We start from the raw sequence: 70614 nt of genomic DNA on the forward strand, positions 1-70614 counted from the left end.
GAACCAGGGTGCAGTACTGCAGGCCACTTCAGCTGACTGTTATCTGCAGTTCGGCTGTTCAAATCTCACCGGCTCAGGGTTGACTCAGCCTTCCATCCTTCCGAGGTGGGTAAAATGAGGACCTGGATTGTTGTTGGGGGCAATATGCTGACTCTCTGTAAACCGCTTAGAGAGGGCTGAAAGCCCTATGAAGCGGTATATAAGTCTAACTGCTATTGCTCAGTAGCTTCCCATGAATGCTGGAGAGTGAAACTAGCCTAGCCCACATTGCTGGCATCCGTGGGGTTTTTCCCTGCTGAATTGTTTGATCTCATGCTGAAATTTGATCTCCAAAACAGTTTCTGCTGGACGCCACTTCCCAGATGATCCTCCGCTCCGGCTGCGCCTCGGTGGAAGGGCTCCGCCAGCACTCCTGTTTTAAATCCTGACCTCGTCGGTTCCCCCTCTGATTTTGGGAAAACCTGGAGCGGGTTTGGGAAGCACCATGGTTTGGTGCCTGTGCTTAATGTCCGAGGACGAGAAAAATGCCATGGTGATCGATAAAGAAATCAGCCGGCTGCTCCAAGAACAGAAGAAACGAGATCGGCAGGAGTTAAAGTTACTACTGTTGGGTGAGTAGAATAGAACAGAATTCTTTATTGACCAAGTGTGATTGGACACGCAAAGAATTTGTCTTTGGTGAGACAAATTTATTTGGAGAATAAAATACATTCATCAAGAATCTTAAGACACAGCTAGTCTCAACCATTAACAATTAGCCTACTTAATACATTGTCTATCCTATAATGTGAATGTATGGTCACTTCGACTCCGCGGTACTGCATTGTTTTAAATGTAAAAATAATTAAAAAAAAATTGGAAAAAAAAAGAATCATCACAACACTTAGTGATAGTCACTAAGTTACTAATAAGCAATCAAATTATACTAGGAAACAAATAAAACAATATAAAATTGAAAGATACAAGCAGCCTGGTTATAGTCATAAGTGGGAAGAGATAGATGCTAGGAAGGAAGAGAAGAATAATAGTAATATAGTCTTAGTAGGTAATTTGACAGTGTTGTGGGAATTAGTAGTTTAGCAGAGTGATGGCATTCGGGAAATAACTGTCCTTGTGTCTAGTTGTTCTGGTATGCAGTGCCCTATAGCATCGTTTTGAGGATAGAAGTTTCATCTTCTACCCTTAGAATAGAATAGAATAGAATAGAATAGAATAGAATAGAATTCTTGTGATTGGACACAGAAGGAATTTGTCTTTGGTGCAGATGTTCTCAGTGTACATAAGGAGAATAAAATACATTCATCAAGAATCGTAAGATACAACACATAAAATACAACACTTAATTTTGTCACTAAATTACTAATAAGCAATCAAATTATACTAGGAAACAAATAAAACAATATAAATTTTAAAGATACAAGCAGCATGGTTAGAGTCATAAGTGGGAAGAGATAGATACTAGGAAGGAAGAGAAGAATAATAGCGACACAATCTTAAAGTAAATAGTTTGACAATGTTGTGGGAATTTAGTAGTTTGGCAGAGTGAGGGCATTCGGGAAATAACTGTCCTTGTGTCTAGTTGTTCTGGTATGCAGTGCCCTATAACATCGTTTTGAGGATCGAAGTTTCATCTTCTACCCTTAGAATAGAATAGAATAGAATAGAATTCTTGTGATTGGACACAGAAGGAATTTGTCTTTGGTGCAGATGCTCTCAGTGGACATAAGGAGAATAAAATACATTGATCAAGAATCATAAGATACAACACATAAGATACAACACTTAATTTAGTCACTAAATTACTAATAAGCAATCAAATCATACTAGGAAACAAATAAAATAATATAAATTTTAAAGATACAAGCAGCATGGTTAGAGTCATAAGTGGGAAGAGATAGATCCTAGGAAGGAAGAGAAGAATAATAGCGATACAATCTTAAAGTAAATAGTTTGACAATGTTGTGGGAATTTAGTAGTTTGGCGGAGTGATGGCATTCGGGAAATAACTGTCCTTGTGTCTAGTTGTTCTGGTATGCAATGCCCTATAGCATCTTTTTAAGGATCGAAGTTTCATCTTCTACCCTTGGAATAGAATAGAATAGAATAGAATTATTTTATTGGCCAAGTGTGATTGGACACACAAGGAATTTGTCTTTGGTGCAGATGTTCTCAGTGTACATAAGGAGAATAAAATACATTCATCAAGAATCATAAGATACAACACATAAGATACAACACTTAATTTAGTCACTAAATTACTAATAAGCAATCAAATCATACTAGGAAACAAAACAATATAAAATTGAAAGATACAAGCAACATGGTTATAGTCATAAGTGGGAAGAGATAAATGCTAGGAAGGAAGAGAAGAATAATGGTAATATAGTCTTAGTAGGTAATTTGACAGTGTTGTGGGAATTAGTAGTTTAGCAGAGTAATGGCATTTGGGAAAAAACTGTCCTTGTGTCTAGTTGTTCTGGTGTGCAGTGCCCTATAGTGTCGTTTTGAGAGTAGATAATTATACAGGCAGTCCTTGGCTTACGACAGTCCACTTAGCGACCCTTCGAAATTACAGCGGCCCTGAAAAAAATAAATGACCGGACTGTTTTTCACACTTAATGATTGTTTACAACATCCCCATGATCCAAATTCAGACACTTGGCAACTGACTCATGTTTATGACGGTCGTAGTGTCCCGGGGTCAGGGGAATCCCTTTTTGCAACCTTCTGACAAACAAAGTCAATAGGGAAGCCGGATTCCTTTAACGACCGTGTTACTAACTGAACAGCTGCAGTGATTCCCTTAACACATGTGGCAAGAAAAGTCCGAAAATGGGGCAATACTCACAAATTTCTCACTTAACATCGATTTTGGGCTCAGTTGTGGTTGTAAGTCAAGGACTACTGGTGTGTGGTATTATGGGTCAGATAGCCACAGGCATGAGTAGCTTAAGAGTCGTGGTGGCGCAGTGGTTAGAATGCAGTATTGCAGGCTATTTCTGCTAATTTGCGTCTGCCAGCAGTTTGGCAGTTTGATCCTGACCTTCTCAAGTTTGACTTGGCCTTCCATCCTCCCGAGGCTGTTTTTCCGATCTCTGTAATGCAGCAAAGTCTAGTTTTGAAAATTAAAAAAAAAAAAGGCTTATGTTTCTTGTTTGTTGTCTCCAAATCTTTGCTTTCCACCTTTCCACTCTTCCCGCCCTCTCTCCTCATCTCTCATGCTCTCTCTCTCCCGCCCTCCCTCTCTCTATTCTATTTCATTCTCTCTTGTTTGTTTTCCTCTCTCATTCTCTCTCTCTCTCTTTTTCATACTCTCTTGTTCTTTTTCTTCTCTCATTCTCTCTCTTGATTTTTCCTCTCTCATTCTCTCTCCCTCCCTCTCTCTTTCATTCTCTCTTGTTTGTTTTCCTCCCTCATTCTCTCTCTCTCTTTTTCATTCTCTTTCTTGTTCCTTTTCTTCTCTCATTCTCTCTCGCCCTCTCTTTCTTTCATCTCTCTTGTTCCTTTTCCTCTCTTATTCTCTCGTTTCTTTTCTTCTCTCATTCTCTCCCTCCCTCTTTCATTCTCTTGTTTGTTTTCCTCCCTCATTCTCTCTCTCTTTCTTTCATTCTCTCTCTTGTTCCTTTTCTTCTCTCATTCTCTCTCGCCCTCTCTTTCTTTCATCTCTCTTGTTCCTTTTCCTCTCTGATTCTCTCCCTCATTCTCTCATTTCTTTTCTTCTCTCATTCTCTCTCCCTCCCTCTCTCTTTCATTCTCTCTTGTTTGTTTTCCTTTCTCATTCTCTCGTTTCTTTTCTTCTCTCCTTCTCTCTCTCCTTCTCTCTTTTTCATTCTCTTTTTCATTCTCTCATTTGTTTTCCTCTCTCATTTCCTCTCTCTTTTTCATTCTCTCTCTTGTTTCTTTTCCTCTCTCATTCTCTCTCTCATCTTTCATTTCTTTTCTTCTCTCATTCTCTCTCTCCCTCTCTCTTTCATTCTCTCATTTGTTTCCCTCTCTCATTCTCTCCCTCCTTCTCTCTTTCATTCTCTCTCTTGTTTTTTCCCTCTCATTCTGCTTCCTCCCTGTCTTTTTCATTCTCTTGTTTTCTCTCTCTCATTCTCCCTCCCTCCCTCCCTCTCTCTTTCATTCTCTCTGTTGTTTTTCCCCCTCTCATTCTCCTTTCCTCCCTCCCTGTCTTTTTCATTCTCTCTCGTTTCTTTTCCTTTCTCATCCTCTCTCTCTTTCATTCCCTCTCATTTCTTTTCCTCCTCCATTCTCTCTCTCTTTCATTCTCACTCTTATTTATTTTCCTCTCTCATTCTCCCTCTCTCTCTCTCTCTCCCCCTCTCTCTCTCTCCCCGCCTCCCTTTTAATAGCAATAGCATTTAGACTTATAGACCGCTTCCCAGTGTTTTCCGCCCTCTCTAAGCAGTTTACAGAGTCAGCCTCTTGCTCCCAACAATCTGGGTCCTCAGTTTACTGACCTGGGAAGGATGGAAGGCTAAGTCAACCTTGAGCCTGGTGAGATTCGAACTGCCAAATTGCAGGCAGCCGGCAGTCAGCAGAAGTAGCCTTCCAAAGTGAGTAAAATGAGGACCCAGATTTTTGGAAGGGCCATGTGCTGACTCTGTAAACTGCTTAGAGAGGGAAGTAAAGCACTGTGAAGCAGTATATAAGTCTAAATTCTATCGCTATTAGAACACAGGTGGAATAATTTTATCTCCTTTAATCTCTCCTGCAGTGTTATCTATCAGAGTCTGTGGGTAATGGTTTCCTGTGTCATTCATGAAGTCTTTAGAGGTAGTCCTTGACTTACGACCATAATTGAGCCTGGCAATTATAGTCAGAAAACATAAGAGTTGTGAAGTGGGTGATCTTTACAATATTTTTTTGCAGGAATTGTTAAGCGAATCCATTGTTAACTGTGGAACCAGGTTGTAAGTAGCTTTTTTTGGAGGGGGGGGGGAGCCTGTCATAACTTGCTACAGTGATTATTTGTAAATCGAGGACTACCTGTATAATAGAAGGAAGAAAAGTGATTTGCAAGCCTTTTATAATACTTCCAGGGACGTAGTGGCTCAGTGGATAAGACGCTGAGCTTGTCAATCAGAAAGGTCGGCAGTTCGGCGGTTCGAATCCCTAGCGCGGCGTAACGGAGTGAGCTCCCATCACTTGTCCCAGCTTCTGCCAACCTAGCAGTTCGAAAGCACATTAAAAATGCAAGTAGAAAAATAGGGACCACCTTTGGTGGGAACAGCGTTCCGTGCTCCTTTGCCATTTAATCATGCCAGCCACATTACCACGGAGATGTCCTTGGACAACGCTGGCTCTTCGGCTTTGAAACGGAGATGAGCACTGCCCCCTAGAGTCGGGAATGACTAGCACATATGTGCGAGGGGAACCTTTACCTTTATAATTCTTCCAGATTCTCTTTTTGGGGGGCCATTTTCCTCCGACTATCCAAAATCTAAAAACCCGAAGCAAAATAATAAATTTGGGCAAGGAAGTGTTAGCATCAAGCAAATATGACTTCCTGTAACCCCATAAAAAAAGTCAAGATGGCGGCCACAACACTATGAGGAAAGTGCCACTTATTTTTAACGCCGGACATTAAAGCAGACAAGCTATTGTTTTTCCTCCCAACCTATAAAAAACACCACTTTTTTTTTAAAAAAAAGCCAAAACTACATCTGTTCGATTCTGGTGAGGCACCTATTTATTGCTTTAGGCTTAAAAGTAAAAACACGCCTGTAAAACTGAGTGTTTATGCAATTTATCGGAGGCTGTTTTCACGATCAACGCTTGTTATGAGAAATGTCCAGGGTGTGTGCCAAAATCCAACAAACTTTACTGCTGCAGCTCCAAATATTATTGTTAAACCCACGCCCGTTTTTATGGATTCATGAAGATTAAAAGCAGCTGAATAAAAAGTTTCAGGAGCCCTTAGCTTGCTATCACCTGCAACCGAGATGCTTTTGGGAAAGAGACAATGATGAAGCCAGTTTCCGATAGCTGAAGTGAGACTTTAGTTAGTTCGAGAACAGTAGAGATTTCCACTTTAGGTTTGGGAATGACCCCACTTAAAAGCGGGGTTCAATTGAATTTTCATGATGCTGGGACAGTAAAGCCATGGAAAATGGACTTCTCAGCTGGATATCTACTGACCAAAAGGGGGCCAATCTGCAATTTCCACTACTGGTTCAGGTGAACTAGTCCAAACCGGCTGAATGCCACCTCAATGTGTATGAGCTTTGCTCGCGCATGTATCTTCCGGCAGGGATGGGTTCCTGCCAGTTCTACCCTCTTCTATAGAAGAGGTTCCACAAATCTACCGTGCCGTTTAGAACCGGTTCCAGCTCCCTCCCCCCGCCCATCCACACATCATCAACATGAAGAGCAAGAGGAGGAATTCTGGGAGTTGAAGTCCACAAGTCTTAAAGCTGTCAAGTTTGAACACCCCTGGGTTTTTTTTTCTAAAGGGTTAGGGGTGCAAAGGTCTTGTAACTTGACAGCTTTAAGACTTGCACACTTCAATGCCACAGTTCCTGAGCCAATATGACTGGAGGAGGAATTCTGGGAGTTGAAGTATACAAGTCTTAAAGCTGTCAAGTTTGAGCACCCCTGGGTTTTTTTTTTCTAAAGGGTTAGGGGTGCGAGGGTCTTGTAACGTGACAGCTTTAAGACTTGCGTGCTTCAAATGCCAGAGTTTCTGAGCCAACATTTTGGTTGCTAAGCAAGAGCGTTGTTAAGTGAGTTTCACCACATTTTAGAAGTTGGCCACTCCCACCCGGTCACATGACTGCCAAGCAATTCCCATCCGGTCACATGGCTGGCAAGCCACTCCCACAAAGCAGGCCACACCTACAGAAGAGGTTCTAAAAAATTTTGAAACCCACCACTGCCTTCCGGGGTGGGTTGCTCCTGGCATTACTGCCGGTTCGGTGTGCGCAAAAATGCGTGCATGCGTATTTGCACAAAAACAGGTCTGCGTATGCACAAAACGTTAAAAAAAAGGAAACCAAATCAATTTGTGAAATTACAATTGATCTGCGCAAGCGCAGAACCGAAAATCAAGATGGCATCCCTGTAGGAGGACCGGTCTGGGGGCGTGGCAGGCCTGGATCGCTGCCAGTTCCAGCGACCCAGCCCGTCAAATCAATACCGGTTCGGCAAATCCGTTCGAACTGGTAGGAACCCACCTCTGGCATCTTCCACACATTCACACGGTCTTAAACACATGCCGAAATAGGATGGCATAGAGCCGGGGCGAGCCCGGCTACCAGTTTCTGCTACCGATTCGGGCGAACCAGCCCGAACCGGCTGAATACCACTTCTGAAGTCCACGCACTTCAACATGTGTGTGTTTCAATGTGTCGTTAAGGTTAGGAAATACTGATTTAGATGCTGGCTGGAGAATTCTGGGATTTCAACTGCACAAATCTGGCTGAGGGATTCTGGGAGTTGGAGTCCACACACTTTAATGGTGCTAAGGTTGAGAAACATGGTCTAGAGGCTAGCTGGGGAATTCTGGGAGTTCGACTCCACCAACTTGGCTGAGCAATTCTGGGAGTTGAAGTCCACGCATCTTAAAATGGATAAGGTTGTGAAACACTCTTTCTAGAGCAGTGTTTCTCAACCTTGGCAACTTGAAGATGTCCGGACTTCAACTCCCAGAATTCCCCAGCCAGCATTCGCTGGCTGGGGAATTCTGGGAGTTGAAGTCTGGACATCTTCAAGTTACCAAGGTTGAGAAACACTGTTCTAGAGAAACACTTCCCTGTTCTTTTATTCTCTCCTTTTCAACTGAAGCGACTGGGTTCCAAGCCAGCAAATTGTTCCCTGTAAACCAGGAACTTTGCCATTGAATCGCTAACTTCTTCCTTCCCCAAAGACTGAATTTGGTCTCTTGTGCTGATCTGTGCACTCCTAAGTTCTTTCTTATCACCTCCAGCCTAATGGTTATAAGAGGGGTTGGTTGTAAGACAGGCAGCTCCATAAATGTTTTAAATAAATTAAATCAATCAGTCATTGCTGGCACCGGTGATTTAGTGCCTTTGAGCACCTGGTACCATCGAAGGAAACCCTTGCAAAATTGTCAAACTGAATAGCAGAATTGGGAGGGACCTTGGAGGTCTTATAGTCCAGCCCCCTGCTCGAGCAAGAGTCTTTATAACACTCTGGACATATGGCTGTCCAATCTCTTCTTAAAAGCCTCCAGTGTTGGAGTACCCACAACTTCTGGAAGAAAGTCATTCTACTGATTAATTGTCAGGAAATTCCTCCTTCGTTCTAGGTTGCTTCTCTCCTTGATTAGTTTCCATCCTATGTTTCTTGTTCTGCCTTTGGTGCCTTGGGAGAGTAGCTTGACTCCCTCTTCTTTGTGGCAGCCCCTCAACTATTGGAATACTTCAATCATGTCACCCCTAGTCCTTCTCTTCATTAGACTAGATATACCCAGTTCCTGCAACTGCTGATCGTATGGGTTCAGTTCCCTAATCATCTTTGTTGTTCTGAATAACAGAATAGGAAGGGACCTTGGAGGTCTTCTAGTCCAGCCCCCTGCTCAGGCAGGAAACCCTACCCCATTTCAGACAAACGGCTCTCCAACATCTTCTTAAAAACCTCCAGTGTTGGAGCATCCGCAACCTCTAGAGCAGTGTTTCTCAACCTTGGTAACTTGAAGATGTCCGGACTTCAACTCCCAGAATTCCCCAGCCAGCATTCACCTGCTGGGGAATTCTGGGAGTTGAAGTCCAGACCTCTTCAAGTTGCCAAGGTTGAGAAACACTGCTCTAGAGTAAGCCGTTCCACTAGTTAACTGTTCTCACTGTTAGGAAATTTCTCCTCAGTTCTAAGTTGCTTCTCTCCTTGATTAGTTTCCACCCATTGCTTCTTGTTCTACCCTCAGGTGCCTTGGAGAATAGCTTGGCTCCCTCTTCTTTGTGGCAACCCCTGAGATGTTGGAAGACTTCTATCATGTCTCCCCCTGGTCCTTCTTTTCATTAAACCAGACATTAAACCAGACATACCCAATTCCAGCAACCATTCTTGATACGTTTCAGTCTCCAATCTTCTAATCATCTTCTTCTCTGCACTCTTTCTAGAGTCTCAACATCTTTTTTACATTGTGGTGACCAAAACCGGATGCAGGATTCCAAGTGTGGCCTTACTAAGGCATGATAAAGTGGTATTAACTCTTCACGTGATCTTGATTCTATCCCTCTGTTGAGGCAGCCTAGGATTGCGTTGGCATTCGTCCCGCTTCTAAGGTGCTTTTGATGGCGTTGCCTGCTGTCTGGTCCAATTCATTTGAGACTGTGGTTCATTTTAGTGGCAGGTGATAAGGAAGTTGGTCAGGATGATGCCGCAGCATCTAGGCCTCCGTACAAAGAGGGTTGGACTCGAAGACCTCCAAGGTCCCGTCCAACTCTGTTATTCCTGTTAAGTTGGACTAGACTTGGAGCGCAGATGTTCTACTGGAAAATCAATGTTTGTTTTTTTTGTGTGTGCATTATCCATCAGGCACCGGGGAAGGTGGAAAAAGTACCTTCATCAAACAGATGAGGATTATCCATGGAGTGGGATTCACGGAAGACGAACGGAAGGAATTTGCCAAAGTGGTCTATCAAAACATCTTCACCTCTGTCCAGGCCATCATCAAAGCTATGGAGAGCCTGCAGATTCCTTACGGCCAGGAGGAGAACGCAGTGAGTATCCATATTGGGCCTCCGGGATTGGGCTGCCTATAAATTTAATAAATAGAAATAAATAGAAATAGAAATATACAGGCAGTCCTTGTTCTGACCCAGGCTTCCCAAAAGCACAAAGCCGACTCCTCGTCCCGATAAAACCCCTTTTATTTAGGTTAAAGGGAATTCCTATCCTGCAAAGTCCCTGCCAACAGTCTTCCAAGAGATTTCACAACTACAGGCCTTGATCAGGCTTGGAGAGCTGCCAGGCCGATATCTTCCAAACGCCACTCGGTAGCAGACAATACTTGGCGAGAAGTCAGGAACAGATCTTCACCCTAATGAATTGAACTAATTGTCTCCTGCAAACTCCACTCCCCTTTCGCTCCCCTTTTATTCCCTCTGGGAGGGGCCATTCACCATCCACCTGTGGCTTTACTCCCGAATTGGCCCTTGTTCCTTAGCTGTTCCTTTCATCTGACAACTCTGTGCATGCGCACACTGGGAACAGGCTCCAGCTGTTCTTCTGCCCCACTGATGCCTGACTCCAAAGGCAGCTGATCACTGTCAGATGGCCCTGGCCCCCCCTCTGCCTCCGACGCAGAGCCCTCATCCGAGCCTTCCCCAGACTCCAGGACTGGCCCATCTTCCTCCCCAACCTCCTCACTGTCCGAATCTGATGCCAGATCCGCTGGCTGCTGGCGGGCCGCAACAGTCCTCGACTTACAATCATTGCAACCAGCGGCTGTTGGAAGTTACGACGACACTGAAAAAAGTGACTTATGAACTGTTTTCACACTTACGACCATGGTAGCATCCCCATGGTCACATGATCAAAATCCGGACTCTTGGCAACTGGCATGTATTTGTGACGGTCGCAGTGTCCCGAGGTCACGTGATCAGTTGCACACTTTTGATAAGCAAAGTCGATGGGGGAATCCAGATTTGCTTAAGGACCTCATGATTCACTTAACAACCATGGGGATTTGTTTTAGCAGCTGTGGCAAAAAGGTTGTAAAATGGGGCAAAACTTATGTAGCAACCGTCTTGCTTAGGAACAGAGATGTTGGGACTGAATTGTGTTTGTGTGCGTCATCATTAATTGGCTTTAGAGCAGGGGTTGGGGAACTGTGGCCCTTTTATGACTTGTGGACTTCAACTCCCAGAATTCCTGGCTGGGGGGTTGAAGTTCCATAAATCTGTATTGATTATGAATGACAAACAGACCAGGGTTGTCCTGAAATGACTTCACACCTCCATGATCATTGTCTTTCCATGGGCAGCATTCATGAAATGGATTTCCTCTGATTATTACCCTCATTTAACAACCTCATAATCCCTGGTGGGGTGGAGTCTGGGAACTGAATGGCGCTAGCAGAGTTTTTACTGGCCGGATGCCCATCCTGTCACCAGTGCGGAGTTTTGTTCAGCAGATATATTCTCATTGTGCCCAGAGAAATATCTGCCTCTACCTAGGATTGAACTCACAGCCTCCTGATTGTGAGGTGAAAGCTCCCCCTCTAGGCCACCGCACCACTCTCTGTCTCCTTTGACTATGCATCTAGAATTTTTCTACCCAACATTTTCCATTCTGCTCTGAACAGAATAACAGAGTTGGAAGAGACCTTGGAGGTCTTCTAGTCCAACCCCTTGCCTAGAGAGGAAACTGTTCTGACCCCCCCTCCATACGGTGAGTCACGATGACACAAGATTACTGCTAGACAATTTATTCACAGCAAATTAACACACTGACAAGACTTTGGCAGCAACCCAGACTTCCACAGATAAGAAATACACACAAGAGCTTCTCCAGCTTTAGTATAATAGTTGAGTCCTGCAAACAGCCTCCTCCCAAAGTCTCTTCTTATATACTCTCTTGGGAGGAGCCTAATCACAACCACCTGGCCCCAATTATCTTCTGTATCTCCGTAGTTGCTGTCGGCGCTTATCTGCCCGTCTTTGCCTTGCATCCAGGACCAACTCCCTTAGCTCCTCCCCACTGCTCCAGGGCCTGATGTCAGGGACCAACTCCCTTTGGCTTTCACCGCTGCTCCATGCCTCAGGCACCTCCTGGTGGCCAACCAGCCTCTCTGGTCCCTGCTCGGAGTCTGAACCCTGTCCAGGGTCCTCTACATCTTCCAGAGCCGACTCATAGGGCCCCTCGCTATCGAAGTCTGTTTGCAGCTCCAACGGCTCCTCCTGGGCCACAACAGGAAACCCTATACCATTTCAGACAAATTGCTGTCAAGTCTCTTTTTAAAAGCCACCAGTGATGAAGCATCCACAACATCTGGAGGGAAGCTGTTCCATTGATTAATTGTTTTAACTACCAAGAAGTTTCTCCTTAGTTCTAAGTTGCTTCTCTCCTTGATTATTTTCCACCCGTTGCTTCTTGTCCTTCCTTCAGGTGCTTTGGAGAGTAGCTTGACTCCCTCTTCTTTGTGGCAGTCCCTGAGATATTGGAAGGCTGATACCATCTCACCCTTAGTCCTTTCTTCTCCCTACACTAGGCATACCCAATTCCTGCAACCGTTTTTCCTCTCCGTCATAAAACCGTTCTTTTCTGCCTCTAGCAAAACGCCCGGCTGCTTCTGAGCGTTGATGCCTACAAAGTGGCCTCCCTGGAGCCCCACCACGCCAGGATCATCAGTGGCCTCTGGAAGGATGCTGGCATCAGGACCTGTTACAAGAGGAGAAGCGAATTCCACCTGCTCGATTCGACGTCCTAGTGAGTCTCTTTAATCCTTGTTCACTCCTTGTTTGGAGTGACCACCGCAGAGGTGGGTTCCTACCAGTTCGCACCAGTTCGGTAGAACCGGTTCGTCAAATCTACCGAACCGGTTAGAAGAGGTTCCACCAGAAAGCAGGCCACACCTACAAAAGAGGTTCCATAAATTTTTGAAAACCCCCCCCCACAGACTCACACAGAGAAAGAAAAAGAAAGGAAGGAAGAAAGAAAGAAAAAAAGAAAAAAAGAAAGAAAAAGTGAGAGAGAGATGAAAGAAAAAAAGGAAAAAGGGACAGAGAGACAAAAGGAAGGGGGGAGAGAGAGAGAGAGAGAGAGAGAGAGAGAGAGAGAGAGAGAGAGAGAGAAAGAAAACACATGGCCAGCAAGCCACTCCCACCAGGTCACATGGCTGGCAAGCCACTCCCACAAAGGAGGGCACACCCACAAAATAGGTTCGAATTTTTTTTGAAACCCACCACTGGACCACCGCATGTTCTTACCTTGGGTTGATGGTTGATGATAGAGAAAGTAAGATCCAACACCCTACCAGGTTTTTTTTTAACTTCTTGGCACTGTGGTGGTGCAAAGATTTGTGTGCTTCCTGAGTAGGCAGTGGACGCACACCAGAACAACAACAACACAAGGACAGTTATTTCCCTCATGCCGCCATCACTCTGCTGAACAACTTATTCCCACCACACTGTCAAACTCTTTAGTAAGACTGTTTTCATATTATTATTCTCATCTTTCCTATTACCTATCCCATGTTCTACTTACGACTATCACTTTGTTACTTGTATCTTTACAATTTATATTCTTTTATTTAGTTTGCTAGTACAATTTATGTTGATTCTATCACTCAGTGTTGTATCTTAAGATTTATGATGAATGCATTTTTAGGATAACTGTCATCATGCTTTTATCACTTACTAGCTGATAACTAGTAAGCCCGGGTATGCATTTATCCAAAGCCTGTATTAGAGGGAGCCCCCTTGTGGAGTGCTGCGAAGCCGTTAGCATGGCAACTCCATTGTGCTGTACAGTAGAAGTCATTTTAAGGCACCACAGGCTGTATCTTAACAGAACTTGAATCGAAAATGCACACTATCAGTGTCAAAAATACTGTGAGTTTACATTATAGATAGAATTCAGTTCTTTTCATTTCAGCAGTCCAGGCGTTCCGGAATTATGCTGGAACAACCAGACATGGACACACGGACACACACACACACACACACACACACACACACACACACAGATAGATGATGATAGATAGATAGATAGATAGATAGATAGATAGATAGATAGATAGAGTGAGTGGTGGGTTTCAAATTTTTTTAGAACCCCATCTGTGGGAGTGGCTTGCCAGTCATGTGCCCGGGTAGGAGTGGCTTACCAGCAGTGTGATTGGGTGGGCATGGCCAACCTGTAAAATGTGGTGAAACTCACTTAACAACGCTCTTGCTTAGCAACCAAAATGTTGGCTCAGAAACTCTGGCATTTGAAGTACGCAAGTCTTAAAGCTGTTAAGTTACAAGACCCTCGCACCCTTAACCCTTTAGAAAAAAAACCCCAGGGGTGTTCAGACTTGACAGCTGTAAGACCTGTGGACTTCAACTCCCAGAATTCCTCCTCTTGCTCTTCATGTTGATGATGTGTGGACGGGCGGGGGGAGGGAGCTGGAACCAGTTCTGAACGGCACTGTAGATTTGTGGAACCTCTTCTATAGAAGAGGCTAGAACTGGCAGGAACCCACCCCTGGATGGATGGATAGATAGATAGATAGATGGATGGATGGATGGATGGATGGATGGATGGAAAGAAGGAAGGAAGGAAGGAAGGAAGGATGGATATGGATATGGATATGGATATGGATATGGATATATAAGATACAGATAGATATAGATATAGATATAGATATAGATATAGATATAGATATAGATATAGATATAGATATAGATATAGATATAGAGATAGAGATAGAGATAGATAGATAGATAGATAGATAGATAGATAGATAGATAGATAGATAGATAGATAGATAGATAGATAGATAGATAGATATAGCTATAGCTATAGATATAGATGAATAAGATAAGATACATAACTTTTATGTATTTAATTCCTTGTGTGTCCAATCACACTTGGCCAATAAATAATTCTATTCTATTCTATTCTGTTTTGCTCTGCTCTGCTCTATTCTATTCTTATTCTACTCTATTCCATTCCATTCCATTCTATATTCCTTATTCTATTCTTCCTATTCCTATTCCTATTCCTATTCTACTCTATTCCATTCCATTCTATATTCCTTATTCTTATTCTTATTCTTATTCTTATTCTTATTCTTATTCTTATTCTTATTCTTATTCCTATTCCTATTCCTATTCCTATTCCTATTCTTATTCTTATTCTACTCTATTCCATTCCATTCCTTTCTACCACAACTTTTCCAGATTTCCGGTTGGCTGGGGAATTCTGGGAGTTGAAGTCCACCTATCTTAGAGTTGCCAAGTTTGAAAGGCACTGCACTAGAGAGGTGTGTCCACTCATTTTCATATTTCTCCGTGCATCGCCCAGAGTGACCGGTGTGTCTCTGTTTCAGTTTCCTTTCGAATCTGGATCGCATTGCTTCTGAGGGGTATATGCCAAACGCCCAGGATATTCTGAGAACTCGCGTGCCCACGACGGGCATTAACGAGTACTGCTTCTCGATGCAAAAGGTGACATTAAGGTAAACTGAAAAAAGATTCATCCCAAGTGTTTATGTTTCATAATGGATTCCTTAAAATAAAGGTACAATCGGGGTCGGTAGCTACACTGGCAGTCCTTGACTAATAACAATTCGCTTACTGACCGTTCAAAGTTATGACATCCCTGAAAAATGTGACTTATGACCGCTTTTCACACTTACGACCGTGGTAGCATCCCCGTGGTCACACGATTTACCTTCAGATGCTTGATAACTGACTCGTGTTTATGCCGGTTGCAATGTCCTGGAGTCTCCCGCTCCTCTTTTGCGACCTTCCGACAAGCAGCGGGGGAAGCAGATTCAACAGCCACGATACACATTTAACAACTGCAGTGATTCACTTAACGAAGGTGGCAATAGAAGTCGTAAAAGGGGGCGAAACTCACAATTTTCTTGCTGAACAACAGGAATTTTGGGGCTCAATTGTGGCCATAAATTGAGGATTACCTCTGATCCCTTCATGATTTGTGGACTTCAATTCCCAGAATTCCTGAGCCAGCCACGCTGGCTCAGGAATTCTGGGAGTTGAAATCCATAGGTTGTAAAGGGGGCCATAATTGCTCATCCCTGTCAGAATTGCGAGATTAAATATCCAGGAAGGGTCAGTCATATTTTGAGAGACTTTGTGTCGTTGTGTAAGAATGACACACATGAGCACAAATGACAGAAAAATGCCCTCCTCTTCTGAGATGGGAACGCATTGCAATCTCATCCCTGAGATCCTCGCACTTACGACCACAGCAGCACCCCCCGCAGTCACATGATCAAAATCTGGTTGCTTGGCAACCGGCATCTATTTACAATGGTTGCAGGGTCCCTGGGTCACGTGATCACCATTTGCGACCTTCCCACCTGGCTTTCGACAAGCAAAGTCAATGGGAGAAGCCGAATTTGGTTAATGACTATGTGATTCACTTAACAACTTCAGTGATTTGCTTAACAACCGTGGCAAAAAGAAAAAGGTCATAGAATTGGGTATGACTCACTTAACAATAAACTTGTTTAAGAGTGGAGATTCTGGTCCCAACTGTGATCATAAGGCAATCGATGAGAACGGAGCAGGAAGGGACCTTGGAGGTCTTCTAGTCCAACCCCTTGCTCAAGCAGGAGACTCTCTACCATTTCAGATAAATCACTGTCCAGTCTCTTCTTAAAAACCTCCAGTGATGGAGGCACTCACAACCTCTGAAGGTAAAACCCTTCCACTAGTTAATAAGAGCCGAGATGGCGCAGTGGTTAGGGTGCAGTACTGCAGGCCACTTCAGCTGACTGCTATCTGCAGTTCAGCGGTTCTAATCTCACCGGCTCAAGGTTGACTCAGCCTTCCATCCTTCCGAGGTGGGTGAAATGAGGACCCAGATTGTGGGGGCGATATGCTGACTCTGTAAACCGCTTAGAGAGGGCTGAAAGCCCTATGAAGCGGTATATAAGTCTAACTGCTAACTGCTAATTGTCCTCACTGTCAGGAACATTTTCCTTAAGTTCTAGGTTGCTTCTCTCCTTGATTAATTCCCATCCATTTCTTCTAGTCCTGCCTTCTGGTGCCTTGGAAAATAATTTGACCTCCTCCTCTTTGTGGCAGCTCCTCAAATATTGGAAGGCTGCTATCATGTTACCCCTGGTCCTTTCCCCTCCTCTAGTTTGGCCATGCCCAAATCCTGCAACCGTTCTTCATATGTTTTAATCTCCAGGCCTTTAATCATCTTAGTTTTGCCAAAGTCTAGGGGAGGCATGATAGCAGTCTTCCAATATCTCAGGGGCTGCCACAAAGAAGAGGGAATCAAACAATTCTCCAAAGCACCTGAAGGCAGGACAATCAGCAACAGATGGAAACTAATCAAGGAGAGAAGCAACTTAGAACTGAGGAGGAATTTCCTGACAGTGAGGACAATTAATCAGTGGAACAGAAGTTGCCTCCAGAAGTTGTGAATGCCCCAACACTGGAAGTCTTTAAGAAGATGTTGGATAGCCATTTGTCTGAAATGGTATAGGGTTTCCTGCTTAAGCAGCGGGCTGGACTAGAAGACCTCCAAGGTCCCTTCCAGCTCTGTTATTCTATGTTCTCAATGTCCTTTTTGTCATGTGGTGACCAAAACTGGATGCAGTATCCTAAGTGTGGACTTACTAAGGATTTATAAAGCGGTACTACATTAATACTTCATGTGATTTCGATTCTATGCCTCTGTTTATACCCTACAACCCAGGATTGTATTAGCTTTTTTGGCTGCTGCTGCACACGGCTGGCTCATATTTAAGGAATCATCCACTAGGACTCCAAGGTCCCTCTCACAGTTACTGTTTTTGGTCCAGGATTCGCCTAAGACAGTGGAGGACTATAGATTTTTTTTTTTCATTTCTATTTTTTTTTAGGATCGTTGATGTTGGTGGGCAGAAAACCGAACGCCGGAAATGGATCCACTGTTTCGAAAACGTGATTGCCTTAATCTACCTGGCCTCTCTGAGCGAATATGATCAGAAGCTGGAGGAGAATAATACTGAAGTAAGGAGCAGCGTCGAGACAGGAATATTTGGGGGAATGTGGGGCTAGGTTCATGGTGGCTAAGACGCTGAGCTTGTCGATGAGAAAGTCAGCAGTTCAGCTGTTCGAAGCCGTTCGAATCCCTAGCACTGCATAATGGAGTGAGCTCCCGTTACCTGTCCCAGTTTCTGCCAACCTAGCAGTTCGAAAGCACGTGAAAAATGCAAGTAGAAAAATAGGGACCACCTTTGGTGGGAAGGTAACAGCGTTCTGTTGTGCCTTCAGTGTTTAGTCATGCCCGCCACAGGAACACGGAGACGTCTTTGGACAGGGCTGGCTCTTCGGCTTTGAAACGGAGATGAGCACTGCCCCCTTGAGTCGGGAACAACTAGCATATATGTGCGAGGGGAACCTTTACCTTAAGGAGCAGCGTTGAGACAGGAATATTTGGGGGAATGGAGGGACAATTAAGGGATAGGATTGTGTATGCCTGCCTCTCTCTCTCTCTCTCTCTCTCTCTCTCTCTCTCTCTCTCTCTCTCTCTCTCCCTCCCTCCCTCCCTCCCTCCCTCCCTCCCTCCCTCTCCCTCTCCCCCCCACTCCCTTCTAGCACTGAGGCTGTTACCTAGTTGGGTAATGAAACTTCTACAAGGAAACAACCAAGCTCAGAGAACACCGAGGTCCCCACATCTTCCTCTTCCTCCTCCCCTTTTTCTTCCCCTTCTTCACCACCACTCCACAAACCTCACTCCCTTTTAGCCCTGATGATGTCACCTGGTTTGGTGATGAAATGTCTACAAGAAAACAAGCAAACAGCCAAGCTATACCAAGAATCTCATAGTCCTTTTCTTCTTCCTCCTCCTCCTCCTCCCCCCCCTCCGCTTCTTCTCCACTTTGTAAAACTTACTCCCTTTTAACACTGATGATATTACCTAGTTTGGTAATGAGATGTCTACGAGAAAACAATAGCAATAGCAATAGCAATAGCAGTTAGACTTATATACTGCTTTATAGGGCTTTCAGCCCTCTCTAAGTGGTCAGCATATCGCCCCCACAGTCTGGGTCCTCATTTTACCCACCTCGGAAGGATGGAAGGCTGAGTCAACCTTGAACCGGTGAGCCGAACTGCAGATAGCAATCAGCTGAAGTGGCTGCAGTACTTCACTCTAACCACTGTGCCACCTACAGCCAAGCTGTACCAAGAACCTCATAGTCCTTTTCCTCCTCCTCCTCCTCCTCCTCCTCCTCCTCCTCCTCCTCCTCCTCCTCCTCCTCCTCCTCCTCCCTCCTTTCCCACCACTTTTTCTCCTCCACTCTGCAAACCTCACTCCCTTCTAACCAGTGATGGGTTTCAAAAATTGTTCGAACCTACTCTGTGGGTGTGGCCTCCTTTGTGGGAGTGGCTTGCCACCCATGTGACTGGATGGGAGTGGCTTGCCGCCCATGTAACCGGATATGAAGATGCCGACGACACTTGTCAGAACCACCTTAAATTACCTCGCACACAGCACTGGCCTGCATAAGAATAGGATGTAAACTTGTTTTTTTAAAAGGCATCTTTGGTTTACGTTTACACAACTTCAACACACGCAATGTTCTGATTGGACCACAAACGCAGTAGTCATCCTTACCTTTCACAGAGGCACTGAGTTTTATAAATAGGAGCATGATAGTGTAGAATAATCGTATCCAAGGACCAGTGGTGGGTTTCAAAAAAATTTGGAAGCTCTTCTGTGGGTGTGGCCTGCTTTCCGGGTCCACTGGTGGAACCTCTTCTAACTGGTTCGGTAGATTTGACGAACCGGTTCTCCCGAATAGGTGCGAACTGGTTGGAACCCACCTCTGCTTCTAACACTGATGATGTTACCAAGTTGGGTTATGAAATGTCTGCAAGAAAGCCACTAACCTCAGGGAACAGCAAGGCCCCTACAGTTCAACCCTGAGCTGCAAATATTCTCTTCTGTCAGAATTTACACATATTTTTCTGGCCTTCTGATCCAGCTGAAATGTCCCTTGGTCGTCACTCTGGGTGAACCGATGTTTCCAAAAAGCCCTCAGCCACAAACTTCCAAACCTCACCATGCTGCTCGTTTATGATTTTTTCCTTCTTTTCCGCACCCCTCATTCCCCCCGTCCCGTTCTTTCCTATCAGAACCGAATGAGGGAGAGTTTAGATCTCTTCAGGACCATTCTGGAACTGCCCTGGTTCTGGAACACCTCGATTATCCTCTTCCTGAACAAAATGGACATCCTGGAGGAGAAAATCCTCACCTCCGATTTGGCTGCCTATTTCCCCACTTTCCCAGGTAACGTTTCCTACTTTGGGGCCGACGGGCAGCGCTGAGGAGCGGTTAGAGAGGCTGTCCACAAAGCGGCACGTTCTAGAAAAGGATTGCAGAATTGATGCAAATTGGAGGCCTGCTCCCCTAATCCGAACCCTCAGCTAAATTATGGGGAAGTTGCTCTTTCGTTACCTCAGTTACAGGTAGTCCTCAACTTACGACCATAAATGGGGCTGGAATGTCCCTCGCTAACTAACATGGCCATTAAGTACCCAATTTTACAACCTTTCATTTTTTTGCCACAGGTTGCTAAGCAAATCGCTGAAGTTGCTATGTGGATCGTGTCGTTAAGCAAATCACTGTTGTGGCCTGCCAGCGTCTAGCGGAGCTGGCGGCAGATTCGGACAGTGAGGAGGTTGGGGAGGAAGATGGGCCAGTCCTGGAGTCTGGGGAAGGCTCTGATGAGGGCTCTGCGTTGGAGGCAGAGAGGGGGAGGCAGGGCCGTCTGACATTTATCAGCTGCCTTCGGAGTCAGAGATCAGTGAGGCAGAAGAACAGCTGGAGCCTGTTCCCAGGGTGCGTATGCGCAGGGTTGCCAGATGAAGGGAACAGCTAAAGAACAGGGGTCGATTTGGGAGTAAGGCCACAGGTGGACGGTGAATGGCCCCTCCCAGAGGGAATAAAAGAGGAGCGAAAGGGGAGTGGAGTTTGCAGGAGGCAGTTCGTTCGCTTACCATATTTTTTGGAGTATAAGATGCACCTTTTTTCCTCAAAAAAGAGGCTGAAAATCTGGGTGCGTCTAATACACTGAATACAGAATTTTTTTGCCTCCTGAAACCCCAACCCCTTCATCTAAATGGCCGTGCATAGCTTGTAGGAAGCTTTCACAGAGTTCCTGGGGGCTGGGGAGGGCAGAAATGAGCAAAAAATGGGGCGTTTTTTGCTCAATTTTGCCCCCCCCAGCCCTCTGTAAGTTTCCTAATGCCCTTTTTTGATAAAAAACAGGCCTCTTTTCACGAAAAATGGGTCATTTTTTGCTTGTTTTTGCCCTCCCCCTCTAGGAACATTCTACAAGCATCCAAAGGGCTATTCATGCCCTTTTTTTGGGGGGAAAAAAAAAAAGGAGGGGGGCTGTTTTGGGGAGGTTTGCAGTGTGCAAAAACTTTTTAAAAAAATTTGACTCTTTAAAACCTTGGTGCATCTTATACTCCGGTGCGTCTTATATTCCGAAAAAAATATAATTAGTGTGAAAATTTCTCTGTGACTCGCAGGCACCCCTTGCCAAGTTTTCTTGTACAGTGTACAATGTTGCGTTCTCCAACACCTGATAAGGTCTGTGGTTGTAAATTCACAACCTGACAGCTCTCCAACATTAATAAGGTCTGTGGTTGTAAATTCACCCTTGAAAGACTGCTTGCCGGGACTTTGCTGGATGTGAATGAGAGGAAATGAGAGGAAAAAAGGGGTTTTATTGGGACAAGGAGTCTGCTTCGTGATTTTGTGAAGCCTAGGTCAGAATAATCACTTCCTCCATTCACTTTGCTGGTCCGAAGCCGGATGGGAAGGTCGTAAACGGTGATCACGTAACTCCGGGACCCTCCTACCATTATAAATCCATACCAGTTGTTGCCAAATGCCCAAAATTTTGATCGTAGGGCTGGAGATGCTGCTATGGTCATAAGAACAAGGACTGGTTGTAAGTCACCTCTTTTTCAGAGTTGTTGTAACTTCAAACAGTTGCTACCTGTGCTAAGGCACTGTTAGGCTGGTTCGAATATCTGGAAATCACTTATTATTACAGCTGAAAATTGTGCTTATTAAAGCTTCAAGCTGAACTGATATTTTTGAGACAGCCTGTATTATCTAAAAGATAAAATCCCTTTCCCCCCTCAAAAACCTCTAGGGACATCACTAAAAATCCATTTAATTTTCAGGGCAAAATATAAAGCGAGGGATATAAAGGAAGGGAAACATAACTAGGGTAGACTAGCAAAGATAAGGGAATAAGAAATGATACTAAATTATATTTGGGTTTGTTAGGTAAGCTCCCCATTGGGAGAGCGAGTGCGTTCAGTGAAGTGTTGTGAGAGTTGTGTTGGAGAACACACAAACCAGCATACAGAGATACTGCAGTTTAAATAGGCTTTTACTTTCGTGGAAATAGAGGTATCAGAGTACATCAAACAGTCCAAATCATACACGGATAAGACAGTCAGTCATCAATGTCTTTCAGTTAAGGGATAATCCAAATAATATAGTCCATAATCATACAAACAGTCCAGTACTCAAAGTTTGCTAGCAGTTGCAAAACTTACAATAGTTCACGGTACTTTCTAACAGCCAGCTTCCAAAACGCTCAGATCAGATCAGCCCAGCATCTAACAACCAGAGAGCTAACAGTCACTCTGGCTCCCTCTTATGGCCGATTGAAGAAAACAGCAACCAATCACATTTTACAGTATGATTAATTTTAAAGAAACAGGTACAACATTGTTATATGATTTATATATTGCCAACCCAACCATTAGAATTACATTCCAAACAGGGTTGGCGGAAATACCATTCCAAGGAAACATAAACTGAGTTTTGAAATATACACCAACCATAATAGAAAAAGAAAGGGAGAGAGGAGGAGAGAATGAAAGGAAGACGGGGAAAGAAGAAAGAGGTAAAGAGAGGAGGATGGAAGGGGGGGAGAGAAGGAGAGAGGGTAGGAAGGGGAAGATGAAGAGTAGGAGTAGGAGAAAGGGAAGGGAAGAAGGAAGGGGAAGGAGAGGAGGAAAGAAGAAAGTAGAGAAGGGAGGAAGGGAGAAAAGAAAGGGAAAACAAGGTGGTGTTACAAAAGGAGGAAGGGATAGTAAATAAAGCAACCCAAACAATACATTATAACTTACTAAATGAAATAATAAATGTATAAGAATGATAAATGTAAAGAAGAATAACAATTATGTGAATGTATACTTAAAATAGATTGCAAAAGGATAAAACAAATAAAAAATTATTTGGAAAAAAAATCAGGGCAAAATTACAAGCATGTATTGCCATAGCTCTCCCCCAGAAGTCTTCAAATTCCCGGTCCAGGCTACATTTGGTGATTTCCTTGTGGTGTCCCATCCAGTGGCTATCCAGGTCTATCCGTGCTTAGTTTAAGATCAGTTAAGTGCTGCCCCCTGCTGGGTCATTCGCTTTCCAAACCTACGGTCACAAATGTACTGAGAAATAGTAATACGGTTAGTCCTCGACTTGCAACAGCTCGTTTAGTGACCGTTGAACGTTAACAACGGCGCTGAAAAGAAGGGACTTGTGACCATTTTTCACACTTACAACTTTCGCAGCATGGCCCCCGTGGTCACGTGTGTTCAAAACTCAGGCGCTTGGCAACCGAGTCATCTTTACGACTTAACAACTGCAGCGATTCACTTAACAACGGCGGCAAGGAAGGGGACGTAAAATGGGGCAAAGCTCACTTAGTGAACGTCTCAGTTAACTACAGAAATTTTGGGCTCCGTCGCGGTTGTATGTTGTGGAGTATCTGTGTAATCTCCATGCATCGCCAAGTAGATCCATTTCATGCCTGTCCTGGGAGGCCATGAAGACAACTTTCAGATTCGACGTTCTGTGGAGTCCCTGGTGTGCTGTTGCCTTGCAGATATTTCATCACCCAACTAGGTAACCTCATCAGGGCATCTGTGATGAAACATCTGCAAGAAAACAACCAAGCTCAGAGAGCAGCCAGGATCCCCGCAGGTCAACCCTGACCTAATTCCCCTTTTTGTGTGGCTTTTATTCTGTCTAGAAAAACACACATATTTGTTCTGATCGAGGCTTCCCAAGAGCATAAAGCCATTCCTTGTCCCAACAAAAAACCCTTTTATTAATTGACTGTGAATTCCGCTCATTCACATCCAGCAAAGTCTTTCAAGGGAGGATTTACAGTCACAGACCTTCTCTGGCTTGGAGAGCTGCCAGGCCGAGATCTGCAAACTGTGGCAAGGAGTCACGGAGAGTCACAAACCAATTAAGAGAACGAATTGTTTCCTGCAAACTCCACTCCCCTTTCGCTCCTCTTTTATTTCCTCTGGGAGAGACCATTCATTGTCCACCTGTGGCCTTACTCCCAAGTTGACCCTTGTTCCTTAGCTGTTCCCTTCATCTGGCAACTCTGTGCATGTGCACACTGGGAACAGGCTCCAGCTGTTCTTCTGCCCCAGTGATCTCCAACTCCGACGGCAGCTGATAACTGTCAGGCGGCCCTGGCCCCCTCTCTCCCTCCGACACAGAGCCCTCATCAGAGCCTTCCCCAGACTCCAGGACTGGCCCAGGTTCCTCCCCAACCTCCTCACTGTCCGAATCTGGCGGGCCACAACAATATCTTTTTGCAATGATATGGGATATTGGGGGGGTCCGAAGGAAGAGGTGCAGATTAAGTAATGGTCAGATAAGAGGTAGCTGAGCCTGCAGAAAGAAAAGGGGGGTGGCAAACATCTCAGAAGGAAGCTCCCTTAGTTTCTTGGGCTATTGAGACAACAGGGATATACAGGTGTATCACTAAACATCTGTAGAGATTCTCAGCCATCCAGGTCATGGTTGTCCCAAAGCTTTTTTTCAAGAGGCAACTGAACTTTCTTTGTTTCTCTTCGAAGACATTTCGCTTCTCATCCAAGAAGCTTCTTCAGCTCAGTTAGAATAGAATAGAATAGAATAGAATAGAATAAGGAATAGAATAGAATAGAATAACAGAGTTGGAAGGGACCTTGGAGGTCTTCTAGTCGAATACCCTTCTCAAGCAGGTGACACTATACCATTTCAGACAAATGGCTGTCCAATCTCTTCTTAAAAACATCCAATGTTAGAGAGGTTGCTTCTTGGTTACTTCCATTCAGTGGTGGGATTCAGCCGGTTCGTACCTATTCGGGCGAACCAGTTGTCAACTTTCTAAGCAGTTCAGAGAACTGCTTGTTGGAAGAAATCTCCTTTTGTTTTTGTTTTTCCACTTTACAGGGCTAATCCTGTAAGGAAGGCAGGAAGGAAACATTCTGGTGTTGTTTCTAGCCTCATCTTTATTGCCCTGCTTACAGAAACTGCCTCTCCGGTTAACCCTTATTACCATTGTAACAACTAAGGCGAAGTGTCCATCGACCTGAGTGACATTGACTTGGCCACGCCCACATGATCACATGACTACCAAGGCCCGCCTACCCAGAAATGTCCATCGACCTGAGTGACATTGACTTGGCCACGCCCACACGATCACATGACTACCAAGCCCCGCCTACCCAGCTGGTCATTAAGGAAGAGAACCGGTTGATAAATTATTTGAATCCCACCCCTGGTTCCATCCATTGCTTCTTGTCCTGCCTTCTGGCGCTTTGGAAAATAAGTTGACCTCCTCCTCTTTGTGGCAGCCCTTCAAGGGTTGGTGGCGCAGTGGTTAAATGCAGCACTGCAGGCTACTTCAGCTGACTGCAGTTCTGCAGTTCGGCTGTTCAAATCTCACCGGCTCAAGGTTGACTCAGCCTTCCATCCTTCCGAGGTGGGTAAAATGAGGACCCGGATTGTTGTTGGGGGCAATATGCTGACTCTGTAAACCACTTAGAGAGGGCTGAAAGCCCTATGAAGCGGTATATAAGTCTAACTGCTATTGCTATTGCTATTCAAATACTGGAATGCTGCCATCGTGTCCCCCCCGGTCCTTCTTTTCTCTAGACTGGCCCCATCCAATTCCTGCAACAATATGTTTTTTGCCTCCAGGCCTTTGATCATCTTCGTTGCTCTTCTCTGCACTTTGTCCTAGTCTCAACACCTTTGTGGGGTTATAGCCAAAGAAGGATGTTTAGAGGACATACTGGGGCTGTGGTTAAAGTGAAAATAGGGCCCAGCCCTGAATGATTTCCTGTGGCATTCGAATGAACAAAACACGTTGGTTTAGTGACGATGTTGGCCAGACACACCTCTTCTTAGAATTGGCGCACACTTCTTTCATCTTCACGCTGTTGTCCCTTTAAGACAGTGTTTTTCAACCTCGGCCAGGAATTCCCCAGCCGCTTCTTGGCAACTCTATGATAGGTTGACTTCAAGGTCCAGTATTCCTCAGCTAGCTAGCCATTGGCTACTTTGTGATCGTGGACTTCGTGTCCCAGAATTCCTCAGCCCTTGGCAATTTTATGATACCTGAGAGAGTAGAATAGAGCTGGAAGGGACAGAATGAGAATGTTTTAACATATTAACAGAGTTGGAAGGGACCTTGTAGGTCATCTAGTCCAGCCGCCTGCTCAAGCAGGAGACCCTTCACCATTTCTGACAAATGGCGGTCCAGTCTCTTCTTGAAAGCCTCCAGGGATGAAGCTCCCACCACTTCTGAAGGCAACTTCTGTTCCACGGGTGGATTGTTCTCACTGTCAGAAAATGTCTCCTTATTTCTAGGTTGAATCTCTCCTTGGTCAGTTTCCATCCATTATTCCTTCTCTGCCCTTCGGGTGCTTTGAGAAATAGCTTGACCCACTCCTCTCTGTGGCAGCCCCTCAAATATTGGAAGACTGTTCTCATGTCTCCCCTGGTCCTTCTTTTCATTAAACTAGACGTACCCAGTCCCTGCAACCGTTCTTCATATGTTTTGGTCTCCAATCCCCTAATCATCCTTGTTGCTCTTCTCTGCACTTTTTCTAGAGTCTCTGCATCTTTTTTATGGTGTGGTGACCAAAACTGGATGCAGTACTCTAGGTGTGGCCTTACTAAGGCTTTATAGAGTGGTATTAGTGCCTCACTTGATCTCCTAGTCCAGCTCCCTGCTCAAGAAGGAGTCCCTATACTATTTCAGATAAGTGACTGTCTCGTCCCTTCTTAAAAACATCCAGTGATGGACCAAAGGTGCTTTTTCAGGAGGCAACTGGACTTCCTTGTTTTTTTTCTTTTGAAAACGTTTTGCTTCTCATCCAAGAAGCTTCTTCAGCTCCGACAGGATGGTGGGGAATGGAAGGGTTTATACTCCTTGCAGACAGCTGGTCATTTGCATCCTTTGAGACCATCCTTGAAGCCCTTGGAGGTTTATCCATGTCCTCAGGGTCACCTGATTGGTGCGAATGGTTCCTGGAGACTGCTATCTTTTTCCTCTGGAAATCCATTCCTTCTCCCACACCATTCCAAGGGTGTTCATCCCAAAATTGTTCATTTTTTTTCCCATTTCATTTTAATTTATTTGTATGCCGCCCTTTTCCCTAAAGGGACTCAGGGCGGCTCACAACTCAAAGGGAGGGAAAAACAAACAAAGTTACAAAAAACATAAAACCATACATGGTTAAAAAACACAACAATCATACCATTCGAAGTGGGGCAGCGAGTCTTTAGCCCCAGGCCTGTCGGAACAGCCAGGTTTTAAGGGCTGTGCGGAAGGCCTGGAGGGTGGTGAGGGTTCGAATCTCCACGGGGAGTTCGTTCCAGAGGGTCGGAGCGGCCACAGAGAAGGCCCTCTTCCGGGTAGTCGCCAGTCGACACTGGCCGGCGGATGGAATTCGGAGGAGGCCTAGTCTGTGGGATCTAATCGGTCTAGTGGAGGTAATTGGCAGTAGGCGGTCTCTCAAGTACCCAGGTCCAAGATGTTTAGCTAAAAGTCGGTAGAGATTGTAAATCGCCCAGGAGAGGACTGTTTGTGTTGTGTTTAGAGAAGGACTGCTTCTGTTTGGACAGCTGCCAAAGAGGCGAAAGGTTTCTAGCTGCTTGGTTGGTTGCCAAACGAGAGACGGTAAAAAGGTTGTTGCTGTCTATTTCCCCTTCTGCGGAATCCCTGGTGCCCTCTGAGGTTGGTTGTTTCCTTGAAGACATTTCATCACCCAACTAGGTAACCTCATCAGGGCATCTGTGATGAAACATCTGCAAGAAAACAACCGAGCTCAGAGACGACCCAGGTTTCCCGTAGGTCAACCCCGAGCTACCAGTATCCCCTTCCATTAATTCCCCTTTTTGGCGTGGCTTGTATTCCATTTAGACAAGGGTAAAATCAACTTACCTTTGCTACATGTTCAGTAGCATGTGAGCATGCACGAAGCACCTCCGTGCATGCGCAGGCCCTTCCACGCATGCGCAGAGGGTCAAAAACAGACATGATGACGGGCGGGCGGGCAGGCGGAGCCTGCTACCGCCTGCAAAGGTAAGTGAACAGTGAGCAGGGGGAGAATTCACCGTGCCACATGATTTAGATTAGCTAGAAAGCAGGAAATCCTACTTTCTAGCTAATACAAATTGTGCCTCACAGCTTATTGTCGGAAATACCAGTTTAGGTGAACCGGTAGCTTTTTTACCACCAGTTTGGGACAACCGGTAGCATTTCGCCCCTGTGTTCAAAGCAGGGGTGTCAAACTCGATTTTATTGAGGGCCTCATCAGGGTTGTGTTTGACATTGGGGGGGTGGGTGTGTGGGACAATAGGGGCTCAATGGTGGTCGTAAGTCGAGGACTACCTTTAAAGGCAGTGGCTAGGCCAGGGGTCGGCAAACTTAAACACTCGAAGAGCCATTTGGACCCGTTTCCCACAGAAAAGAAAACACCGGGAGCCACAAAGGTCCTAACCGGAAGCCCCCATTCAATTCTGGAGCTGATCAGAAATTCAGTTCCCCCCCCCACCATAGAGTCTCCTCCTAGCGCGGCGTCCTTTTTCCTCTATCTGTCATAACCAAAAGCCCTATCAATGGCGGAGACAACTGGAAAACCCTCCCCTTGCCATAGAGTCTCCTCCTGACGCACTGTGCTTCTCTCCCCCCCCCCCCACCGGAAGCTCCTCTCAAAATTGTGGCGCCAACCGGTGACAGACCCACAACAGAGGGAGGAAACAGCCACGTGCGGCTAGGCAATCACCTCCGAGCGCTGCTGCACACGTTCCTAGATGTGCAGCCATGGAGCAATGTAGATTATTCTTTATACTATTTATGTTGTTTGTACTTTATGTCCTGGCTTGCACCAGTGAGGCTAAAACCAATTTCGTTGTATTCATGATGTACAACGACAATAAAGCAGTGGTGCAATTCAGCCGGTTCTATCCGGTTCAGGCGAACTGGTAGCAGTGGCGGCAGGAGGCTCCGCCCACCTGCCCAGACATCATCACATCCTGTTTTTGAGCCTCTGCGCATGTGTGGAGGTGACGCGCGCGTTCACATGTGCAAAAGTACCGTATTTTTTGGAGTATAAAACACATCTTTGTTCTTCCAAAAAGAAGGTGAAAATCTGGTTGCTTCTTATACACTAAATACAGCATTTTTGGCCTACTGAAACCCTTCTAAAAATGGATGTGCAGAGGGTTTGGGAGGCCTCCAAAGTGCTCCTGAAGAGGGCAAAGTGAGCAAAAAATGGTCCGTTTTGTGCTTGTTTTTGCCCCCCCCCAGCCCCCAGAAGCATTCTACAAGCCTCCCAAAGTCTATGCATGCCCTGTTTTTTGGAAAAAATGGGCCCGTTTTTTTCCCCTCGTTTTTGCCCCCTCCCCAGCTTCCAGGATCACTTTGCAGGCCTCTCAAACTCTCTGCATGCCCCGTTTTTGACAAAAAATGAGGCGTTCAGAGGGTTTGGGAGGCTTGCAGAATGCAAAAACGTGTTTTTTTTAAATTTACCTCTTCAAAATCATGGTGCGTCTTATACTTTGGTGCGTCTTATTGTCTGGAAAATACAGTAAGCAGATTTCACTCCTGCAATATACTATACTGTACTATACTATAATCCAGGCTTAAGGCTGCAGAGGTGGGGGGAGGCCTCAGTGAATTCACACAACCTCTTCTCCTTTCCCAGGTCCCAAGCAAGACATTCACGCGGCCAAATGCTTCATCCTGGAGATGTACAGCGACATCTTCCATCAGTTTCTCGACGGGCCTCTATGCAGCGGTTCCCCTTCGTCCTCCCGACCCCGGTTCCTTTACCACCATTACACCTGCGCCACCGACACGCAGAACATCTGCGCGGTTTTCGCGGATATCAAGGACGCCGTTCTGGCAAGCTACTTGGAAGAGTTCAACCTGGTTTGAAACAAGCCGGCTCCAGCTGCATCACGGAATTTCTGGGCTCGCCATCCAGATGTTGCCTCGGACTCGTGAGAAAGCGGAGAGACTGAATTCACAAGGAAGCATTCCTGTGGGTGGTGCCGGGGTGAAGGAGAGTCACTGTTTCTCATATCCTTTGCCCCGTCTTCCTGTGGGAACCTTGGATAGAACTGGGGCAGAGGGGATATTCAGCCGGTTTGGAGCGGTTCGCCCGAACCGGTTGTGGAAATTGCAGGCGGGGCTTCCCACCCGCTCCTGCTCTGTGCCGTCCTATTTAGGCACGTTTTCAAGCCACGCGCATGCCAGCAAGCCGCGCACGACAGTAAAGCACATGCACGGAAGGCTGTGTGCATGCGTTGATGCGCCCGCTCATATTTGCGAACCAGTTGGTGAATGCCTCCCCTGAACTGGGGGCAATCCATAGTCCCACTGCCGGGCAGGATTTTTTGAAATAATGTTGCAGCTGCACCACTGAGCAGATGTACGACTTAAACAGAGTAACAGAGTTGGAAGGGGCCTTGGAGGTCTTCTAGTCCAACCCCCTGCTCAAGCAGGAAGCCCGACACCATTCCGGACAAATGGGTTTCCAACCTCTTCTTAAAAACCTCCAGTGTTGAAGCACCCCCAACTTTTGAAGGCAAGTCGCTCCACTGATTAATCGATTAAATTAATCAATGGAACCGATGATCTGATTAAAGTCTTAGTAAGGCCACACCTGGAATAACTGCATCCAGTTTTGGTCACCACATGACAAAAAAGATGTTGAGACTTTGGGGGAAACAATGCAAAGAAGAGCAATTAAGATGATTAAAGGCCTGGAGACTAAAACATACGAAGAATGGTTGCAGGATTTGGGTTTGGCCAATCTAGAGAAAAGAAGGACTAGGGAGGATGTGATATTCCAGTATCACAAAGAAGAGGGAGTCAACTTATTTTCCATAGCACCAAAAGGCAAGGGAAGAAACAATGGATGGAAACGAATCAAGGTGAGAAGCAACTTGGAATTAAGGAAAAACTTCCTAACAGTGAGGGCAATTAACCAGTGGAACAGATTGACCTGTGGGTGTTTCATCACTGGAGGTTTTAAAGAAGAGACTGGACAGCCATTTGTGTGAAATGGTATAGGGTCTCCTCTTTGAGGAGGGGGTTCGACTAGAGGACCTTCAAGGCCCCTTCCAGCCAGTGGTGAAATTGAATTTTTTTTACTACTGGTTCTGTGGGCGTGGCTTGGTGGGTGTGGCAGGGGAAGGATACTGCAAAATCCTCATTCCCTCCCCACTCCAGGGGAAGGATACTGTAAAATCCCCATTCCCTCCCCACTCCAGGGAAAGGATACTGCAAAATCTCCATTCCCAACCCACTCCAGGGGAAGGATACTGCAAAATCCCCATTCCCTCCCCACTCCAGGGGAAGGAAACTGCAAAATCCCCATTCCCTCCCCACTCCGGGGGAAGGATACTGCAAAATCTCCATTCCTACCCCACTCCAGGGGAAGGATACTGTAAAATCTCCATTCCCTCCCCACTCCAGGGGAAGGATACTGCAAAATCCCCATTCCCTCCCCACTCCAGGGGAAGGATACTGCAAAATCTCCATTCCTACCCCAATCCAGGGAAAGGATACTGCAAAATCTCCATTCCCTCCCCACTCCAGGGGAAGGATACGCAAAATCCCCATTCCCTCCCCACTCCAGGGGAAGGATACTGCAAAATCCCCATTCCCTCCCCACTCCAGGGGAAGGAAACTGCAAAATCTCCATTCCCTCCCCACTCCAGGGGAAGGATACTGCAAAATCTCCATTCCCTCCCCACTCCAGGGGAAGGATACTGTAAAATCTCCATTCCTACCCCAATCCAGGGAAAGGATACTGCAAAATCCCCATTCCCTCCCCACTCCAGGGGAAGGATACTGCAAAATCCCCATTCCCTCCCCACTCCAGGGGAAGGAAACTGCAAAATCTCCATTCCCTCCCCACTCCAGGGGAAGGATACTGCAAAATCTCCATTCCCTCCCCACTCCAGGGAAAGGATACTGCAAAATCCCCATTCCCTCCCCACTCCAGGGGAAGGAAACTGCAAAATCTCCATTCCCTCCCCACTCCAGGGGAAGGATACTGCAAAATCTCCATTCCCTCCCCAATCCAGGGGAAGGATACTGTAAAATCTCCATTCCCTCCCCACTCCAGGGAAAGGATACTGCAAAATCTCCATTCCCAACCCACTCCAGGGGAAGGATACTGCAAAATCCTCATTCCCTCCCCACTCCAGGGGAAGGAAACTGCAAAATCTCCATTCCCTCCCCACTCCAGGGGACGGCTACTGCAAAATCTCCATTCCCTCCCCACTCCAGGGGAAGGATACTGCAAAATCTCCATTCCCTCCCCACTCCAGGGGAAGGATACTGCAAAATCCTCATTCCCTTCCCACTCCAGGGGAAGGATACTGCAAAATCTCCATTCCCTCCCCACTGTGGGGCCAGCCAGAGCAGGTACTTGCCGTTTCTTCAAACTACTCAAAATTTCCACTACCGGTTCTCCAGACCCTGTCAGAACCCACTGAATTTCACCCCTGCTTCCAGCTCTGTTGTGATTGATTGATTGATTGATTGATTGATTGAATTGTTCTCACTGTCAGGAAATTTCTCCTTAGTTGTAGACTGGTTCTCTCCTTCGTCAGGAGGGCCCCGCCTTACAAGAACTGAAACGTTGCGAGAGTAGAGAAAATGATCAAATTTGACCGCTGACGAGAAGGAGAACATGAAGAGGAGCAAACAAGTTGAAGAGATAAGGAAGTCAACTATGAAACAAGTGGAGCTAAGAAAGTTAACTCCCACGGTATCTTGGTGTTGAACCCAGCAGTATGAGAAGGCAGCTGAAGTCACGCAGAGTGCAATGTGTGATAAAATGCATTTTATCAGAAGATAAAATGAAGGCTGGACTGAGGGCTGGAGGGAAAGCAACGTAACCTAAAGATTATGTAGATAATAATGTGAATTATGTATGTGTGTAGTACCTATGTACAAGTAGCCCTTGACTTACAACCATTTGTTTCAGGACATTCACATTGACGACAGCGCTGAAAAAAGTGAGTTATGGCCAGTTTTTCACACTTACAACCCTTGTGGACTCCCCATGGTCACCTGATCAAAATTCAGACACTTGGCAAACGGTTCGTTTTTATTCCGGTTGCAGGGTTCCCTGGGATCACATGATCAGCTTTTTGGGATCTTTTCACAAGCAATGTGGAAGCCGGATTCACTTTGCAATCGCGATACAAACTTAACAACGGCAGTGATTCACATAATTGTAGTAGGAAAGGTCATATCTACACAGGTTATGGAAGTATAATCATAATATGCCGAGTACATGCTCCTGTCTTCTCCAATCTCTCATCTGGCAAGTGGGTGCTTGTGTGTGTGTGTGTGTGTGTGTGTGTGTGTGTAATGCTTATACAATTGCAGTTAATAAAACTTTTGTATGTTAACAGAGTCCTTCTGTGTTTGGGGTGTGATTGTGAGCAATTCATTACAGGGAGAGGAGGAGGAGGAAAGAGGGGGGAGGAGGGGGGAGGAAGAGGAGAAGAGGGAGAGAAGAAGAGGAAGAGGGGAAGAAAAGAGGGAGAGAAGAGGAAGAGGAGAGAGAGGAGAGAGAAAGAGGAGGAGAGGGAGAGGAGAGGGGGAGGGAAGAGGGGAGAGGGAGAGGAGAGGGGAAGAGAAGAAGGAGAGGAGGAGGAGAGAAGAGGAGGAGAAGAGAGGAAAGGAGGAGAGGGAGAAAAGGAAGAGGAAAGGGAGAGAAGAGGAGGAAGAGAGGGAGGGGAGGGGAAGAGGAGAGGGGAAGAGGAGAGGGGGAGGAGAACAGGAAGAAGGGAGAGAAGAGGGAAAAGGGGAGAGAAGAGAAGAGTGGGAGAGAGAAAAGAGGGGGAGAGGAAGAGGAAGGAGAGGAGGAGAGTGAGGGCGCGAGAAGAGAGAAGAGGAGGGACAGCAGAGGTGGTATTCAGCAGGTTCTGACCAGTTCTGGAGAACCGGTAGTGGAAATTTTGAGTAGTTCGAAGAACCGGTAAATACCACCTCTGGCTGGCCTCGCCCCCATCTATTCTCTGCCTCCCAGTTGATCCCAGCTGACCTGGACGGAATGGGGATTTTGCAGTATCCTTCCGCTGCAACACCCACCAAGCCAGGCCACACCCACCAGGCCACGCCTACAGAACCGGTAATAAAAAAAAAATGAATCCCACCACTGAGTAGGAGGAAGAGGAGGAGAGTCTTGACGTAAAGGACAGAAGGGAGGAATGGGCAACACAATTGAAAGAGTTGGGGCTGTTATGGGCTCAGGAGAGTGCCTTCTGATATGGATGGAGGACTATTGTCCAGAGTAGACATCAGCCTCCTCAAACTTGATGCTCCGTTCTGAGAACCAGGCGGGTGGGAACGGAGACCAGGCAGATGGTGAAGTCAAAACAACCTTGATTTGAGCTAACAGATAAAAGCTAGCCAGTGAGGCAACAGGGGAAAACTCCCTCTGACAGCTCTTTATATAGCAGCTGTCAGACGGGCCGACCAATGGTGAGGCTGCGTTCTCCCGCCAAGCGGCTGTCACAGTTCAGCCAATGGGAGGCGCTTCCTGGAAGGCACGCTCCTGGATCTTCAACATAGCTTCGAGGACTTTACACTTGACAGCTTTAAGATGTGCGGACTTCCACTTCCAGAATTTCCCAGCCAGCCATGCCGGACTAGAGAATTCTGGGAGTTGAAGTCTTAACCCCTCTTAAAGTTGCTACACAGGAAACAGGCCCTTGCACACCAATTGTTCCACGCGGTCCTATATGTTAGCAATAGCACTTTAGACTTATATACTGCTTCACAGGGCTTTAACAATCTGTTTAATAATTTAATAATTATTTACAAGCTGACACTCGGCGCTGCTAGGTATTTATTTATCCCAACCCTCCTCTTACCATGAATGTAGAGAGCCGAGGTGGCGCAGTGGTTAGGGTGCAGTACTGCAGGCCACTTCAGCTGACTGCTATCTGCAGTTCGGCGGTTCAAATCTCACCGGCTCAAGGTTGACTCAGCCTTCCATCCTTCCGAGGTGGGTGAAATGAGGACCCAGACTGTGGGGGCAAAATGCTGACTCTGTAAACCGCTTAGAGAGGGCTGAAAGCCCTATGAAGCGGTATATAAGTCTAACTGCTATTGCTAACTGCTATGTGGCCTCAAGTTCCAATGTTGGATTTTCCCTCTTACCAGGGGGAGCCCCCTTGTGGAGTACTGTGAAACCGTTAACCATGGCAACTCCACAGGGCTGAACAGTAGAATCCATTTTAAGGCAGTGCAGTAGAAGCTATTTTAAGGCAGTACAGTAGAATCCATTTTAAGGCACAACAGGCTGTATCTTAACAGAACACCTCCCCCCCCCCCGAGGGGTGTTAGGAGTGTCTTACCCCCACAGTATTTGTTTCCAGAGGATAAGAAATCTGTGTACCAGGTTTGATTGAAATTGCTCAAGGCATTCCAGAGTTATGCTGGAACACACACACACACACACACACACACACACACACACACACACACACACACACACACACACACACAGAGCCAGTTTTATAGAGAGAGAGATTTATTTATTTTGCACAAATTGAAAAAGGGAAGAGAAATTCCGAGGCCTGCCCCTTGGGCAGGAGCGAAAGATTTTTTTTTTAACTGAAAATTTTTGGGAAAAAACTTTTACAAATGTTTACCTCCCCCCTCCCCTCCCCCCCAACCTTCCTCCCCCCGACTTTCCAGAACCAATACAGGGTATAAATCTTTAACAAAGATATCCTAAAATAAACTTTAAAAAAAGTTAATATCATCTTTCATTTGAGCTTTAACTCCTCTTTGCTAGGCTAAGTCTAAACAGATTATATCATTCCTTATTTCTTCAGTCATAAACTATCTGGAATTTCTTAGTCCCATATTTATTTTGAGTATAGTCAATCCATCTTCTCCAGTCTAGTTTATATCTCTCATTTGAGTGATCCTTGAGATATGCTGATATTTTAGCCATCTCTGCTAGTTTTGTTACTTTTAATGTCCATTCTTGAATAGTAGGCAGATCTTCCTTCTTCCAGTATTGCGCCACGAACAATCTTGCTGCGGTTGTTAAATGCAAAATCAAGTTAGTCTCTATAACTGTACAATCAGTAATTATACCTAGCAAGAATAACTGAGGGGTAAACTTTATCCTTTTTTTAAGAACATTTTGCATAATCCACCATATTTTTATCCAAAATGCTTTTACCTTTTTACAAGTCCACCATATATGATAGTATGTAGCATCGAGACAATCACATCTCCAGCATTTAGGTTGTAAATTCGGATATATATACAGGCCAGTTTTTTAGGCTCTAAATGCCATCTATAAAACATCTTATAAACGTTTTCTCTCAAATTCTGGGCTTGTGTAAACTTTTACAAGTTTTTTTTTTAAGGGAATTTCTCTGCTTTTTTGGTCTCATGCATTCAAGCACATGATGTGCTTGATCCAAGGAAGAAAGTTGGTGATGTGGGAATAAACGCCTGGAGGGACTTGATTGCCAAAGGAAACAATGCCTTCCACGATTCCTTTGCACACCATAGGCCCTCCAGAATCTCCCCGAGGAATGGATGGAAGCAAAGAAAAGAGTGGAACAGAAAACTTAGAATGGATTTCTGGAAAAGTGGTTCTTTCCCAGGTAGCAGGTGAATGAACCCACCCACCCCTCCCATCCAAAGAACGAAATAACAGAGCTGGAAGGGACCTTGGAGGTCTTCTAGTCCAACCCCCTGCCTAGGCAGGAAAGCCAGCGCCACTTCAGACAAATGGCTATCCAACCTCTTCTTTAAAACATCCAGTGTTGGAGCATTCACAACTTCTGGAGGCAAGTTATTCCACTGGTTAATTGTTTTCACTGTCAGGAAGTTTCTCCTCAGTTCTAAGTTGCTTCTCTCCTTGATTAGTTTCCACCCATTGCTTCTCGTTCTGCTTTCAGGTGCTTTGGAGAATAGCTTGACTCCCTCTTCTTTGTGGCAACCCCTGAGATATTGGAAGACTGCTATCATGTCTCCCCTGGTCCTTCTTTTCATTAAACTAGACATACCCAGTTCCTGCAACCGTTCTTCATATGTTTCAGCCTCCAGTCCCCTAATCCTCTTTGTTGCTCTTCTCTGCACTCTTTCTAGAGTCTCCACATCTTTTCTACATCGTGGTGACCAAAACTGACTGCAAATATTCCAAGTGTGGCATTACCAAGGCCTTATAAAGTGGTGTTAACCCTTCACGTGATCTTGATTCTCTCCCTCTGTTGATGCAGCCTAGAACTGTGTTGGCTTTTTTGGCAGCTGCTGCACACGGCTGGCTCCTATTTAAATGGTTGTCCACTAGGACTCCAAGATCCCTCTCACAGTTACTACTGTTGAGCAAGATACCACCTATACCGTACCTGTGCATTTCGTTTTTCTTGCCTAAATGTAGAACCTTTCTTTTTTTCACCATTAAATTTCACTGGTGAAATCAGTTTCACTGATTGTTCTAACTATTTTGGGGAATATTAAAAGAGGCAAAATATTATATTTCCCCCAAAGGAAGAATAGAGAAAAAAAAAATGTTAACAAAGGCAGAAAGCAACCTCAATAACCTCCAGCAGATGCCTGAAGTCTTTAGAGATGGATATTTTCTGTCCATTAAGAAATACTGGGCCAATTTATTCACAAACAAAACACCATCGGCTCCATCTGATGGGATTAAGAAGGACAGGACCTGATTTTTAGGGCATAATAGGATTAAAGGTAAAGTTTCCCCTCGCATGTATGTACTAGTTGTTCCTGACTCTAGGGGGCGGTGCTCATCTCCGTTTCAAAGCTGAAGAGCCAGCGCTGTCCGAAGATGTTTCCGTGGTCATGTGGCCGGCATGACTAAATGCCAAAGGCGCATGGAACGCTGTTACCTTCCCACCAAAGCTGGTTCCTATTTTTCTACTTGCATTTCTACCTGCTTTCAAACTGTTAGGTTGGCAGAAGCTGGGACAAATAATGGGAGCTCACTCCATTACGCAGCGCTAGGGATTCGAACCACCAAACTGCCGACCTTTGTGATCAACAAGCTCAGCATCTTAGCCACTGAGCCACTGCGTCCCTGATAATAGGATTAACTCACCACGATTAGAATAGCAAATTCCCTCCTGCCTCCTCCTCCCCCTCCCTCTTACTCTGCCCCCCTTCTCTCCCCTTCTCCTCTTCCTCCTCCTCCTCACCACTCACTACATTGCACAAACCCCTGAAGCATCTTAGAGCCCTATAAAAATCCACGTACTCATCAAACCGATTTATCATCTGTCCCAGAACTACATAATAAATGCCCTTTCCTTGCAGCCACTCTGCCTACATTTTATTTCCAGCGTCTTTCTCCCGGATTGAAAGTGGACTGGGTTTTTCTTCCAACCCAGGGATTGGGACTCCCATCATCCCCTGCCAGTCCTTTAGGACATGAGATGGGAGTGGTAGTCCATCCCCTTTGGAAGGCAACATGCCAAGGACACAGGAGGATGACAGTGCTACAGCGCTAAGCAAGATTCCCCAGGAATCTGATAGGGGCTGATGTTTACATTTATACCTTATTATTCCATACCATGAGAACTAGCATCTTTCTGAGATTTTAAGGGATCAGGGCCTAGCCAAGTGGTGGAATGTTTACAGCCACCTTTCATGCTTAAAGTGGGACTAGAGTTCTCCGTCTCCTAGTAATTGGCCCAAAGTCACCCAGCCGGGCTTTCATGCTTAAGGGTGGGACTAGAACTCTCCGTCTCCTAGTGATTGGCCCAAAGTCACCCAGCCAGCTTTCATGCTTATGGTGGGACTAGAACTCTCCGTCTCCTAGTGATTGGCCCAAAGTCACCCAGCCACCTTTCGTGCTTAAGGGTGGGACTAGAACTTCTTCTTCTTTTCCTTTCCTTTTGCACTTCCTCCCTCCCTTCTCTCTCTCTTTCCTCCCTCCTCTCTTCCTCCTCCTCCTCTTCTTTCCTTTTGCACTTCCTCCCTCCCTTCTCTCTTTCTTTCATCCCTCCTCCTCTTCCTCTTCCTCTTCTTCCTTCCTCCTCCTTTCTTTTTGCACCTCCCTCCCTCCTCTCTGTCTCTTTCCTCCCTCTCCTCCTCCTCCTCCTCTTCCTCATTCCTCCTCTCTGTCTCTTTCCTTTTGCATCTCCCTCCCTTCTCTCCCTCTCTTTCCTCCCTCTCCTCCTCCTCTTCCTCTTCTTCTTTTCCTTTCCTTTCCTTTTACATCTTTCTCCCCCCCTTCCCTCTCTCTTTCACCCCTTCTCTTCTTCTTCTTCCTTCCTTCCTCCTCCTCCTTTCCTTTTGCACCTCCCTCCCTCCTCTCTGTCTCTTTCCTCCCTCTCCTCCTCCTCCTCCTTCCTCCTCCTCTTCTTTCCTTTTGCATCTCCCTCCTTCCCTCCCTCTCTTTCCTCCCTCTCTCCTCCCTCTCTTCCTCTTCTTCTTTTTCTTTCCTTTTACATCCTCCCTCCCTTCCCTCTCTCTTTCGCCCCTCCTCCTCATCTTCTTCTTCCTTCCTCCTCCTTGTCGTCTTCTCCTCCCCCTCCTTTCCTTTTGCACCTCCCTCCCTTCTCTCTCTTCTATCCCTCCTCCTCTTGTTCTTTTTCTTCTTCCTATCTTATCTTGTCTTTCTCTTTCCTTCTCTCCTCCCTCTCCCTCCCCTCCCTCAACTTCCTGAGATGGAAGGACCCCAAAAGGACATCTAGCCCAGCTCCCTGCTTAGAGCACAACAATGTCTCTTTGCAACTTTGCAATGTCAGCCGCTTTCCCCCTGCTTTGGCTCTGTTGGAAAACCCACCGCTTCCCGCTTCCTTCAACCACCAATCTGGCCCCTTCCCAGCCCTCCCCACCTCTCCTTCTGCACCGGCAAAGCTAGACCACAACGGGGCTCCACTTACTCCATGCAATGAGCTGCTGTCATCACCCACTGCAGAGCCACCAGAAATCCCCCACAGGCGAAGTCATCTTTGGACTTCAAGGCTGCCATGTATGGCCTGGAATGGGGTACAGCTTCATGCGCCCCGATAATCCGACTCTTCAGTGGACCTGCGTGAAAAATTGGAGGAATGTTCAGTTGCCAGTGTGGGTGTTTGTTTTTTTTTAATCACAGGGGGTTATAGATAGTCCTCCACTTACGGCAGTTCATTCAGTGACCATTCAAAGATACGACGACACTGAAAAAAGGGACTTATATGGCCGTGCTTCACACTTACGACCGTTGCAGCCTCCCCACGGTCACATGATTAAAATCCAGAGGCTTGGCAACCGATTCATACTTATGACAGCTACAGTGTCCCCAGATGGTCACGGGACCAGCTTTTGCGACCTTCTGACGAGCATTGTCAATTCACTTAACAACTGGGTTAGTAAATTAACAACGATTCACTTAACGGCTAAGGCAAGACTACCTGGATTAAAGTCCCAACAAAGTAGCAGAAACGGCATGGCTAATCTAGTGAAGAGAAGGAGCAGGGGAGACAGGATAACAGTCTTCTGATATTTGAGGGGCTGCCACAGAGAGCAATAGCAATAGCAGTAGACTTATATACCGCTTCATAGGCCTTTCAGGCCTCTCTAAGCGGTTTACAGAGAGTCAGCATATTGCCCCCAACAATCTGGGTCCTCATTTTACCCACCTCGGAAGGATGGAAGGCTGAGTCAACCCTGAGCCGGTGAGATTTGAACCGCTAACCTGCTGATCTAGCAGTAGCCTGCAGTGCTGCATTTAACCACTGCGCCACCTTGGCTCTGGAGAGGAGGGGGTCAAGCTATTCTCCAAGGCACCTGAAGGCCAGAGAAGGAATAATGGATGGAAACTGACCAAGGAGAGATTCAACCTAGAAATAAGGAGGAATTTCCTGACAGTGAGAACAATCAACCCATGGAATAGAAGTTGCCTTCAGAAGTTGTGGGAGCTTCTTCACTGGAGGCTTTCAAGAAGAGACTGGACTGGCATCTGTCAGAAATGATGAAACCTATGGCAGCATGCCACCTATGGCCATCTGGAGCCATTTCTTATTTCCCCTCCCCCTGATTTAATAATGTGTCATCCGAGTTATTTGTTTTATACCTTGTTCCTTTCTCTTTCTTTTTTTTAATTAAAGTTTTTATTTTATTTTTGATTTTCAAAACCAACACAACACATGAAATCTTCCTTTTTTACATACTGTAGAAAGTGTTTCAGTTGGTTACAAAAGTTTATTTTTTAAAAACTTTACCGTACTATACTTATTTTACTATTTCATTTTATTTTGTTTTACTTTTTTACTTTACTTTTGATTTCATTTATTTGCATTTTGGCATGGGGCTTGAGGGTGGTAACGAAAGAAAAAAAAAGGAAGCATTCTAATTGATCTGACATTTTAACCCCAGTGTTTATCAACCTTGGCAACTTTGAGAAGTGTAAACTTTAAGTCCCAGAATTCCCCTGCCAGTATTTTGGACTGCGGGGGGACTTCAATTCCTAGAAATCTGCAGCCACCATGCATAGCATCTGAAAGTTGCCTATTTAAAAAACTTTTTAAAACAACCATTAGGGGGCAGCGAGGCATGTCAGTTTACTGCCATCTACTGCTTATACTGGAGTTTTGCAGCCCAAAACTGGGACTTGTTGCTGATTCTCCTCTCCAGGCATCAGCCTCTGTCCAGAGCAGAGATGCCTCAACCCCCATCTAATGCAGAGGTGGTGGTATTCAGCAGGTTCTGACCAGTTCTGGAGAACCACTAGCAGAACTTTTGAGCAGTTCGGAGAACCGGTAAATACTGCCTCTGGCTGGCCGCGCCCCCATCTATTCTCTGCCTCCCAAGTCCCAGCTGATGTGGAGGGAATGGGGATTTTGCAGTATCCTTCCCTTGGTGGGGGAGGGAAAGGAGCAGGGGTGGGTTTCAACCGGTTCGCGGCGGTCCCTGCGAACCGGTTGGTCGCCGAACCCGGAAGTAAGTAACTTCCGGGAACGGCGAAGGGCCCACCCGCGCCCGCGTGCCCGCGCCCGCTCCTTACCCAGTTTTGACGAATTCTGTGCTTCCACGCATGCGCAGGACGCATACAGCGCCTGTGCGATCCTCCAGGAGCAGCAGGAGCATCGCACAGATGCTAGTACGCATGCGTGGGACGCGTGCGTGTGCGAGGATGCCGCCGGCCTCGTTCCAACCGAACCGGTTGGAACGGGGCGAGAAACCCATCCCTGGAAAGGAGAGTTTACAGTATCCTTGCCCTGCCATGCCCACCAAGCCATGCCATTTCCACAGAACCGGTAGTAAAAAAATTTGAGTCCCACCATTGATCTAATGGTATCTTCTCCAACCAGCTACCTGTCCCAATTGACAGCAATGGGGTTTGCTCGCTAAGGATGTTGGGAGTTGAAGTTTGAGATTATTAAAAGTTTTGTTGGGGTGGAGGGGTGGGGTTATTATACGAGTCACTTGATAAAGAACTATCAGATTAACAGAGTTGGTGGGGACCTTATAGGTCATGTAGTCCCACTGCCTGCTCAAGCAGGAGACTCTATACCATTTCTGACAAGTGGCAGTCCAGTCTCTTCTTGAAAGCTTCCAGGGATGAAGCTCCCACAACCTCCGAAGGCAACTTCTGTTCCATGGGTTGATTGTTCTCACTGTCAGAAAATGTCTCCTTATTTCTAGGTTGAATATCTCTCCTGGATCAGTTTCCATCCCTTATTCCTTCTCTGGCCTTCAGGTGCTTTGGAAAATAGCTTGACCCCCTCCTCTCAGTGGAAGCCCCTCAAATACTGGAAAATATTATCATGTCCCCGCTGGTCCTTCTCTTCTCTTCACTAGACTAGCCATGCCCGCTTCCTGTAACCATTCTTCATGCTTTTTCCTCCAGTCCCCTAATCATCCTGGTTGCTCTTCTCTACACTTTTTCTAGAGCCTCAACATCTTTTTTTAGAGTGTGGTGACCAGAACTCTAGGTGTGGTCTTACTAGGGCCTTACTTATAGAGTGGTATTAGTATCTAGGTTTAGGTTTATTAGATTTATATGCTGCTCTTCTCCCAAGGACTCAGGGCGGCGTACAACATTAAAAGAAGCACATAATACAAAAGTTTTTTAAAAAATTAAATAGAATATCCCAAACCCAATTAAAATTGACAATGACATTTTTTTTTAAAAAAAATTCAAATTCAAATTAACAGTGATCAATAATTTATTTTGTTTTGTTCAGGCCAGGCTGGCTTGCTGGAAAAGCCAACTTTTTAGGGCGCGTCGGAAGGACCGGAGGTCGGGGATTATACGAAGCTCCGGGGGCAGCTCATTCCAGAGGGAAGGCGCTCCCACAGAGAAGGCTCTCCCCCTGGGGGGGTCACTAGCCGACACTGTCTGGCCAACGGCACCCTGAGGAGGCCAACTCTGTGGGATCGCACTGGACGATGGGAGGCTACCGGTGGCAGTAGGTGGTCTCGCAGGTACCCTGGACCTAAGCCATGGAGCGCTTTAAAGGTCATAATTAGTACCTTGAATCGCACCCGGAAGACAATCAGCAACCAGTGCAGGCCGCCTAAAAGGGGTGCAACATGGGAGCACCCAGGTGCCCCCATGATAACCCGCGCAGCCGCATTCTGGACCAGTTGAAGCTTCCGGGTGCTCTTCAAGGGCAGCCCCATGTAGAGAGCGTTACAGTAGTCTCTCTTGATCTTGACTGTATCCCTCTGTTAATGCAACTTAGGATTGATTAGGATTTTTGGAACAATGCTGTTGCTTCTGCTCCTCTCGTTTTGAATTGCAGCAGCCTCCCAGTTTCGTTTGCTCCAATGGTGTTGGACTTCAAACCCCAGAATTCCAAAGGGCACGATCGAATGTTAGATTTCCGGGAAGTGAAGTTGAATAAGGCAAGAGGTAGGGAAGACCAAACCAGTGTCAGCAGGTAGAATAACAACCAGCCTTGGAATTGACCATGGTGAGATCTAAGATCTAAATGCCCCAACACTGGAAGTCTTTAAGAAGATGTTGGATAGAAAGTTTGCAGAAGGTTTCAAAAGATTAGCATTGTAATGAAACAGTTCAGCATATTCACCTCTGTTTGGAATGTCTCTATATTAGCAAAGAGTCTTTTAAAACTTTTAAAAGTTGATAAGAAAAATGTCTTGTAAGCACTTCAGAGAAGTGAAACTAATTAGTAAGAAACTGCTGGCTGGCTGTTCCTTTGATCTTTTTTATCACTGTTCTTCGCAGAAGAATTAGGAATGTGGCATTGTTACGGAGAATGCACAATCGCCATTTTAGGAGCTTATTTTTTAAGGGAAAAAAAAACCCAAGTGCACGAAGGAAGCTCTTGTAAAAAATGAAGCTAGGATTTTTTTTAAAAAAAAGCAGATAAGGTTCTCAGATACGGACTCTGCTTGTATTAATTTCAGATAAATAGTTCAAATATTGTCCTAAGTGGAGGTGCCTTACTTTGAGCCATAATAAAAATAAAAATGGATCTTTCTCTCGCTCTTCTTTGCCTGAAGAATGAGGTATCTACCAGATGTCTAGGCAGATAACGTGACCAGAAACCCGGGGGCAGCTCTATTAAGCTACCACCATCAGCAAGGTCCCGCCCAGGAAGTCTTGGAATTGACCGGGTAAGATCTAAGATCTAAATGCCCCAACACTGGAAGTCTTTAAGAAGATGTTGGAGAGCCATTTGTCTGAAACGGTATAGGGTTTCCTGCCTAGGCAGGGGGTTGGACTAGAAGACCTCCAAGGTCCCTTCCAACTCTGCTCTTGTATTGTATAAGTGCTTAGAGCTATTGCCTTCTAGGATCAACCCTCAACGGTAAAAAACAAATCAGCAGTCAAGAGGTAGTCCTCAACTTATGACCACAATTGAGCCAAAAATTTAGTGAGAAACAGGTTAAGTGAGCTTTGCCCCATTTTATGACTTTTCTCCCCACAGTTGTTAAGTTAATAACATGGTTGTTAAGTGAATCTGGTTTCCCCATTGAATTTGCTTATAAGAAAGTCCCAAAAGGGGATCACATGACCCTGGGACACTGAGCCGTCATAAATAGGAGTCAGTTGCCAAGTGTCTGAATTTTGATCGTGTGATCATGAAGGTGCTACAATGGTCCTAAAGTGTGAAAAACAGGCATAAGTCCCTATTTTCAGTCCCATTGTAACTTTGAACTGTCACTAAATGAACTGGTGTAAGTCAAGGAGTACCTGTACACCACAAACCGGTTCTTGGTAGGGCAGCTATGAAGTCATGGAAAAGATATTCAGATGCCAGGAAGCCTCTGTTCCTACAAAACTCAGAATTATGCAAGCAATGGTCTTCCCAATGACTTTTTTTGGAAGCCAAAGTTTGAAGAACTTTGAAGAAAAGTTGGACTTTGGAGTCTAGGAAGGGTATTGATGCTTTCAGCCTTTGCCATTGGGGAAGACTGTGGGTAGTCAAGAAAACAACCAATGCATTGATGAACAAGTGAATCCAGAGTTCTCACTCAAGGTGACACAAGTGACCAGGCTCAAATTATCGTATTTTAGACACATGATGCAAAGATAAGAGTTCCTTGGAGAAGTCCATCATGCTGGAAAAGGTAGAAGGGAAGAGAAGACGAGGAGGACCAGGAGCCAAGAAGATGGGGGCACCATTGGAAAAGTTGAAGGACCAGGTTGGAGGTAGTTATGGAGAAAATCTATCTATGTGGTTGATTAGATGGCATATCATCCATCCATCTTTCCATCCATCCATCTATTCATCTTTCCATTCTTCCTCCTTTCTATTATTTATCCATCCATCTTTCCATTCTTCCTTCCTTCCTTCTATCATCTATCCACTCATCCATTCATCCTTCCATCCATCTATCTTTCTGTCCATCCATCCATCCATCATGCTTTCTTTCTTTCTTTCTTTCTTTCTTTCTTTCTTTCTTTCATTTGTTTTTTCTTTCTTTCTTTCTTTCATTTGTTCTTTCTTTCTTTCTTTCTTTCATTTGTTCTTTCTTTCTTTCTTTCTTTCATTTGTTCTTTCTTTCTTTCTTTCTTTCATTTGTTCTTTCTTTCTTTCATTTGTCCTTTTTTAATTTCATTTGTTCTTTCTTTCTTTCTTTCTTTCTTTCATTTGTTCTTTCTTTCTTTCATTTGTTCTTTCTTTCTTTCATTTGTCCTTTCTTTCTTTCATTTGTCCTTTCTTTCTTTCATTTGTTCTTTCTTTCTTTCTTTCATTTGTTCTTTCTTTCTTTCATTTGTTCTTTCTTTCTTTCATTTATTCTTTTTTCTTTCTTTCATTTGTTCTTTCTTTCTTTCTTTCTTTCTTTCTTTCTTCCTTCCTTCCTTCCTTCCTTCCTTCCTTCCTTCCTTCCTTCCTTCCTTCCTTCATTATTTCCTACCACCTTTCCACTCACCCACCCATCAATCTTTCCATTCTTTCATCCTTCTATCCTTTCTTTCTTTCTTCCATCATTCTTCCATCCATCCATCCATCATCTATTCTTCCATTCTTTCATCCTTCCATCCCTTTCTTTTATCCATCCATCCAACCGTCCATTCCTCGTCATGAATGTTCTTCCCCCTACTGTTTTTCCCCCAAGATACTTCATATATACTTCATTAAGTTTTATTCAGCTGAACGAAACGGCGACCTGTCCGTACAATTACAGCACTCAGCATCTCTGATTCTGTGGCATCCCAGCTGTGGACGATGGTTGCCAGAGGGGATGATGGTTGTCAGTTCTGAGTCAACAGTTGTGTATTCATCCCTTTTAGAATACATTCAACCACAAACAAGTCCTTGGGAGAAGGGCGGCATATAAATCGAATAAACCTCAACCAACAAGCCAAGCCCATTTCCCCCCAGACAACTGCATGTATCCTGTGGTTAGTTTAGAACTCGGCGTCTCTTGTGAACCGAGAATAGTGGGTTAATTGAGTTAACGGTAAGGGAAACACAGGCTGTGATTTAATTTCATATTGGAAATCTTCTCAACATAGGCTCTATGAAGAGGTGGGTTTCACATAATTTTACCACCGTTTCGCTGTGCACTGAAACTAGGTGTTTTCTTTCGCACGCGCGGCTTGCAAGATTTAGGTTTATTGGATTTATATTTCGCCCTTCTCCAGGGGTGGGTTTCTCGCCCCGTTCCAACCGGTTCGGTTGGAACGAGGCCGGCGGCGTCCTCGCGCACGCGCGTGGTGCGCACATGCGTACTAGCATCTGTGCGATGCTCCAGCTGCTCCTGCGCATGTGTGGAAGCGCAGAATTCGGCAAAACCGGGTAAGGAGCGGGCGCGGGCGCGCGTGGGTGCGCGGGTGCAGGGGGGGGGGCCTTCGCCGTTCCCGGAAGTTACTTACTTCCGGGTTCGGCGACCAACCGGATCGCGGGGACCGCCGCAAACCGGTTGAAACTCACCCCTGCCCTTCTCCCAAGGACTCAGGGCGGCTTACAACATAAAAGAAAACACACATTAAAAAAATTAAAAGGGACATTAAATAAAGTATCCAAAAAAAACCCAATTGATATTTACAATAAAAATTTAAAAATTAAATTAAAATTAACAACCAAATTATTCCTATATTTTATTCTATTCCGGCCAGGCTGGCTTGCTGGAAAAGCCAACTTTTTAGAGCAAGCCGGAAGGACCGGAGGTCGGGGATTATGCGAAGCTCCGGGGGCAGCTCATTCCAGAGGGAAGGCGCTCCCACAGAGAAGGCTCTCCCCCTGGGGGGGTCACTAGCTGACACTGTCTGGCCGACGGCACCCTGAGGAGGCCAACTCTGTGGGATCGCACTGGAGGGTGGGATGCTACTGGTGGCAGTAGGTGGTCTCGCAGGTACCCTGGGCCTTTAAAGGTCATAATTAGTAGCTTGAATCGCACCCGGAAGACAACCGGCAACCAGTGCAGGCCGCCTAAAAGGGGTGTAACATGGGAGCACCTAGGTGCCCCCATGATAACCCGCGCAGCTGCATTCTGGACCAGTTGAAGCCTCTGTGTGCTCTTCAAGGGCAGCCCCATGTAGAGAGCGTTACAGTAGTCCAGGCAAGCATGCATGCATCTTAGAAAACGTAGCGACATAGCATAGAGCTGAGGCCCGCAGGTGGCCACTACCAATTGGCCTGAACCAGTCTGAACCGGCTGAATACCACCACTGGCTGTACGTGCTTTGCAAACAAAGTGGCTGTGTGGAAAGCAGATTGTGTATCAACCAGATGATCTTCATTGGTTCACCCAAAGCACCCAACTACATCTGGATTCTCGAGTGTTTGGCAACCTGACGAGGCATGGACTTCAACTCCCAGAATTCCCCAGTCAGCTAGGCTTCTGAGAGTTGAAATCCACAAACCTTTTAAAAAAAAACTATCAGATTAACAGAGTTGAAAGATACCTTGTAGCAGTGGTGTGTTGCAGGTGGTGCGCCCCGGTACGAGTGTACCGGTGCCTGCCGGGAGCACCGGGTAACATTCCGGTATGGTGCTCCAGAGCGTGAACCGACAAATGCACGCACGACAAAATTGTGCCGACAAAACCGCGGCGAGAAAACCGTGACGTCATAAACGCACCGACAAAAATGCGCCGACAAAAATGCGCCCACAAAAGCGCAATTTAAGTTAAGGTAAGGATTAGGTTCAGGGTTAGGTTTAGGGTTAGGTTTAGGGTTAGGTTTAGGGTTAGGTTTAGGGTTAGGTTTAGGGTTAGGTTTAGGGTTAGGTTTAGGCTTAGGTTTAGGCTTAGGTTTAGGCTTAGGTTTAGGCTTAGGTTTAGGCTTAGGTTTAGGCTTAGGTTTAGGGTTAGGGTTAGGGTTAAGGTTAGGGTTAGGATGAGGGTTATTAGGTTGTTATTACTTGTTTGTTGAAGGTGCGCTGTTGTCGGCGCGCTGTTGTCGGCGCGCTGTTGTCGGCGTGCTGTTGTCGGCGCGCTTCTGCGCTCATTCATCGGCGCGATTTTGAACTTGCGGTTTTCTCGCCGCGGTTTTGTCGGCGAGCTTTTGTCGAGCGGCATTTGTCGGTGAACCTCTCCAGAGGGCTCACCTGCCCACCGGACCTTCTTACCTGTATTTGAGCTCTTCGGCACTTCTGTGCACGGAGTGTACGGCGCCTGTGCAACGCTCCACCGAGCAGCTGGAGCGTTGCGGAGGCGTCATGGAGGTAAGGACGCATGTGCGCACTGCGTGTGCGTAGGTGCTGAGCACGTGCATGTGGGGGGACGCTAGGACCCGTTGCACCGTACCAGTTGCACCAGGATCCGGAACCCACCACTGCCTTGTAGGTCATTTGGTCCAACCCCTCGGCCAAGCAGGAGACCCTACACCATTTCTGACAGATGGCAGTCCAGTCTCTTCTTGAAAGCTTCCAGTGATGAAGCTCCCACAACTTCTGAACTTCTGTTCCATGGGTTGATTGTTCTCACTGTCAGAAAAATTCTCCTTATTTCCAAGTTGAATCTCTCTTTGTTCCGTTTCCATCCCTTATTCCTTCTCTGGCCTTCAGGTGCTTTGGAAAATAGCTTGACCCCCCTCCTCTCTGTGGCAGCCCCTCAAATATCAGAAGACTGCTATCCTGTCTCCCCTGGTCCTTCTCTTCACTAGGCTAGCCGTGCCCAGTTCCTGCAAGCGTTCATCGTATGCTTTGGCCTCCAGTCCCCTAATCATCTTTGCTGCTCTTCTCTGCACTCTTTTTAAATCTTAAATTAGCCAAAGTCGAGAAACACTGTCCCTCAACCTTAGGCCTTAGATCCGAATAGAGTTGGAAGGGACCTTGGAGGTCTTCGCTTTCCTGAAGCCTGGGGAGGGCGAAAAACGCCCCCTACGGGCCAAACGGACGTTCAGAAACAATCCATTTCTGGCTTTGGAGGGCCTCCGGGTGGCCGAGGGAAGCCGTTTTCGCCTTCCCCAGGCTTCAGTTAAAGCCTGGGGAGGGGTCGTGTGTGCATGCACAGGTGGGCGGGGAGGATCGGATTGGCGTGCACACAATTTTAGCACGCCATAAGAAATAGGTTCGCCATTATCACTGCCCTGTACCATTTCGGGCAAGTGGCTATTCCATTCTCTTCTTAAACCCCGCCCCCCAGAGTCGGCGCACCCAAAACTTCTAGAGGCAAGTTGTTCCACTGGTTAATTGTCCTCACCCATTGGTTCTTAGCCTAAGCGAGGATAAATTTTTTTGAGCCACTCAATAGAAACAGTTTTGAAACCCTTCTGGATTTCAACAGAAGTTAGTTCAGAATGCGGCTGCACGAGTGATAGTGGGCGCACCGCGGTTCGCCCACATAACACCCATCCTCCGCGAGCTGCACTGGCTACCGGTTGATCTCCGGGTGCGCTTCAGGGTGTTGTTGACCACCTTTAAAGCCCTTCATGGTAGTGGATCTGAGTACTTGAGAGACCGCCTTCTGCCGATTACCTCCCTCCGACCGATAAGATCGCACAGACTGGGCCTCCTCCGAATCCCATCCGCCAGCCAATGTCGACTGACGACTACACGGAGGAGAGCCTTTTCTGTTGCAGCTCCGACCCTGTGGAACGACCTCCCCGTCGAGATACGCACCCTCACCACCGTCCAGGCCTTCCGCACAGCCCTTAAGACCTGGCTATCCCAACAGGCCTGGGGATAAGCTTCTAAATTGCCCCACCCGAGTGTTGAGTGTTGAATGCAAGTTGTGTTTTTATTATTTTACTTTGTTCACATATTGTTTATTTTTGAATTGCACCCCCTCCCTAATGATTGTAAGCCGCCCTGAGTCCCCTTAGGGAAAAGGGCGGCCTATAAATCCTAATAAATACAAATACAAATACAACAGCCCCGAGGCTTTCAAAAGACTTTTCAAAGACTCCCCTCGCACACTCCCTGGTGCAAATTTCGCTCGGGCTCCTATCTTCCGGGAAAGATCTCAGCCGTTGAAGGGGTTGTTTTTGCCCTGATCGATTTTTTATTTTTTTTTTGCAAACGTCGTGTGGTGAACGGTCGTTTTTTTCTGGCCCATAACCTTTTCCTGCCCAAACCTCTAACGGTTGGTGGAGAGAGCGGATGGTCTGGCGTCACCCAGGGCGTTTCTCTTCGGTTGAGGGTCTGGGGAGAGCGTGGGGGGAAAGAGAGAGAGAGAGAGAGACACGAGACGGAGTGCTGAGTCAACTCAACCCTGGGATGGCTTGCGAGCCTTTTGCTGAGTCGGCTGGGTGAGAACAGTCTGAAAAAGGGGAACGGTTGTTGTTTTCCGCTTCTCTGTTTTTAGAGGTGTGGAGGGGGGTATCAATGCACACAGGCGTTGACATATTTCCGGCCCTCGTTGGTCAAGGGATTACGCTCAAAGCAAGTGGCAGGTTCTAGTCAAAATAAGGACTTCCTGAACTGAAGCTAGACATGTGCTAAGTCTTTTCGTGGCTGCAGCTTTGTTGATGGTGTTTCCCCCCCACACACACCAATTTTACAACCTAGACTATGGTCATGGGATCTCTTGGTGGTCTCCCCTCTAGCCACTGAGCAAGTCTCCACCTGCATCGGTTTTCCAGATTTATCAAGGTCAGAAGCACAGAGAACAAAGCAGACGGAGATTGGCTGGTTGTCTGGATTTACTGGCTGCCCCATTCCCCTGCAGACACCCCTTTCTTTCTTTCTTTCTTTCTTTCTTTCTTTCTTTCTTTCTTTCTTTCTTTCTTTCTTTCCTTTCTTCCTTCCTTCCTTCCTTTCCTCCCTCCTTTCTTTCTATCTTCCCTCCCTCCTTTCTTTCTTTTTCTCACTTTCCCTTTCTTCTGTTCTTCTTTCTTTCTCTTTCTTTCTTGCTTCTTTCCTTCCCTTCCCTCCCTTCTTTCTTTCTTACTTTCCCTCCTCTGTTCTTCTTTCTTCCTCTTTCTTTCTTTTTCTTTCTTTTCTTTTTTTCTTTCTCTTCCTTCCTTCCCTGCTTTCTTTCTTGCTTCTTTCCTTCCTTCCCTCCCTTCTTTCTTTCTCACTTTCCCTTTCGTCTGTTCTTTCTTTCTTTCTTTCTTTCTTTCTTTCTTTCTTTCTTTCTTTCTTTTCCTTCCTTCCTTCCCTCCCTCCTTTCTTTCTTTCTTCCCTCCCTTCTTTCTTTCTTTCTTTCTTTCTCACTTTCCCTTTCTTCTGTTCTTCTTGCTTTCTCTTTCTTTCTTGCTTCTTTCTTTCCCTTCCCTCCCTTCTTTCTTTCTTTCTTTCTTTCTTTCTCACTGTCCCTTTCTTCTGTTCTTCTTTCTTCCTCTTTCTTTCTTTTTCTTTCTTTTCTTTCTTTTCTTTCTTTCTTTTCCTTCCTTCCCTCCCTCCCTTCTTTCATTCTTCCTTTCCCATTTTCCCTTTCTTCTGTTCTTCTTTCTTTCTCTTTCTTTCTTGCTCACTTTCTTGCTCTTCCTTTCTTCCATTCTCACTTTCCCTTTCTTGTTCTTTCTTTCTTTCCCTTCCTTCCTTCTTTCCTCCCTCTCTCCCTCCTTTCTTTTTCTTTCTTTCTTACCCACTTTCCCTTTCTTCTTTCTTTCTCTTTCTTTCTTGCTTCTTTCCTTCCCTTCCCTCCCTTCTTTCTTTCTCACTTTCCCTTTCTTCTGTTCTTCTTTTTTCCTCTTTCTTTTTCTTTCTTTTCTTTCTTTCTCTTCCTTCCTTCCTTCCTTCCCTCCCTTCTTTCTTTTTTTCTTTCTCACTTTCCCTTTCTTCTGTTTTTCTTTCTTTCTCTTTCTTTCTTGCTCACTTTCTTGCTCTTCCTTCCTTCCATTCTCACTTTCCCTTTCTTGTTCTTTCTTTCTATCCCTTTCTTCCTTCTTTCCTCCCTCTCTCCCCCCTTCTTCCTTCCTTCCTTCCTTCCTTCCTCCTCCTCCTCTCCTTCCTCTCTCTCTCTCCTTCCTTCCTTCCTTCCTTCCTTCCAAACATACCTAATACGCATTCTTCCTATTTTCACAACAATAACAACCTTGTAAGGTGGGTTCAGTTGAGAGAGAGGGATTGGCCAGAGTCGCCCAGCCAGCTTTCATGCAGAATTCACTGTCTCCTGGTAATTGGTCCAAAGCTACCTAGCTGGCTTTCACACCTAGGGTAGGAGAGGATCTCACAGTCTCTTGGGGGGTTGGCCCAAAGGCAGGCTTTCTTGCTTAAGGTGGAATCAGAATCCACTGGCTCCTGGCTCCTAGGCCTCCTCCACCACACCAAACTGACTCTAAGCTTTTAAACAGCTTAGGCTGACTTTTGGCCTGATTCAGATGTAACCCAGAACAAGAGAGAGGGTTAACAGAGTTAGAAAGCTGCTTTGGATGCAAGGGGGGGGGGATTTTCACCCCCTTTTCCTATGCTCTAAAAATGTTTGCTTAAAACCAGTTTTGGATGCTGCAATAAAAATATAGAGTCTCCTTCCAAATGACGTTTATTCAGGTAGCCAGATATCTTCATTGGGTGAAAAGCTTTCTCATGATCTAGGACAGCGATGGCGGAGTGCCCAAATTGCGCACGTGCGCCAGAGGTGGAATTCAGCAGCAGGTTCTGGACCAGTTCTGGAGAACCGGTAGCAGAAATTTTGAGTAGTTCGGAGAACCCGTAACCCCCTCTGACTGGCCCCTCCCCCATCTATTCTCTGCCTCCCGCGTCCCAGCGGATTGGGAGAAAATGGGGATTTTGCAGCAACCTTCCCCTGCCAACCCCACCGAGCCATGCCCACAGAACCAGTAGTAAAAAAAAATTGAATCTCACCACTGGTGTGCGCATACCCAAAATGAAATATGCACAAACTTGCAAATGCATTAAAATATGCAAGCGTGCGCATACGCAGACATGCACAAGTGTGCACATTGACATGCGCATGCATGCGCAGCAGGAACCCAAAGACAAGCTGGCTGCTGGGAAGCGGTGCAGCCCAACACCGGCAGTGCAGCAAGAGGTAAGGTCGTTTTCTTTCGTGAGCTTCTGTTTTGTCGTTTGCAGGGAAACAGAAGCTCACGAAGGAAACGCCACGGGGATCTGCCTGGTGTGATGGCCCACATGCCAGCCGAGAGGGCTCTGAGTGCCACCTCTGGTATGCGTGCCATAGTTCACCTTCACGGATCTCGGAAAATCACCCCTTGTTGTTAGTAGCCATTGCTGGAAATGTCCTACTTCATAAGCCAGAGTTAACATTCACAGGGATTTAAAAAAAAAAATTGGTTCAGCAAATAGCATGCATGGCCTACAAGTCTCTCCTGGAAGAGAATTGCTTCTTTTAGGCAGATGGACTGAGGTGTGTTGATCAGAAAGACAACTCTGGCATCGAAGTGTGCAAGTCTTAAAGCTGTCAAGTTGCCAGCTCCTCGCACCCCTAACCCTTTAGAAAGTCTGGATAGTGGACGTGACGGTACATGGAGACCAGTGGTGAGTTTCAAATTTTTTTAGAACCTCTTCTGTGTGTGTGTGTGTGGCCTGCTTTGTGGGAGTGGCTTGCCAGCCATGTGACTGGGTGGGAGTGGCTTGACAGTCATGTGACTGGGTGGGCATGGCCAACTTGTAAAATGTGGAGAAACTCACTTAACAATGCTCTTGCTTAGCAACCAAAATGTTGGCTCAGAAACTCTGGCATTTGAAGCTCGCAAGTCTTAAATCTGTCAAGTTACAAGACCCTCGCACCCCTAACTCTTTAGAAAACAAAACCCCAGGGGTGTTCAAACTTGACAGCTTTAAGACTTGTGGACTTCAACTCCCAGAATTCCTCCTCCAGTCATGTTGGCTCAGGAACTCTGGCATTGAAGCATGCAAGTCTTAAAGCTGTCAAGTTACCTGACCCTCGCACCCCTAACCCTTTAGAAAAAAAACCCAGGGGTGTTCAAACTTGATAGCTTTAAGACTTGTGGACTTCAACTCCCAGAATTCCTCCTCTTGCTCTTCATCTTGATGATGGGCGGATGGGCGGGGGGGGGGGAGGGAGCTGGTTCTATACGGCACTGTAGATTTGTGGAACCTCTTCTATAGAAGAGGTTAGAATTGGCAGGAACCCACGCCTGATGGAGACCGCAGAAGAGAGGAGAAGATCGCAAAAGGCAAAGACCTGCAAATAGAAGCAGGATGACGTTGGCAAAAGAAAGCAAAGGTCGCACCAACAATGATTGGCACAAATCATTGATTGCACCAACAATGATTGGCGATACTAAGGCTTCACGTGGTTTTGCTTCTATGCCTCTCTTTATACAGCCAAGGACTGTGTTAGTCTATTTTGGCTGCCGCCGCACATGGCTGGCTCATATTTAAGTGATCCTTCACTAGGACTCCAAAGTCCCTCTCACAGTTACTGTTTTTGAGCCAGGTTTCGCCTAATCTACACTCGTACCTTAGGTTTTTCCTACCTAAATGTAAAACCTTGCTTTTCTCTATGTTAAATTTCATGTTGTTGGATAGGGCCCCTTGTTCAAGTCTCTCAAGATATTTTTTGACCCTGAGCGTGTTTTCTGGGATGTCGGCAATTCCTGCCAGCTTTGTGTCATCTGGAAATTTGATGAATCCCCCTTCTGTTCCCTCTTCTAAGTCATCTATGAAGGTTTTGAAGAATACTAGCCTGTTCTGACCCCTTCCTCCATCCAGTAACAAAAGCCGAGAAATGCTTAATGAGAATGTCCTTTAATAACAAGACCAGACTCTCAGTGGCTGAAAGCCAAGTAAACAAACAGATAAGGACCTTGGCAGCAAGGCCGACAAACCTTGGCAGCAATTCAGACAAACTCTGGCAGCAATCCAGCTTGCCAAGTTTGTTTCTCTTTAGTCAAAGCGTTGACTTCTGCTAGAAGGGCGTGGCACAAGCAGTCTTTTTTATAGTCTGGAGAGGAGCCTAATGACCATCAGCTGAGCATAATTACCTCCTGTAATTACGTAGTTGTTCTTGACGCCAAGTAGCTCTTCGACGGCGTGCATCCCGGAACAACTCACTGTTGGTTTCTGGATCACTCTCCCTTGTCTCCTCCCCACTGATCCAAGACTCAGGCGCCACCTGATGGCCAACCAGTCTCTCTGCGCCCTGTTCGGAGTCGGAACCCTGTCCAGGGTCCTCCACATCCTCCAGGGCCGACTCATAGGACCCCTCGCTGTCGGAGTCTGGTGGCAGCTCCAACGGCTCCTGCTGGGCCACAACACTAGCCCTAAAACGGACGCTTGTGGTACCCCACTGCTTACTACCCTCCATGTACATATTGTACCATTAAGGATGACTTGTTGAGTATGGTTTGTCACCCAGTTACAAATCCATTTCATGGTGTTGCTGTCTATCCCACTTTTTCTAGCTTACCAAGAAGTAGGTTATGGTCTACTTTGTCAAATGCCTTACTAAAGTCTAAGGATACTACGTCCATAGCATTTTGCTGGTCTACTAATATTGTCACTATGTCAAAGAATGAAATAAGATTGGTTTGCCATCATCTGTTTTTAACAAACATGTGTTGGCTTCTAATTATAAATTTATTTGTTTCTAGATGTTTGCAGATCTGCTGTTTGACATTCACATCTGCCTCTCCCAGGTCCTTGGGGAGGACTCAATGGAGGGATAAAAATGCCAAATCCAGTCAAAACATCTGGCTGACTATGCAACCCACTATATTAAGCCAGGTATATAAATCACAATACACAGCCCTGTTTTTACTGGGCCATGAAATCAGAGGCGAAGCAGGATGCTATATTGAAGACACAGGTTTGAAATGCAAAACAAAAGTTTATTTAGGAAGGGTGTAGCACAACACCACCGAGGAATTAATTTTGAGGCAGGCATTTAAAAAAAAAACCCCAGATGTTTGTGGTTACAGAGTAAGAGGCCTGTTGATTTTCATTCACAGGAAGAAGCATGTTATTCTTGAGAACAGAACAATGTTGACGTTGGGGGGAGCATCGAGCTATTGTAGGGGATCTAAAAGGACATCTATCCAACCCTCTATCAGTTGGAACACCTTTTCTCCTTATGGAAGGCTGAAGAACACAGAAATACAGAGGATGTGCTGATTTGATAGGCTATGTCCCTATTTCTTCATCTTTTTGACTTTAAGAGGTGTGGGTCTCAATTCCCAGGATTCTGGGAGTTGAAATCCACACGTCTTAAAATCACCAAGATTGAGAAACACTGAGGGGGGCTGATTTGATTGGGGTAGGGGAAGACAGCCCACCCAAATTAGCTAACCACACTTTATCTAGTTAGTGTCTAGTAAGCCAGACTCTGTTAGTTTCCAATTCAGTGTGCTGTGTGTATCTTCCAGTTTACATGAATGGAATAAACTGGGATTAAATTCAAAACTGTTTTAAACCAGTTTTTTTGCAGACACAATTCTAAGTAGTCAATTTAGACTAACAGTGGGGGGGACCAAAATTTCTGTTTCTAATCAAAGCAGTTGATTATTTTCCCCAAGGTTGTTAAGCAAATCACTGCAGTTGTTAAGCGAACCACTTAGTCATTAAGCAAATGTGCCTTCCCACGTTGACTTTTGTTGAAAGCTGGCTGGGAAGGTCCCAAATGGAAATCATGTGAAACCCCCCCCCCACTTAACAACCGTGTTATTTACTTAGCAACTACAGTGATTCACTTAACACCCATGGCAAGAAAGATCATAAAATGGAGCAAAACTCATTTAACAACTGTCTTTCTTAGCAACAGAAATTTTGGGCTCAATTGCGGTTTTAAGTTGAGGGCTGCCTGTAAATGGACCCAGCACTTTGTCAACAAGGAACTAGTACCAAGGATGTACATTGGGAGAACTAATAGCCAGTTCAGTAATTGATAAGGGAGGACCTGACTTTGTGCAAATTGAAAGACCAACTTTTGTAACATGCCCAATCAAAGATTGTTCCCTTCTCAAGACTTTCTGTATTGCAAAATTCACTTCAGCAGCTGCAAAGCATCGGGGAAGCAAAAGCGATGGAAACAGACGGACTGAATTTGAAACAATAGATGCAATAGATTTCTCTCTCTCTCTTCATCAGTGTTCATTCATCACCGTCTGGATCCAAGGAAGGTAGAAAGCCACGCGGGTGTATATGGAAGGCGGGATCTGGAAGGCATAGGAGACGATGCCGTGGGCCACCCCATTGCAGATCAAGGCACTCCCAGAATCCCCCTGGGGACAGGTAGAGAAAGGGTACAGATTAACAGAGTTGGAAGGGACCTTGTAGATCATCTAGCCCAACCCCCCCCCCCCCTCACCAGCAATGAGTATTGTCAAAGTGAGACGAAGCAAATACATTTTTAATAGAGACTAAGTTGGGGGGACACTTTCTGACTCATTCTTTCCTCTTCCAAAAGTAGGTCGTCAGATACATGTGGCGGGGGGGGAGGTTTGAGGAGGGAGGACCCGCCACCCTATGTTTTCCATCCTTGCTCCTACACCAGTTTTTGCCAATCTTGGCAACTTAAAGTTATATGGACTTCAAGTCCCAGAATTCCCCAGCCAGCATTTATGGACTTCAAGTCCCAGAATTCCCCAGCCAGCATTTATGGACTTCAAGTCCCAGAATTCCCCAGCCAGCATTTATGGACTCCAACTCCCAGAATTCCCCAGCCTGCATTTATGGACTCCAACTCCCAGAATTCCACAGTCAGCATTTATGGATTTCAACTCCCAGAATTCCCCAGCCAGCATTTATGGACTTCAACTCCCAGAATTCCCCAGCCAGCATTTATGGACTCCAACTCCTAGAATTCCCCAGCCAGCATTTATGGATTTCAACTCCCAGAATTCCACAGCCAGCATTTATGGACTTCAACTCCCAGAATTCCACAGCCAGCATTTATGGACTTCAACTCCCAGAATTCCACAGCCGGCATTTATGGACTTCAACTCCCAGAATTCCCCAGCCAGCATGCTGGGATTTGAAGCCCCCCAATTCTGACCAGGGAATTCTGGGAGCTGAATTCTGGGACTGAACATCTTAAAGTTGCCAAGTTTGAAAACGACTGCTCTAGACTCATGATTTTTGTTAATATAATTAAATTCAGTAGCTGGAACAGTGAGTCAGAACACACAGTTATAGCCGATTGGTTGAAAAGAGCTGGCTCGTGCATGAGGCAAACTAAGCCGTGATTGGTTGCTGTGGATGTGGAGGGGAGTTTCCTTTTTTCCCCGCCTTTTTCTTCTGTGCGCATTCTGTGATTTACCTCGTGATGTTCCTGCTGTGTTGATTTACCTCATGCTCCAAGTTTGCCTGACTATCGTGTTTGGTGTATATCAATTGTAAAATATATTTATGTAAACGGCAAGTTTGCGTCAGCGTCTCTGACTCCATTTGGACACTGGTTGCGCCATTCCCTGACAGCTTTCATTGCCTTTAAAGATGTGCAACAAACACATATTCAACGTTTGCCATCGCCAAAAGAAAGACGGAAAATACCCTTTTATTGTCGTGTGGGAAGCCTGCCACCCCGAAGAATGAAATATTTTGGGAAATATCTAAAAAGGCAGGATATTATATTTTCCTAAAGGAAGAAATGGAGAAACATGTTTTTGGAGGCAAAAAGCAGCCTTTCTTATTTTGTGCCCCTTAAGGAAGATTTTGGTCCAGCCTATTCACAAAACAAAAGAACTTCACCTCCATTATAGTCAATCCAAAAAATGGATTGACTATACACAAAACAAATACGGGACTAAGAAATTCCAGATAGCCTATGCTTAAGATCAGGAGTGATTTAAATTGTTTAAAGTTAGTTTAGCAACAAGAAGAAGCTAAGATCAATGTAGAGATGTTATTAATCTTTTATATATATATTTTTTACTGTTGCCTTTTTTGTTACATTTGTTATATTTATGCTGATAAATAAATAAAGGGAGACTTCTGTCTGGATGGTCTCTTGTGACGAGCCTAATGACAGAGAGTGGAAGTGTGACCTTCCTCCCATACTTGGGCATACCAGGGGTTGTGACTTTAAGTATATACCTCCCACTCTGGCTGGCTGATAAGGAGTCGTTCTCTGTAGCTGCCTGGGAGGCAATGGAGCACAGGTTCGATTCCCAAAAACTTGGGTATGGCTAGCTGATGAGAGCTAAATAGCTTGAAATAGATCTATACTAGTCTCCCTTTATTTATTTATCAGCATAAATATAACAAATGTAACAAAAAAGGCAACAGTAAAAAATATTGGGTTTCTGTCTGGATGGTCTCTTGTGACGAGCCTAATGACAGAGAGTGGAAGTGTGACCTTCCTCCCATACTTGGGCATACCAGGGGTTGTGACTTTAAGTATATATATATATATATATATATATATATATATATATATATATATGTATGTATGTATGTATGTATGTATGTATGTATGTATGTATGTGTGTGTGTGTGTATATATATATATATATATATATATATATATATATATATATATATATATATGTTTTTATTTGTGCTGATAAATAAATAAAGGAAGACTAGTATAGATCTATTTCAAGCTATTTAGCTCTCATCAGCTAGCCATATCCTTACTGGGATTCGAACCTGTGCTCTATTGCCTCCCAGGCAGGGAGTTAACCATTTGAGCTACAGAGAACGACTCCTTTTATCAGCCAGCCAGGGTGGGAGGTATATACTTAAAGTCACAACCCCTGGTATGCCCAAGTGTGGGAGGAAGGTCACACTTCCACTCTCTGTCATTAGGCTCGTCACAAGAGTCCATCCAGACAGAAACCCAATATTTTTACTGTTGCCTTTGTTATATTTGTGTTTTTATTTGTGCTGATATGGATATGGCTAGCTGATGAGAGCTAAATAGCTTGAAATAGATCTATACTAGTCTTCCTTTATTTATTTATCAGCACAAATAAAAACACAAATATAACAAAGGCAACAGTAAAAATATTGGGTTTCTGTCTGGATGGACTCTTGTGACGAGCCTAATGACAGAGAGTGGAAGTGTGACCTTCCTCCCACACTTGGGCATACCAGGGGTTGTGACTTTAAGTATATATATATATATATATATATATATATATATATATATATATATATATATATATATATATATATATATATATATATATATATATATATATATATATATATATATATATATATCTCAATATATTTTAGACTGTGTTTGTTAAAAATCTATACCATGTACGGGCTCTGGGAAGTTGGGGGGGGAGGGAGGTGGGGGTTGGGGGAGGGTGGGGGGAGGGAGGGATATATACTAGGTTAGATTTCAGTGTAATGTGACTTCACATGTATACTGTTTTTCTATAATTTCTCTGTAAAAATAAGATAAGTTAAGTACACTGACATATAGTGGAAACACATCGAGGGGAGGAGGAGTGGGATAGAAGAAAGACCGGTAGAGAGGGACGGGGGGGGAGAGGATGGGAGGGAGGGTGAGAAGGAAGGGAGGGAGTGGATCGGGAGAGAGGAGTGGTAGAGGGGGAGGGGAAGTAGGGTAGAGGGGGATGATGGAGGGAAGATAGAAAGTTGGAGGGGGGTGGAAGAAAGAGGTGTATGGAGAGTGGAGGAGGTATATTGGGCTTGTATTTTTGGGGGTATTGTTGACAAGAGGAATTGCTGCGATTATTGTTTAATGTTGTATGGCGCCGGCTATGCACAGTAAATATGTGAGTGTATGAAAATGAAAAAATGGAAAATAAAACTTTTAAACAAAAGAACTTCACCGCCAAGGATGGGATTAAAATTTACATTCTCCTCCACCCGAATTCTAAGAACAGGACAGGAAGCTTTTAGGACATAATCGGATTGACTCACCAACATTTAGCAAAAGACACAAAAGCCCCATCATTGCACAATCACCCAGAACAGTCCAAACTTCTAAATCACAGAAGCCTCCAAAAGATCGACCCACTCATTCAGCCATTTCTTCACCTGACCCAGAACTGCACAGTTCTGTTCATCATTAAACGTCCTTTCCAATCAACCTAGCGCCGAGGTGGCGCAGTAGTTAGGGTGCAGTACTGCAGGCCACTTCAGCTGACTGTTATCTGCAGTTCAGCGGTTCTAATCTCACCGGCTCAAGGTTGACTCAGCCTTCCATCCTTCCCAGGTGGGTAAAATGAGGACCCAGACTGTGGGGGCGATATGCTGACTCTGTAAACCGCTTAGAGAGGGCTGAAAGCCCTATGAAGCGGTATATAAGTCTAACTGCTATTGCTATTGCTAACCTCCATATTGTTTCCAGTGTCTTTCTCCCAGCTTGGAACTGAACCGGATGGATTTTCCTTCCAACAGTAGGAAAAAGAAAACAAGACAAAAAGATGGTGGCACTCACGTTGCTGACATCACATATCGTGGCCCGGCTGCCAGCACACATCATCCCGTCAATAAGTTCTGGGTCAAACTGGAGGCATTTTCTACGGCCAAGGGCCGTCACGTTGGTCTCAAAGAGCTTCGGTGTGGGAAGATACGTGGCATCGATCCGGCCCCATCCCGCCACGGAGCATCGGGTGTTTTTAGGAAGGTCATCCGTGGACTTTGGGATAGGGATCATTTGGACGTATTCATTCAGTTCAGCTTTACGGTCCAGCTGCCATCGAGAAGAAGAAAAAAGCAAGAAAACATTCCAGCTGAATTTAAGCCGAATCTGTTTTTTTCTCCTAGCGTAATTATAGGTAGTCCTCAACTTATGACTGCAATTGAACCTCCAGTCATCAAGCTGGCCACCACATGGCCGATCCAATTTTATGAAATTAGAAAAAATTGTGGTCATTAAGCAATTGCCACCGTCATGAAGTCTTGTAATGGACGTTTTTCACAGAAAACCAGAAGCAGAAAATGTCATTAAGGGCAGTCAGGTGACCCAAGGATGCTGTAAACAGTCGTAACTGCCGCCCAGTTGCCAAGCGCCAAAAATGCAATCGAGTGACCATATTTGCGAATCCGAGAAGTATGTTTTTAATCATTTGAGTGACTCTGTTCAAAGTATAATTTGTATATGTTTGGAGACGTGGATTTCTAGGATTGCCAAATATAAAAAAACTGCATATTTCAGCTCTTTCATTTCATCTACTGATTCAAATACAGCTCGACTTACAATCACCATGGGGCCCAACATTTCTGTTACTAAGCAAGGCAGTTGTTAAGTGAGTTTTGCTCCATTTTATGTCCTTTCCTGCCACAGTTGTTAAGTGAATCACAATTGTGAATCACTGCAGTTGTTAAATTAGCTACATGGTTGTTAAGCAAACCTGGTCTTCCCATTGAACTTCGCTTGTAAGAATGTCACAAAAGGTGATCACATGACCCCCTGGGACACTGCAACCGTCATAAATATGAGTCAGTTGCCAAGCGTCTGAATGTTGATCATGTGACCATGGGGATGCTGCAAAGGCTGTAAGTGAAAAATGGTCATACCATTTTTAGTACTATTGTAACTTTGGAAGGTGTCTAAATGAATGGTCGTAAGTCGAGGACTACCTGTAGGCAAAATGAATGGTGTTCGCATTTGATTTTGGAGTGCTTTTCTTCATACCTTCAGCAGAAGGATGTCATTGAAAGCAACATCCCTTATTATGGAATAACCGGGGTGTTTGTGATAGCTTATGACTCCAAACATTTGCTGGCTCTCTTCAATAGCATCCAGATCGTGCGCGCCCAAAATGACGGAAGTATCTCTTGAAAGGAAACAAAAAGAAAAAAGAAAGCCACACCTGATTCAGAACCAGAATCACCCCAAATCACCCCAGTTATGGTGTGCCACATTTCAGCCCGTGAAGTAGCACTCTGAGAACTCCCCCACCTCCGTGAAGATCAAAGCCACTTCTCCCAGAGCCCTCCTTACTATGGACCACCACTCTTAGGTTAAATTAGATTAATTAACAGTTGTAAGGGACCTTATAGGTCATCAAGTCCAACCCCCAGCTCAAGCAGAAGACCCTAAACCATTCCTGACAGATGGCAGTCCAGTCTCTTCTCGAAAGCTTCCAGGGATGAATCTCCCACAATTTTCAAAGGCAATTTCTGTTTCATTGGCTGATTGTTCTAGTTGAATCTCTCCTTGGTCAGTTTCCTTCTGTTATTCCTTGAGGTGCTTTTGAAAACAGCTTGACCCCCTCCTCTCTGTGGCAGGCCCTGAGATATTGGAAGACTGCTATCATGTCTCCCCTAATCCTTCTCTTCATTAGACTAGCCGTGCCCAGTTCCTGCAACCGTTCATCGTATGTTTTACTCTCCAGTCCCCTCATCATCCTGGTTGCTCTTCTCTGCACTTTCTCTAGAGTCTCAACATCATTTTATAGTGTGGTGACCAAAACTGGGTGCAGTACTCTAGGTGTGGTCTTACTAGGGCTTTATAGAGTGGTATTACCACCTCACTTGATCTTGATTGTATCCCTCTGTTAATGCAATTTAGGATTGCATTGGCTTTTTTGGCTGCCGCTGCACACTGCTGGCTCATATTTAGCTGGTTGTCCACCAAGACTCCCAGATTCCTCTCCCAGTGACTGCTATTAAGCCTGGTCTCACCCAGTTTGTATGTGTACTTTGGGTTTTTCCTTCCCTAAGTGTAGGAGTTTTCTCTACATTGAATTTCATTTTGTTAGATAGGGACCAGTGTTCATTCAAGCCCTGGACATCTCACAGCTGGACTAATGCCAGGCACTCTACATGAGGCCGTGACCCGTCAAAACCGCGCTCGACTACGCCGCGCCCGATTAAACCGCGTCGCTGACGTCATCAACAGGGCGACAACAGCCAGCGCGGAGAAAGAAGGGCACTTTAAATAGCGCTTTGAAAGCAAGGCGATTCAACTTAAGGTAAGGGTTAGGTTTAGGGTTAGGTTTACGGTTAGGTTAAGGGTTAGGTTTAGGGTTAGGTTTAGGATTAGGTTTAGGATTAGGATTAGGTTTAGGGGGGTTAGGTTTAGGTTTAGGGGTTAATTTTAGGTTTAGGGTTTACAGCGTGCTTCTGTCTCCGCGCTGTTGTCGCTGTTGATGACATCAGCTACGCGGTTTAGTCGGACGCGGTTTAGTCGAGCGCGGTTTTGTGGTGGAACCACATGAGGCTACCCTTGAAGAGTATTCAGAAGTTACAGCTGGTGCAAAATGCCTCTGCGCAGACAGTTCTTGGATCCCCAAAGAGTGGCCCATGTAACACACCGATTGCATGAGCTGCACTGGTTGCCAATCTGCTTTCGGGTCCAATTCAAGGTGTCGTTTATCACCTTTTATAGACCTGCCTGGCATGGGTCCAATGTTACTTGAGGAAGTGTCTCACCCCTAAAGGATTGGCCTGCCCCATTCGCTCTGGCAGGAGGGGCCTGCTGCCGAGCCCGTTTGTCAAGGACTTCCAGCTAGTGGCATCCAAGGGAAGGGCCTTTTCTGCCGTGGCTCCTGCCCTCTGGAACCGTGACCCGTCAAAACCGCGCTCGACTAAACCGTGCCCGATTAAACCGCGTCGCTGACGTCATCAACAGGGCAACAACAGCCAGTGCGGAGAAAGAAGGGCGCTTTAAATAGCGCTTTGAAAGCAAGCCGATTCAAGTTAAGGTAAGGGTTAGGTTTAGGGTTAGCTTTAGGGTTAGGTTTAGGGTTAGGTTAAGGGTTAGCGTTAGCTTTAGGGTTAGGTTAAGGGTTAGGGTTAGGGTTAGGGTTAGGGTTAGGTTAAGGGTTAGGATTAGGTTTAGGGTTAGGTTAAGGGTTAGGTTTAGGGTTAGGTTAAGGGTTAGGTTTAGGTTTAGGTTTAGGGGTTAATTTTAGGTTTAGGGTTTACAGCGTGCTTCTGCCTCCGCGCCGTTGTCGCCCTGTTGATGACGTCAGCAACGCGGTTTAGTTGGGCGCGGTTTAGTCGAGCGCGGTTTTGTGGTGGAACCCTCTGGAACATCATGCCCCACCCCCAAGGTGAGATCAGCCCCCCCCCCCCCCATTGGCCTTCCGCAAGAGCCCTGAAACCCAACTCTGCCAATTGGCCGGGGACCCTGATAGGGAAATACCATGTTGGAGGTGGTGAGCGGACTAGGAACAAGATTTCCCCCCCCCCTGCTCCGCATAGTACTTAGTTTTAACTTATTCTGTGAAAACATTTCAATGTTTGTATTTTTTATGCTGTTTGGAAGCCACCCAGAACGGCTTCACAAGCAAATAGGTGGTGCATACGTTCAACTCAGCCGTTCATCCATCAAATTAGGGAACTGCTCATCCCAATTGCAAACTCACCCGCTGCAATGGCCTGCCGTCAACACCCACTGGGGGGCAATGAGGAACCCCCCACATCCAAAATCTCCATCAATTTTCAAAGCTGCCATGTAAGGTCTGGAGTGTGGCTTCGCTTCGCGGCCCCCAACGATCCGGCTGCGAAGAGGTCCTGCGAAGAGGTGAAGAAGAAGGATCTACCTCAATATCTCAGGGGCTTCCATAAAGAAGGTGGGGGGGGATCAAGCTGTTCTCCAAAGGACCCAAAGGGAGGATAAGAAGCAACGGGTGGAAACTAATCAAGGAGAGAAGCAACCTAGAACTCAGGAGGAATTCCCTGACGGTGAGAACAATTAATCAGTGGAACAACTTGCCTCCAGAAGTTGTGAATGCTCTAATAATGGAGGCTTTTAAGAAGAGATTGAACAACCATTTGTCAGGAATGTTATAGAGTCTGCTGCTTCAGGAGAGGGTTGGACTAGAAGACCTCCAAAGTCTCTTCCAACTCTGTTATTCTGCTAAGGTCTTTCCTCCCTACCGTTACAGCTCCAGAATCGGTAATACAGTTGGGCTTGCTAGCAGACTACAAACTGTATTCCTTGGAGAAAGCCAGAGTTAAGAGATTAGGGCTCACATCCACAAGAACTCAAGGTCTCAACTTAGGGCTGACCTTCTGGACCACAGCTGTAGAAAGGACTTGAGTCACTTCTTCTGTTTCTGAAAAGAGCCGAGGTGGCGCAGTGGTTAGAGTGCAGTACTTCAGCTGACTGTTAGCTGCAGTTCAGCGGTTCAAATCTCACCGGCTCAGGGTTAACTCAGCCTTCCATCCTTCCGAGGTGGGTAAAATGAGGACCCGGATTGTTGTTGGGGGCAATATGCTGACTCTGTAAACCGCTTAGAGAGGGCTGAAAGCCCTATGAAGCGGTATATAAGTCTAACATTGCTATTTCCACTTTCATGGATTCCATTCATCCTGGAAAACCGCAGCTCAAAGTTGGGTATCACCATGAGAAGTTGAGATGTCCATGTATTGATGGAATGTACACTTCCTAGGTTCAATATGGACCTCAAGGAGGACCTTCTGACCCATATGAGCTATCAGTTAGCAAAATAGACCGCTGCATTAACTACTGAGTCTTCTTTTTTTTTAATATAAAGGTTTTTTTCTATTTTTTGTTCTCTCTATACAATTATAGGTATACATCCACGTAGTTATTATTCTTTTTTTACATTCGTGGTTCTTATACATTTGTGGTTCCATTTATAGAATTATAATATTCCACTTGGGTTCCTTTGTTTACCATCCCTCGCCTGTTTTGACACCACTTTTTTTCTTTTTTGTTCTTCAACAAAGGTCATCTTTCAGAGATAGAATAACAGACAGAATTGGAAGGGACCTTGGAGGTCTTCAAGTCCAACCCTCTGCTTGAGCAAGTATATATAAATGGTTGTTCAATCGCTCCTTAAAAACCTCCAATGATGGAGCACCCACAACTTCGGGGTCCCTTCGGGGGAAAAGGGCGGCATATAAATTTAATAATAAACTGAACTGAACTTCTGAAGGCAAGTCGTTCCACTGGTTAATTGTTCTCACTGTTAGGAAGTTCCTCCTTAGTTTTAGGTTGCTTCTCTCCTCGATTAGTTTCCACCCATTGCTTCTTGTCCTGTTTTCTGGTGCTTTGGAAAATAAGTTGACCCCCTCTTCTTTGTGGCAGCCCCTCAAATACTGGAATACTGCTATCATGTCACCCCTAGTCCTTCTTTTTTTCAGACTAGCCAAACCCAAATCCTGCAACCGTTCTTCATATGTCTCCAACCCTTTAATCAACTTACTTGCTCTTCTTGACACTTTTTCCAAAGTCTCAAAATCCTTTTTGTAATGTAAATGCAGTAGAATGGAATAGAATAACAGAGTTGGAAGGGACCTTGGAGGTCTTCTAGTCCAGCCCCTTGCCTAGGCAGGAAACCCTACACCACTTTAGACAAATGGCTCTCCAACATCTTCTTAAAAACTTCCTGTGTTGGGGCATTCACAACTTCTGGAGGCAAATTGTTCTACTGATTAATTGTTCTAACTGTCAGGAAATTTCTCTAGTTCTAAGTTGCTTCTCTCCTTAGTTTCCACCCATTGCTTCTTGTCCTGCCCTCAGGTGCTTTGGAGAATAGTTTGACTCCCTCTTCTTTGTGGCAACCCCTGAGATATTGGAAGACTGCTATCATGTCTCCCCTAGTCCTTCTTTTCATTAAACTACCCAGACATACCCAGTTCCTGCAATCGTTCTTCATATGTTTTAGCCTCCAGTCCCCTAATCATCTTTGTTGCTCTTCTCTGCACTCTTTCTAGAGTCTCCACATCTTTTTTACATCGTGGCGACCAAAACTGAATGCCGTATTCCAAGTGTGGCTTTACCAAGGCCTTATAAAGTGGTATTAACCCTTCATGTGATCTTGATTCCATCCCTCTGTTTATGCAGCCTAGAACTGTGTTGGCTTTTTTGGCAGCTGTATTTTTGGCACCAGTATTCCAGGTTTGGTCTTAGTTTTTTTTTTTTTTTTTACTGCAAGGAAAATAATTTAAAAAGTCCTGTTGCCTTTTGGAAAAGCACCTTTGGGACAACCATGTCCTGAATGATGGAGAGTCATGTCTAGGAATTCCTGCATTGAGCAGAGGTTGGACCAGATGACCTCTAAGGACATTTTTACCCTTTTCCGACTGCTTTCAATTTTTTCCCCTGCCTCCTTCTAGCAAGATGGAAACCCCTTGGAGAACAGCCTTCCAAGCTACTTACCAGCACCGGCCAAGGAGGTGGAGAGGAGAGCAATCAAAAGGGAACAGAGTCTCCAAGCATTTCCCATTTTGGCTCTAAGGTAGGTGTTTCAATGGCAGTAGAGAGAAGATTGGAGGTCTTGTCCTCTATACAGGGCTGTCTTCTTTATATAGCCCTTTGGATGACCGTTGGAAACTGTGACTTAACATCATCTGATTTTGTGGGTTTTGTATCTGCTATCATTTCAGTTTTAAATAATCAAAGGTCAATGTTGCTTCTTGGAAAGTAGGTTCAAAGCTTGGGAAAGTGCAGATTAGTTAGAGAGGAAGAGGAGGGGCAGGACGAGAAGAGAAGGGGAGGAGGAGGAAGAGACTAAAGAGAAAAAGTAGAAGGAAGAGGAGAGGAGAAAGGGGGGAGGAGAAGGAGAGGAGGAGGACAAGAGAAGGAGGAGGAGAGATTGAGGAGGAGGAGAAGGGGAAGATAGCAGAAAGAGGAGAAGATAGGAGAAGAAGGGAATGAGGTTGGAAAAAAGAGAAGGAAGAAGAGGAGAAGGAGAAGGAGAAGAAGGAGCAGGAGGGAAGGAAGAGAAGGAGAAAGAAGAAGGAAGGAAGGAAGGAAGGAAGGAAGGAAGGAAGGAAGGAAGGGGGAAGAGGAAGGAGGAGGAGGAGGCTAATAAGAAGGAGAAGGATTAGAGGAGGGAAAGATGATAGAGAGGAAGGGGACAAGTAAAGGGAAAGAGAGAGGGAAGAGGAGGAGGGCAGCCATTAATAATAAAGACCTCCAGAAAGGATGGGTGGTACACACACACACACACACACACACACACACACACACACCAGTAGAGGGTCGCCAATATTTTTACTACCAGTTTGGACAGGCCTCCCACTGCCACTACTATCCAATCCAGGCCAAATCAGAGAGTCTCCACATCTTTTCCAGAGTCTCCACATTTTTTCAACATCGTGGCGACCAAAACTGAATGCCGTATTCCAAGTGTGGCCTTACCAAGGCCTTATAAAGTGGTATTAACACTTCATGTGATCTTGATTCTATCCCTCTGTTGTTTTTTTAGGTCACCTTCATTTTAAATGCTCACAAATCCATCTCTTGATTATCTGTACAATGATTTTCCCAGCTATTGATCTCAAGCTGATTGGCCTATAATTTCCTGGATCCATTTCCCCCCTCCTTCCATTTTTTTTAATAGGTTGGAACGACATCCACTCTTTTCCTGTCCTCTGGTAGATCCTAATTGAAGTTTTCCCATTTTAGGCTTTAGAGGACCAGGGCTGAATTTTAATGCCTCGAGTCGTGACATTGGATTTTTCTCCGTTTTGGTCATTGGCTGTTATTGATTGATTGATTGATTGATTGATATCACCATTATGTTTACAGAAAACCTAAAGTAACAAACAGTCCCTCTCTCTTCAGTTGGGCAGGAAGAGAGCGACCAGCTCAAAGTCACCCAGTAATCTTTCATCCCTAAGGCAAGACTAGAACTCATTGTCTCCTGATTGACACAAAGTTACCCCATAGGCTTTCATGCCTAAGATGGGACTAGAACTCAGTGTCTCCTGCTGATCGGCCCAAAGTAACCCCATTGGCTTTCATGCCTAAGGCGGGGCTAGAACTCACAATCATCTGGTGATTGGCCCAAAGTCACCCAACTGGTTTTCATGGCTAAGGTGGGACTAGAACTCACTCTCTCCTGATTGACACAAAGTTATCCCATTGGCTTTCATGCCTAAGGCGGGGCTAGAACTCCCCGTCTCCTGCTGGCTGGCTCAAAGCCACCCCATTGGCTTTCATGCCAAAGGAGGGACTAGGATTCATAGTCGTCTGGTGATTGGCCCCAAGTCTCCCAGCTGACTTTCACCGTTAAGGCAGGGACTAGA

The 70614-nt window shown here is 45.5% G+C and overlaps 2 protein-coding genes across 2 annotated transcripts; one reads left to right on the forward strand and one right to left on the reverse strand.

Moving 5' to 3' along the window:
• The first annotated feature begins 265 nt into the window (after positions 1–265).
• Positions 266–30997, forward strand: GNA15 (G protein subunit alpha 15). The gene is made up of 7 exons (XM_087703318.1): positions 266–611; positions 9502–9686; positions 12242–12396; positions 15002–15130; positions 17519–17648; positions 19779–19932; positions 29676–30997. The coding sequence occupies exons 1-7, from the start codon at positions 485–487 to the stop codon at positions 29906–29908; spliced, it is 1113 nt and encodes a 370-aa protein (XP_087559444.1). The 5' UTR covers positions 266–484; the 3' UTR covers positions 29909–30997.
• Positions 30998–57612: 26615 nt separating this feature from the next.
• LOC106541429 (mast cell protease 1) lies at positions 57613–68837 on the reverse strand. Its single transcript, XM_087703305.1, has 5 exons — positions 68741–68837; positions 65976–66123; positions 63296–63437; positions 62096–62350; positions 57613–57956 (listed from the first exon to the last, which is right to left on the reverse strand). The coding sequence occupies exons 1-5, from the start codon at positions 68805–68807 to the stop codon at positions 57819–57821; spliced, it is 750 nt and encodes a 249-aa protein (XP_087559431.1). The 5' UTR covers positions 68808–68837; the 3' UTR covers positions 57613–57818.
• Between the last annotated feature and the right edge of the window lie 1777 nt (positions 68838–70614).

Source organism: Thamnophis sirtalis, unplaced genomic scaffold (genome assembly GCF_051295495.1).
Source record: "Thamnophis sirtalis isolate CommonGarterSnake01/CBP01778 unplaced genomic scaffold, rThaSir2_p1.2 scaffold_1, whole genome shotgun sequence".
Classification (NCBI taxonomy): Eukaryota; Metazoa; Chordata; class Lepidosauria; order Squamata; family Natricidae; genus Thamnophis; species Thamnophis sirtalis.

Coding starts and splice junctions, on each gene's coding strand:
- LOC106541429 (XM_087703305.1), bottom strand. CDS start 68,807: ATGGGAAATGCTTGGAGACTCTGTTCCCTTTTGATTGCTCTCCTCTCC. Junction 66,124..68,740: donor CACCTCCTTGGCCGGTGCTG/GTAAGTAGCTTG, acceptor ACCTCTTCGCAG/GACCTCTTCGCAGCCGGATC. Junction 63,438..65,975: donor ACGGCAGGCCATTGCAGCGG/GTGAGTTTGCAA, acceptor TTTCCTTTCAAG/AGATACTTCCGTCATTTTGG.
- GNA15 (XM_087703318.1), top strand. CDS start 485: ATGGTTTGGTGCCTGTGCTTAATGTCCGAGGACGAGAAAAATGCCATG. Junction 15,131..17,518: donor ATGCAAAAGGTGACATTAAG/GTAAACTGAAAA, acceptor ATTTTTTTTTAG/GATCGTTGATGTTGGTGGGC. Junction 19,933..29,675: donor CTATTTCCCCACTTTCCCAG/GTAACGTTTCCT, acceptor CTCCTTTCCCAG/GTCCCAAGCAAGACATTCAC.